The sequence below is a fragment of the Pinus tabuliformis genome, chromosome 8 (assembly GCF_031772625.1).
Source record: "Pinus tabuliformis cultivar Carrire ecotype Pingquan chromosome 8, CPIR1, whole genome shotgun sequence".
NCBI lineage: Eukaryota > Viridiplantae > Streptophyta > Pinopsida > Pinales > Pinaceae > Pinus > Pinus tabuliformis.
Window position 1 is genome coordinate 619,742,883 of NC_142294.1, and position 72,089 is coordinate 619,814,971.

Here is a 72,089-nt window from a genome sequence, read left to right on the forward strand (position 1 = left end):
TTCTACTCACATGTGTGAGGATTTGGGTTTTTATTTTTCTGCAGGGGGCTGAGAGTTATAGGTCAAAGTCTTTGAAATCATTGCAGGTCTAAAATCTGAAATTGGAGCATGAAACTGAGATTTGAAGAAGATTAAGGGAGGATTTACCCTTGTTGACTTGGTTAATCTTTTACCTAATTGGAAGAGATTCTTGGAGGGTTGACTTGGTTTTTGTAGGAGGACTTGGTATACGATTTTCTCTCTTGGTTTTCTCATTTGATCAAATTCTATAAGAAGAGAGGAATTTCTCTTGAGTTTTCCCTTAGATGGGTTTTCCCCTGGGTTAGAGCCTATATTTGTGCCCATTGCTTTTATGGTTTATGATCTTGATAATTGTTTTATGAAGAGAATGTAACTAAGAATATAAAGAAACTAATATAAAATCACAAAATTTTATCAAGGATAAGGAGAATTGTTTTAATAGTTTCCCTAGTAGATTCTCTAGCAGTTGTTACTACTGAAACTCCTTTGAATCCACCTTACTCGAATAAATTGACTATAGTTAAAGCTACTCTACAACCTTCGTTTAATTTTCTAAAGGAGTTGAGAAATTTGTACATCTAAATTCCATTACTCCAAGTAGTTAGAGATGTTTCAATCTATGCGAAAATAGTAAGGGAACTTTATGTTAGGAAGCCTAGTAGGAAAACTTGAGATCCTCCCATTGTCCATGTGGTGGGAAAACTATCAGAACTAATGTTGGGTGAAACTTCACCTACCAAATATGATGATCCTGGGAATCTAACAGTAACTATTCAAATTAGAAAAATGGTTATTCCAAATACATTGGTTGATGTGGGAACTGCAATAAACATTATGACTAGAGAAACCTTTGAGTTGTTTGGATTCACCAATCTGAGACAAACCCTATTGTGTTGGAATTGGTTAATCGATCCAAAATTTTACACGAGGGAATTCTAGAAGATGTTGTTATTTATGTGAACTCCTGGGAGTATCCATCTATTTTCCTAGTGTTTCAGCTCAAGACATGCCTAGGAGGACACCCCTTGATCTTGGGGAGGTCAGGGTTAGCCACTACTGATGCATTCATTAGTTGTGGATCAATTTTTATGACAATATCTAATGGAAATACTACAAAAAACTCCTCCTATACCTTCCAACCAAACTAACTAATGATTATGAAAGCCCTTTATGGGTTGAATTTGAACTAGAAGGATGGTGCATGTCCACTCTTCACGATTGGTAAGGCCCTTTATTTTAAAGATGAAATGGAGGACAATACTATTAGTACTTTTATTAGTAATCCCTTTGTTGTTACTCATCTAGCTCCCAGATCTTAAATTCCATAATGAGTGAACCCAATTTGGATGATATTATTGATAATATTATTGTAGAAAAGATACCAACTTAGCCAAACCTTGAGAGTTTCCCAATTGAAATTGAACCTAGAAGGACTTTAAATATTAACCCAAATTTATCTCCTGTGGAAACATAGAAGTTTATTCAACTGTTGCAAAATCACAAAGAATAATTTTCATGGGATTACACAGACATTAGGGGCATTCACCATAGTTTATGTACCCATATTATTTACCTGAAGGATGGCTTCCTTCCTGTTCAGAAACCACAATGACGAATGAACATAGCTTTGAAGGATAATGTCATAGAAGAACTCCAAAAATTATTAACTTCTAATTTTATCTACCTAATATATGATATCCAGTGGGTGTCCCCACTAGTTGTTGTGCCTAAAAAATAATAAAAAATGGCGAATATGTGTTGACTACAAGGATCTCAATAAGGCCATACAAAAGGACCACTTTATATTACCTTTTTATTGACCAGGTTCTTGATACCCAATCTGGTAAGAAATTATTTCCATTTCTTGATGGGTTTTATGGTTATAATCAGATTCATATTGTCATTGAAAACCAAGATAAAATCACTTTCACCTACCCCTAGGGTACGTTTTCATATCAAGCCCTTCCTTTTGGACTCTGTAATGCACTAGCTACCTTTCAGCAAGTTGTTCTGGGAATATTTTCAAACCAGGTTATTGACTATCTAGATATTTTTATGGATGGCTTTACACCATATGAAAATGAATTTGATATAGCATTAGCTAATGTTAAGAAAGTTTCGAAATGATGTAAGAAAACAAACCTTTCTTTGATCACTAAATTTTTTTATATGATGATGAATAAACGAATTGTGTTGGGAAATTATCTTTCTTCTATAGGAATACAAGTTGATCCGGTGAAAATTGAGGTAATATTAAAATTTCATACTCCAAGAAAAGAAAAGAGGTACATAAATTTATATGGAATTCAAGTTATTATAGGAATTTTATAAAAAAAATTCTAAGCTTTCATCCCCATGGTTTGCATTACTTTTGAAGGATGCAAAATTATATGGTCTAATATATGTAAATATTCCTTTGTAGGTCTAAAATGGTGTGTATCAAAAGATCCTATTTACGTGGACCTAATTGGACTTTATCATCCCATATTTTCACATATGCCTCTAACACTGTTATTGGGATTGTATTGGGACAACAAGAAGAAACAAATCCTTATGCCATATATTAAATCAGTAGAAATTAACCCTTGCTTAATTGAGCTATATGATAATTGAAAAGGAGTTTATTGCTATTGTACATGCTACCAATAAGTTTCAACATTATATTACACGTTATCGGGTTTTTTTACATTATTATCACTCTACCCTTCAATTCTTAATGAATAAACTAGTTATAAATGGTAAAATTACTAAGTGGTTACTTTTACTAAAATAATTTGATATCACTATTATGGACAAGCCTAGAAATGATAACGCCATTTTCAACTTCCTTTCTAAAATTACCAACAATAGTGATAATTTACCTATTGAGGACTCTTTTCCATATGAATATATTTTTGCAGTATCGATTCACTCACCGTGGTACGTAGATATTTCTATCTTGTTGTAGGAAGACTTCCACCTTGTTATCGGGAAAACTAGTGTCTATTCAGAGCTAGTAGTCCCACTGTTATGAAACCAACTCAAGAAAAGATAGAAAAGATAGATCAACGCCTTAGAATTCAGTCTCTTCGAGGGGGCAACCTCCTTTATATTACATAAATGAACAATTCTTGGATGATTCAAATGACAAAACCTCCTTTCTATATATAGGAGTCTAAGGAGTCACAATATAATCCAGCCGACCTAACAATAATAATATAAAGCCACAGAAACAACAATAGAGGGATTCTATGGGGCACAGTAATAACAATATGGGGGCAATAGGGGCACAACAATATTAATAAGGGGCATAACTACAATAGTAATGGGGTAATCACTAGTATTATAGGGACCCAACATGCCCCTCTCCTTCAAAAAAGTGTTGTCCTCAACGCTTGAGTAGTTCTGGATACTTATGCATAAAATTCTCATCCTCCCATGTGGAATCTTCAGCGGATAAGTTCTTCCACTTGATAAGATACTCTGAAATTGATCGATTTCGTAGGTGTCGAGTTCTTGTTTCTATGACTGCTTCCGGTTCCAATATAATTTTTCCTTCCTCGTCAAGTTCTGGCAATATTGTTTGAACTGGGAGCTTGTCACCTATAACCTTCTTTAAACATGAAACATGGAAAACTGGGTGCAATCGAGAAGCTGCAGGAAGCTCCAATTTGTATGCCATAGTACCAATCTTTTGCAACACCTTGTACGAACCATAATACTTTGGTGATAATTTATTATCCTTCTTAGCTTGCTTGAGGGACATTTGCTTATATGGTTGTAGCAGCAGGAATACCCAATTACCTACATCAAAACTTCTTTCACTGCGATGTTGATCTGCTTGTGTTTCATTCTATTCTGTGCCAACACGAGGTTATCCTTTAAGAGTTGGAGGACTTGTTGTTGATGTTCAATGTGATGTTCCACTGCCTGAACCTTAGAATTTCTCTTAAATATGATGTGATGGATGGTGGTTGATACCCATAAAGTGCCATAAATGGGGTCATTTTTGTTGCTGTATGGAAGGAAGTGTTATACCACCATTCAGCCAGAGGCAACCATTTGACCCATTGTGTCTGTTTATCAGATAAAAAGCAACGAAGATATCCTTCCAAACATTTGTTTACTATCTCAGTTTGCCCATCAGATTGAGGATGATAAGATGAGCTATGAGCTAACTGAGTACCAAGACAAGAAAATAATTCTGTCCAAAAATTTCTAGTGAAAATGGGATCTCTGTCACTTACAATAATCTTTGGGTTTCCATGTAGCTTTTGAATTGTTTCCATAAATGCAGTAGAAACTGTACTGGCTTTAAATGGATGTGATAATGCACAAAAGTGTGCATACTTGGTAAGTCTGTCAACTACCACCATGATGACACTCTTTCCCTCAAACTTGGTAAACCTGTGATAAAATCCATTGAAACCTCCTCCCAACATTGGCTTGGAATGGATAAAGGTTGTAATAGACCCGGTGTCTTAATTGTTTCAACTTTATTTTGTTGGCAAACCAAACATTCCGCCACAAACTTTTGAATATCTGATTTAAGGCCATCCCAAAAAAATTCCTTCTTAACCCTGTGGTAAGTTTTTAAAAATCCTGAGTGCCCTCCTAAGGGAGAAGTGTGCAATTCCATAAGAATCTTTTGTTTTAGCTGGGAATTCTTACAGAGGTATAAGCGATCTTTGTACCATAACGAATCATTTTGCCAGCTAAATGTATCAGACGTACTGGAATCTTGTTGTAACTTTCGAATAAGTGCCCACACTTCTTCGTCATTCTTCCATTCCTCCCTTGCTTCGTTTATCCAATCTGGTTGGATAATAGAAATGGCGCACAACAATGCTTCCACATCCTCATCCTTTCTTGAGAGTGCATCTGCCACCACATTTTGCTTCCCTTTTTTGTAGATGATTTCAAAGTCATAACCCAACATCTTTGTGACCCACTTTTGTTGCTCTTCAGAGGATAATCTTTGTTCTAAAAAGTATTTAAGGCTATCATGATCTGTTTTTACCTTGAAGTGTCTTCCCATTAGGTAGGGTCGCCATTTCTTAAGTGCATGGAGTATTGCCAACATTTCCTTCTCATAAATAGCTTTGCTTAAAAACTTTCCCTTGATTGGACGACTTTCAAAAGCAATGGGTCTTTCATCTTGCATTAAAACAGCACCAATTCCATTTCCTGAAGCATCACATTCCACAATAAAGGTTTTTGTGAAGTCCGGTGTAGCTAAGACCGGTGCTTGGCACATTGCCTCTTTAAGATGTTCAAAGGCCTTTGTTGCTTCTGGAGTCCATGAAAATGCATCTTTCTTCAATAATGTTGTTAGAGGTGCTGCTATTCTCCCATAATTCTTAACAAACTTGCGATAATACCCTGTCAACCCGAGAAATCCTCGCAGATGCTTTATGGATGTGGGGATTTTCCATTCCTTAATGGCTTTAATTTTTGCTAGGGTCTACCTTAACTCCTTCATGAGATACAATATGACCCAATATTCCACCTCCTGGACTCCAAAGAAACATTTGGATCTTTTTGCATATAATTGTTTCTCCTCCAATAGTTGTAGCACCCTGTCAACATGTTCAACATGATCCTTCCAAGACTTGATGTAGATTAGTATATCATCAAAAAATACTAACACAAATTTTCTAAGGAATGGTTTGAAAATTGAATTCATCAAACCTTGAAATGTTGAAGGTGCATTGGTAAGGCCAAAAGGCATGACCAAAAATTCATAATGACCCTCATGAGTTCTAAATGCTGTTTTCGGAATGTCTTCAATCTTCATTCTGATTTGATGATATCCTGAACGAAGATCCAACTTGGTGAAGTAAATTGATCCATGCAATTCATCCAGTAATTCATCAATGACAGGAATGGGGAACTTATCTTTAATAGTGAGCTTGTTGAGCTCCCTATAATCTGGACACATGCGCCATGATCCATCCTTCTTGTGCACCAATACTACTGGAGCAGAGAAAGAACTTTGACTCGGTTGAATTATACCAGCCTCTAGCATTTCTGCAACCATACGTTCAATTTCACTCTTTTGGACATAGGGATATCTGTACGGCCTGATGTTTGGAGGAACACTTCCTGGAATCAGATGAATAGCATGATCATGATCACGCATAGGTGGGAGACCTTTGGGAGTCTCAAATACCTTGGAATGATTGTCCAGGACTTTTTGGAGATCTGGAGAAATAGATGATTCCGATGTGGAAACATCTAGTGAACATAATTGTGCAATTACACCTCTTTGCTCCTTTTTTAGAAGCTTTGTCATACCATTAGAGCTGATTATCTTTCCTGGTTTCCCTGCAATACCCCTTAATTCAACTTCCTTTCCTTCCGTAGAAAATTTGATGAAAATTTCTTGAAATTTAAAAGCTATTGTACCCAAGGATTGTAGCCATTGGACTCCTAGTACAACATCAGCACCTCCCATTGGAATGGAAAGCATTGGGCTAGTCAATACATATTCTCCCATGGATAGCTTGATATTATGGCACTTTCCAGAGCAATTTATTGTTCCTCCATTTGCAATCATCACTTGACACTCTGGTGCTGGATATAGGAAGCAATTCAATTCTTTTCTACCTTACAATGAATAAAATTGTGGGTGCTTCCTGAATCAATCAACACTATTACCTTTTTCTTCTTGATTTGTCCTTCTATCTTGATGGTTTGAGGAGTGGTAATTCCTGCCAATGCATTACAAGATATGGTCGGATTTATTTGTTCTTCATCTAGGCTTTGTTCCTGGAGTATATCCTCTTCTTTTGACCTTTCTTGCTCCTTTTCTTCTTCCTCTTCACAATCTATGTAGAATAATTTCTTCTCAGCACACTTATGACCTTTAGTGTATTTGCTATCACAACTGTAACAAAGCCCTTTTGCTCTTTTTTCTTCCAATTGTTGTGGTGTCAACCTTATAGGTTGTGGAAGACTAGGGGCAACAACACTTCCGTCTTTATAGTTGTGAGTGGTATGCTTCCTGGTTGCCATAATTTTGCTTTCCATTTTTCTTGCTAACCTGAATGCCTTCTCTAATGAATCAGGTTCCCAAAGGCGAACATCATGTTGGATATTATCCTTTAAAGACCCTATGAACACATCAATCCTATGCTCCTCTGGAATATCTTTTACCCTTATGTTCAATTTTTGGAACTCCTCAATGTGCTCCATTATTGAACCCTTTTGTTTGAGACTTATCAATTGGCTAAAAAAAGTGTTGCTTTTTGTATCCTCATAATGTGCTATCAATTCTTCTGTAAAAATTGCCCAAGTGATAAATTGTTTACGAGAGCAAAGCCATTGATACCATACAAACTGATTTGGTTCCAAATATAAAGTTTCCATACGTACCTTTTGTGTGTTTTGCACATTATTGAGATCGAAGAATTGCTCCATCTGTAATATCCATGTGGCGGGATCCTTGCCATCAAACTTCCTCATATCGATTTTTGGAACATGGTGAGTCTTTGATCCAACATTAGAGTCTATGGAATCATGATTAACATTTCTTTTGTTCTCATCATGAGTTTCCTTTAGTACCCTTTCACCCTTAGTGACCATTTCTTGTAGCAACTTATTCATATTTATCTTCAATTCTTCCATCTTATCATCCATGCCATCAATTTTAGTGTCCATGCCATTCACCTTAGCTTCCATGCCATCCATCTTAGCTTCTACACCTTTCTTTAAACCATCCAACTTAGCTTCTACATCTTTCCTTAAACCATCCATTTTAGATTCTGTTGCTTTTTGTGCAAGTGACACTTGTTGCACTTGTTCTTGTAATTTTGATATATCATATAGCATTTCTTCTTCTTCTTCATGAGTCATGCTAGAGCTTTCAGGTTCCTTACTTGGTGTTTGCATTTTATTTCCTCGGGGCATCAGTTACTGATAATAATGCTCTACTATGCCCTTTGAATTCCTTCAAAATAAATTTTCAAACCAAGCTTAAGCAAAAATTTAAGAAAATCTACACACCTTTTTTCACTTTGTAGGAGCTCGATATTGCCTCTGATGTATCTCTGTACTTTTCTATCATCTAGTTCTGAATTTGTGACCTGCAGTAGCCCTCTGTGTCCTCTTTCCAATGCCACAAGTCTGACCCAAATTGGATTCTCCAAGGAAGAGTTATGCGAAATCTCCCACAGTGACTTGATTATAGACTAGTTCAGTAGAGCGAACTTGTACGACATGCCACGAGTCACTGTTTCAACCTTTGGATCTGAAAAATTCATACAAGAAACTACAGTCCTTTGTCTTTCTGTACCTTCTTACGAAATTTCAATCCGATCCCTAGAGAGAAAGTTATGACGATTTTACCCAGGTCACCTGTTTTGAATGTAATTCAGGAGTCCGCAAAAAGACCAACTTCCTCAGATCATATCTCCACAAATATCGCGCGAAAAGTTCTAAAATTCGGACCCAAGGTTCAACACGATTTCTTCTCAAATGGGTTTTTTTGCGACTTCTGAAACGTCACAGAAAAAAATTATAGCGAAAATGCCACGATGACCTGTTTGGAGCAGCGAAACCTAGAATCCAAAGCTCTGATACCAAATGTTATGAAACCAGCTCAAGAAAAGATAGAAAAGATAGATCAACGCCTTAAAATTCAGCCTCTTCGAGGGGGAAACCTCCTTTACATTACATAAATGAAAAATTCTTGGATGATTCAAATGAAAAAACCTCCTTTCTATATATAGGAGTCTAAGGAGTCACAATATAATCCAGTCGACCTAACAATAATAATATAAAGCCACAGAAATAACAATAGAGGGATTCTATGGGGCACAGTAATAACAATATGGTGGCAATAGGGGCACAACAATATTAATAAGGGGCATAAATACAATAGTAATGGGGTAATCACTAGTATTATAGGGACCCAACACCCACTAAGATGGGTAGCTATCTTAGAAACAAACAGATTAAAGTTACTTGTGTTTTCCTTTATGAGAGATAGATGAGAGAGAAGTAGAGAGTACCAACCTTAGTCTTTTGCTTGGCTCCTTGCTTGTTTCCTCCCTCCTTTGACAGAGATTCACCACTCCTTCCTTACTTGTCCCGCTTTAAAGAACACCTTTAGAGTCAAAGCAGCATAATACCATCAAAGCATAGATATCTATAACGATAAAAAATATAGGATCGGATGTATATTAACCATACAAATGCATATATCAATACAAGATTCAGAGATATACAAGAATATGGAGGAAAACTCAAATAGCTTTATTGATAGAAGTAGTAGAAGAGAGGATTTCAATCCATTGGTCTGACCCAGTGCCATCCTCCCAGCATGAAAGCTCTCTTCACCTCATGAAAAACTTAGATCACCCAACAATACAATGTTGCACAGAGAAACCAACAACACTTCCTTCCAAAATACAAGATTCCAACCTTTGGATCTCTAGGATGAGGGATCCATATATAGATGTTTGCAGGGGGGTGATTTAGCTTCTGGGATTTTGATTAGTGTCATCTCTCTGATAGTTCTTGGTTCCACTTGGAGATTTCATGATCTCTTACTCATCCCTAGGCGAATTCAGAGGGGCAAGTGTCAAATGAGCAGCTTCTAGAAGATTCTCTAGGTTTCCACCTAGCAAACTGCTTCTGCCATTTGTCTACTCTCGCTCATCGCACCCTACAGAAGGGATTTCCAGTATGCATCGCACTTTTTGCATGTGGCAGGTGAGATGCATCGCACCCTTAGCACTGAGTAGTTTGTATGGTCCAGTTTTGAGCAGTTCTAAGTAGTTTTTCATGGAGAACTTCTGGGATGATGTAATCAGCTGACCTTGCTCCTTTAGGGTATGAGACAACACTTTTAGGGACTTAGAAGCCCTTGGTTTTATGGACATATGTGTTTTGGGTTGCAGTGCCCAAATATGTCTATAACACACCCGACCTTTCTTCCAAAGAAAAATGTAAAATATTCAACAAAGTACTCGATATTCTTGTATGAATGTCTATCTCTTTCACATAGGTCCAAATCATGAAATCCAATAATGTGTGGGGGAATATTAAATCCACGATATCTTATAGGCTTTCCATGATGAGAATTTTCATGGACACTTTGTGGATAAGAGGATAGGTCATAAAGTACTTCGTATGGGCTATTTTTGGCCTACCATATTACAAGATGCAAAAAAGTGTGTACAAGGGTGTGCTAGCTTCCAAAGGATGGTTCAATCTATCCCATTAGATGAGATGCCATTATAGGCTGAGTTTGTTATTGAGCCTTTCGAGAGGTGGAATCTTGACTTTGTGGGGCCTATCAATCCCCCATCTCATCAAATGTCATACATTCTAGTTTTTACATATTTTGTTACTAAGTGGGTTGAAGCTAAAGCACTCACTAAGGTTGTTGAGAAAGTTATTTCAGAATTCTTTTTTCAAGAAATATTTGTTCGTTATGGAGTACCAAGAGAGATAGTTACAAATGGAGGGCCATAATTTACTTCCTAGCTAATTGAAAATCTCACTAAGAAGTACAATTTTTATCATAGGATCACCTCATATTACCACCCAAAATCCAATGGAAAAGTGGAGTGTGCCAACAAAGTGATTGATTCTATTCTTTCAAAGACCATGTATGGTCCCACCAAGATTGGGCTAAGAGAATTCCAGAGGTACTTTGGGCCTACATAACTACATGGTGGAACACCATAGGCCTCTCTCCATATGAGCTTGTATATGATAAGAGTCTTATTTCTCCTATTGAGTTTGAGATCAAGACACACGAATATTTTAGAAGTGAATTTGGATTTGAATATAGCACAAAGACACTAGTTGGACCATCTCAATGAATTGGGCAAAATGTGCTTGGATGCCATACAATGCACTACTCTCATTCAACAACAATGAACCAAGTGGCAAGACAGATTTATCAAGAAGAAGGTGTTTCAGAAGGGTGAGTTGGCACTACTATATGACTCCAATTTCAAGGATTTCAAAGGAAAGCTTCGCACCAGGTGGCTAAGTCCTTTTGAAGTGGACACAGTCTTTGATAATGGGATTGTTAAGTTGAAACCTATCAATGGATCACAAAACACTTTTCTCTCCAAAGGATATCGTCTTCGTTTGTATCATAAACCACTTTCTAAGGATTCATTTTCTCACATTCTCTCATATTCATAACTTGATATTGTTGGGTCAAGGGCGCATATTCCCATTCTTCTAACTTCCTAATTTATCTTCTACTTGTTCAAATAATAATAATAAATAAATAAATAAATCTAATGGTGAAAGCCCATTTGGTGAATGATTAGATAAGGATTGGCTAAAAACCATCTTATTGGTGATTGATACCTTATTTTTTCAGTATATTTTTATTAGTAACAATTTTAGATTTTCAGGTGTTGATACAGTTGTTGTTACACTCATTGTTGCTACACTAGACATTGATACTAGAGAGCCAAGTTGTTTCCATCCAATGTACCACTGAGTACTTCTACCATAGTTGCATGGTTAAATTCTACTAAAGGGACCCACCGAGGACATTTTCCTTGAACTCTACTAGTGATTTACCTCCTACCAAGTCAACATCATCATGAACTAGCTACTAGGTCTTGGCATCAGGTAAGCACCTGACAGTTATATCTCTCTTTCACTTTCTTACATCATTGCAATTTGTGTGACATGACCCACTTGCCACGATAGCCAAGGACAGAATCCTTCTCAATTAGGAGGGGGTGTGTATTTTACATCATACTATTGTATAATACACCATGCGTCATGCCATCAATACCATGACATTTATCATGACTTGGCACACCGCACTATCATTCTCATCATATGCATCACCACTCCCAATATCGCTATTTTTTACCTTTCTTCCACCATAACTCTAATCCAATCTCTTGTAATTCGTCCATATAAAGCAACTTATTTGCTAATTATGACACCTTGCATACCAATTGTAACACCTTATTGTAACCAACCTTATCAATTTTTGTAAGCTTAAAATTCTTCTCCGCAACAACAATCGCATACCTCATCTGTCGAAATTGTAATAATGTGTGTATCTACATAGAAGCCATGAGAGGAGATATTGTGTCAAGTGCCAAAATCAAATGATTCACTGCATAATCACCCAATATTTTACTAGAATTTTCAAAATGCAGGGTGCCTAGTGTAGTTTGATAGGTTTAGGGGATTTAACGAACCCAATACTCTTGAATTCACACAGAAATTGATAGAACATAGCTCAACTGTAAGAGGAATAGAAATTGCAATTAGAGAGGAAGTAATTCATAGATTAAAAACTTTTACTTAAGCAAGAATGTGTTGGTTCAGTAGGAAAATGTTGATTCCAATAGCAAAGGTCAATTTTCTTGAAGAAGGAGAACAACTTAAGAACAAGGAAAGAGGTGTAGATAGAACTTCACTACCATATCCATGGGTGGATGTGGTATACTTTGTCTAGAGGTATATTACTTGTGAAGGTCAATATGGAATAATCTTCAACTACCACTTCTAGTTGTTGGCCCCACTCCACCATGGGAAATTTATCAATATGTCATACTTCTTGTTGGATTCATTGAAGCATATGGCCAAAGTTGTTCAACAAGTAAAACATCCAAAAACTTGTGTAAAAAATGATGGTTTGATTAAGATCATTGTTGTTTATGCGTTGGAACAAGGAAGAACATGGATAGGATTGGTGTTCTCTACCATAGATTCAGTTCAAGAAGAATTATGGAGTGAATTAGGAGAACAAAGTGAGGATGTTGGGATGGAAGAGCCAAAACTAAGCAAAAGAGATGATACTAAAAATTTTCCTATTGATACACTTCCTAGTGAATCCCATGTTCACACCCCTATTGATGGCCTCGATGCTAACACATTGGTTTATGTAACCAGTGGATAGTTAGGAAGCTCATAATTTGAAGCTTTCCCTATTGTATAATAATAACCCTTGAGGACAATAACCAAGAAATGGTCATTGAGAAATCCAGTGGGTGGCATATTTCCTAAAAGAAGGGTTAGGAGTTCTATAACAACATGATCACCAACTCAATCATCTAAAACTCCTACTGATACAAAGGAGCGAAAAGAACAAACTATCAAGGAGAAAGATAAGGAACTCAAGAATAAAAATGTTAACAACCCTCCTTCTGGTAAGTCCCAAATTGACCCCTTGTCTCAACAAGTTGATAATTTAACGAAAGAAAATTTTGAATTAAGAAAACAAATTTCCAATTTAAGAAGGAAAACTCAAAGAAAAGAACCCTAGAGATTAGAAAACCTCACCAAGGTTGTTGAAATGATGAATCCATCCTCCTACACCTCCAAAACTAAAGGGACATAAAAAATTGTGTGAAGCTTGTGGAGAGATCTTTAGTGAGGTTGGGTATGCATATGATGATATATAGAAGGAAAAAAAAATAGCGGTTGTAGTACAAATAGAACTTGAGTGGGAAGGCATGGAATTATAGGCTGGAACATAGGAACCTTACAATGATGTTGTTGCCACACAACAACCAGTATTGAGGTAAAGCAACCTATTGATAGAAAATTGGTTGGCACACAAGAACTTATCAATGATGTTGTTATCACACAAGAACCAGTAGCTGAGGAAAAGAAGCCTATGGAGAATAATTTTTCTTAAACATAAGAACTTGCTAATGATGTTGTTGCCACACAAGAACCAGTAGCTATAGCAGTACATCTTGAAGATGAAAAGAAAAAATATAGCTAGGAGAATTGACAAAAATCTATTGATTACATTTTTTAAAAGTATTGAAAGGTGTTTTCATTGATTCCAACGCTATTATTTGAATTCTCTTAATTTCTAGATTGCATTGATTGGAAGCTTAAAGTGTCAAGAAGACCTATTTCCTGCGGTGTTGTCAAATTCCATGTTTTTTATGAAGAATTTGGATGAGAAACTCAATGAATTTGAAAGAGAGTCCATCATTAGTTGATCTAGCTCACCATGAAGATTCCAATGGTAGGTGGAATGCCACATAAATTCTCACAGTTGAGGAGATATGTCTAGTCAAAGTTGGAACCCCAATGTGTGGTCAGGGAACCCCAAATTGAATATTGAAAAACTACTTAAAGACCCAATAAATATTGAAGTAAAATTGATTATTTTATTTTCCCTCCAAATAAATGTTATTCTAGCTTTGATTAGATTCAATATTTAATCAAAGGGCGTCCTAAAAATAATATTTCTATGCCTATAGAATATTTTCCAAAATTAGCCTCAAGGGTAAATAAGAACTCGCTCAAAATATTTGAAAATTCAAATGTCAAATTTTGTTGAATTCATCTTGTGGAGTACCAAGGAAGGTATGTTTCGATGGTCATTTTGGTATCTTTTCATCAGAACTCAAAAGTCTTTTGCATGAGAAATCTAGATAATGATAAGAATTTATAACGAAACACGAGAGATTAATGAAAAGCACTGATAGTCGTCATTTCTATGTGCAGGAGGGAGGAAATACGGGAGGTGGCCATTCCAAAAGTAAAGACAAGGATGAGCTAACTGATGTCCCTTTGACGGAAGACCGGAAACGAACCAGATCACAACGAATCAACCCAAGAAAGGACGCGGAGATACCAGCACGAAACAGAAAAGGGAAGAAGTAACGCAGTATTAATGATTCTGCGAATCCCTCAGGATGAATCGCTATTTTACCTATTTTCTGTACCTAGATATCTCCGCCATCTTCCCTATAAAAGGGGTAGCACTGTTGGCTTCAGGGAGGATCTTTTTGGGGTGTAATTTCTTTTAAGGAAGATCAGGACTATGATCTTTATGTTCGGTTGAAGACTTGAGTTCCTGTAATTTTATTGCATGCTTTAATACAGACTTGTTCACTCTTTTATCTTTGAGCCTGGATCTATCTTAAGCGGTGTACCCCTGGAGGCTAAGGGCCCGGCCCTGGAGGACACTTGCTCTTGTATTATTACGTGTGGTTTCCGTGTGGTTTGTTCATAGACGTACTCTGGTAATCTGCTGTGTTTTGAGAATATTCTATTACATGCTCTGTTGTGATTAAGTCATTTCGTGTTCTTGAACTTTATATCGATGCTATGTTATTTTACCAATTCTTTAAGCATTGATTAATCCCTACAGGACACTGTTACTTTATTACATAATTCTTCACGATTGTGTTTTGCATTATAACAAGTCATCTGGAAAGATCTGTTTTACATGGGTATCGAATGTGACTATTCTTTATTATGAGATACAGTCGTATGTGTTTTAACAGAAGCAGATTAAGTATGGTGTGTTTCTAAGGTTCTATAGTATTGTTCCATCATATAAGATTGAGGGATTGGTGTTTTGATTGGCATGGTTAAATAGAGTTGCAGCTTAAAGAACTCAGTTATTACTTATTTCGATTACTGTTCTATTCTTGAACTGTTGTTCCATTTACCTGCTGTTCCATTTATTTGTTGTTCCATTTACTTGCTGTTCCATTTATTTGTTGTTCCATTTACTTGTTGTTCCATTTATTTGCTGTTCCATTTCAATTTGCTGTTCCATTTCCAGATTGCTAATTTGTTGTCTCTTGATGACGGAATTAGGCTGTAGAGGACCCCAGCATCTGCTACTTGGTCCCCAGACCTATAATCTACTCCCGTCAGCTATGAAAGGGATGTGTTATTGCTACCAAGCCCTTGGCTGATGTGCTGTTCCATTTCATTATCACTTCTTTTATCTGCTGTTTCATTTCTAATCATTAAGAACGATCCTAGGCTGTAGCGAGCCCAGCATCTGCTATTTGGCTCCCAGACCTCTGATCTATTCTCATCAGTTATGAAAAGGATGGGTTATTGCTACCAAACCTTTGGCTGATGCAATACTTGGTGTGATTTAGTCCTTTGAAGTAGTTAAGTTGTAGACTTGCATTAGTTTACTTTCGTAGTCGTAAATAGCTGTACTACAAGCATTACTCTAGCAAATGCTAGCCTCAGACTGAGACACCCTTTGAAATAACCAGACGATCCCGGATTGACATATTAATGTGAGGTAACTAGAGGTGAAAGAGACCCTTTTTATAGCTCTACATTTTGGCGCCGTTGCCGGGGAAGGAGTGTAGCCATTTGTCTTTTTCAGAGTAGTGTACGAACCTGCTAGGGAAGAATTGGGTTTTGAAAACGGAAGGTAAGAACCTACGTGCGGAGCATGTAAAAGCCCTGCTCCTTTGCCCGCTTTCCTGCAGATTTGCTGTTATCTGCTTAAAATTTAGTAGTTAAATTGAGTGCATGACTAAGCAGAAAAAGCTAGAGAAAAATCCCAAACCGTTAACGAAACCAGAAAAAGCTAAGGGACCGGTGACCCTTGGTCGATCGACATACATAGACGAAATCTATAAGAAAGCCGAATCTCAGCCTTCAGTAGGACCCAGGAAAGTTACTTCCAAACAACCTACTAGTTCCCTTCAGGCCTCAGGCTCACCATCTGAAGCCTTTGCTGAGGTGCATAGTCAGACTGACGAACAGGACTTTCAAGAAATTGAAAATTCTATTCCAGAACGACTGCAGGAAGGGAATCTAAGCAATCTTTGTGAAGGAGAAGGAGAAACAGGGGAAATTGGGGAGCCAAGATCTCCTCCTAGGATAATTCAGCCATTAAATAGCCCAGACAAGGGGAGCGCGGTAAAAATTATTATTGAAGACACCCTATTTCCTCAGACAAAAATTCCAGATAGAGGAAGTGCTATTAAAACTGTTCCTGTTGAAAATATTCCTCCTCAACCTAGGAATACCCTCTTAGATCTTCCAGAAGGTTATTGGCATATATTTGACCCAATGGCTCAAAATCCGCCAAACACCCAAACCTCTACATTACAATACCCCATAGTGGATTCTGCAGCAAATGCTCCTATGAAAGCAATCCCCCTTCAACACATTCCTACATTTCACGGACTTACATCAGAGGACCCCGATGCATTCTTATTTGAATTTGATGTGCTATGCAGGGGATATGATTACACCACTGACCCCCAGAAATTAAAATTGTTCCCCTCCACTTTGAAAGGGGCAGCTTTAAGATGGTTTATGGGTTTAGGTGGTGGAGTTATAAATAACTGGGAACAAATGAAAGAATCTTTCCTAAAGAAATATCAAGATTACTATAGGTCTAGAGAACTGAAAGATGAAATATTTCAGATGATAGCTAGACCAAATGAAACATTAGAAGAATACGTGGAACGTTTCCAGTATAATCTGCAAAGATCCCCTTATGCATCGTTGCCTTTGCCTGATAACGTGTTGAAAACAGCATTAATAAGGGGCATGAAAGAACAATGGATTGAAACATTAAACATTATGGGGAAAGGGGATATATATCAGGAAAGTTTTGCTGACATAATTGATTTATGTATCAGGAGTTCGAGAGGCAGTACACGAATCAAACCAGCAGAACATGATCGATTTGCACGGGAAAATAAAATTTCATCAGAAGGAGTAACACGTGTGGAAATTGGGAATTTACTTGAAAATTTTAAAACTGATATACTAGGAACACTGACTACACAATTGGACGTTTTGCAGGCTAAGCAGAAACAAATGGAGGCAGAACAGAATTTAGCAATTTTCTGCCCCAGATGCAGGAAGAAGCATAGCCATAAGGAATGCCCACTAGATACAGTTCAGACATGCGCCATTTGCACAAGGGATCACTCTACAGAAAGTTGTCCCTCATTACCTGGACTGAAAGCGGTATATAAGGAAGCGGAAGAAGAACCAGAAGCAGTGTATCTACTTAACCAGCGTCGTCAGTGGCAGCCGCGACAAACTGGTATGTTTTCAGACCCAGCTTCTTCTTTTCAGTATCCGCAATACAATACTCAACAGTATAATACATGGCAAAGTCAGTTTCAACCCCCATTTCCAAATTGGTCATCACAGTCATACCCTTCTGCAAACCCGTGGCTAAATCAGACAAGCCAATCTGGCTGGTCGAATCCTCCTTATCCCCCACCATACTGGCAAAACAACCCTTATCCACCGCAATGGACTCCCCCCACTTCACAAAGTTCAAGCTGGCAGAATAACTGGCAGAGACCAACACAGCAGCCAGTAGGAAACATTCCTTTCCCTCAACCTACACTACCAGCTTTACAGCAAAACCCCCAATCTAATCTCAGACCCCAACTCCCAGCCCAGCCCAATCCCAATCCAAATAACAGACCGGTCCAAGCACTCCAAATTTTAGAAACACCAGAAGAAGGACCCGATCTGAGGGAGTGCAATGATCTACAGTTAAGATCTGGGCGTATCATTCAAACAGAGGGAAACAAAACAGTTCAGATTGAAGATCAGTTACCTAGAGAACAGCTGTCACAAGAAGAGGATGAAAACAGGCAACAAACTCAGAATCAAGCAACTACATCCTCTCCCCCGTTCCCAGAACGTTTAGTCATACCTCGACCTATACAGCAACCTAATTTTGACATTCTGGGAGAATTACAAAATTTGTACATAAAAATCCCGTTCCTTCAGGCCATTCAGGACATCCCAATATACGCTAAAACTATTAAGGAACTGTGCATAAAAAGACCAAGAAGGAATGTAATAGATAATCCAAGAGTTCAAGTAGTCGGCACTTTATCTGACCTATTATCAGGAAAGGAAACACCTATTAAGTATGAAGACCCAGGAAACCCAATAGTAACTGTTCAAATTTATGGCCAAACCTTAACCAATGCCTTAGTTGATCTTGGAGCTGCAATCAATATATTGACCACCTCCACTTGCCAAAAGTTAGGAATTACATCTGCAGAACCTACTTCAACTTTGCTGGAATTGGCTGATCGATCTGTGGTCAGGCCAGAAGGCATATTGCATGATGTTATGGTCTCAGTTGATTCCTGGGAATACCCAACTGATTTTCTGATAATAAATCCTAAAACCTGACTAGATGGACATCCATTGATCTTAGGAAGGCCTTGGCTCGCTACCGCTGATGCCTACATCGGCTGTCGGCAAGGAAACATGATCATAACTAAGGGGGCAGATATTAAGAACTTAGTACTATATCCCCCAGCGCAGCCAAGCATCACAATAGTCAAAACTAATAGGCACCCTGTATCATATCTTACTGACAACATTAGATCTCCATTAACTATACAAGAAGTGCTAGAGTTCAAAAATCAAACAGAAGATGATGCCATCAGTAATTTTATTAGTCAAACTGAACTCACATCTCGTACCCAGTGTCATATGATAAAAGCAGCATTTGATAACGAAGTAGAGGAGGAACCTCTGAAAGATGTGCATGACCATACAATCCCTGTCACGTCAGTTGCACATAGTAAAATAGTGGAAATCGAACCTGGGAAGACCTTAAACATTAACGCCAACCTTACACCGGAACAAGAAACAAAACTCATCCATGTTTTAACAAAATATAAAAATGCATTTGCATGGGATTACCCCGATATGAAAGGAATTGATCCTCAATTGTGTACACACCACATCTACATAGAGAATGATGCAAAACCTGTTAGACAACCTCAGAGAAGATTAAATCCTCATCTAAAAGAAGTAGTAAAAGCTGAGCTCCAAAAACTTTTAGATGTTAACTTTATCTACCCTATCTCTGATAGTAAGTGGGTCTCCCCGCTTGTGGTGGTACCGAAAAAGAATGGGAAGTGGAGAATCTGCGTGGACTATAGAGAACTAAATAAGGCAACGCAGAAAGATCACTTTCCTCTCCCATTCATCGATCAAGTATTGGACACTTTGGCAGGCAAGAAATTCTTTTCTTTTCTTGATGGCTTCAGTGGGTATAACCAAATACAGATTGCCCCTGAAGATCAGGATAAAACTACTTTTACTTGTCCTTGGGGAACATTTGCCTACCGAGTTTTACCTTTTGGTTTATGTAATGCCCCTGCCACATTCCAAAGGGCTATTCTTAGCATATTTGCAGATCTAATAAATGAAGGATTGGAAGTATATATGGATGATTTCACTCCATACGGAGAAGAGTTTGATCCAGCATTGGAAACACTAGAAAAAGTCCTACAACGCTGTATAGCTACCAGGCTTTGTCTAAGCCATGAAAAGTGCTACATGATGATGACAGAAGGACTTATTCTAGGGCACTATATTTCAGCAGCCGGCATACAGGTAGACCCAGCCAAAATCCAAATACTTTTGCTTATTCCTACTCCTACTACTCAAACAGAGGTACGTAGCTTTCTTGGATTCTCTGGTTATTATAGAAGATTTATAGAACATTATTCACGTATTGCTGCACCATTGTATGCACTAACTGGTAATATTGATTTCCTTTGGACAGATAAATGTGAACGTGCTTTCAATGACCTGAAAAAGCTTGTATCTACAGCCCCAGCCCTTCGCGGACCAAACTGGGATTTGCCATTTCAGATATCATCCGATGCCTCAGATATAGCCATTAGAGCAGTCCTTGGTCAGGAGGAGGATAGAAAACCATACGCCATTTATTACATTAGCAAAAATCTATCCCCTGCTGAATTAAATTATACTGTAACTGAAAAGGAATTTCTAGCTGTTATACATGCTATCAATAAATTCAGACATTACATCACTGGATATCCCGTTATCTTGTACACAGATCATTCTGCTATAAAGTATCTAGCAAATAAACCTGTCACAAATGGCAGAATAACCAGATGGCTGATTTTATTGCAGGAGTTTGACATTACAATCAAGGATCGACCTGGCAAAGAAAACCTGGTAGCTGATTTCCTCTCAAGAATGCCAAAACCAGTCGATGCAGCAGCAGTTGAAGATCAGTTTCCAGATGAGCATCTCTTTGCTGTTGCTGTTCAAACATCCTGGTATGCTGATGTCGCCAATTACCTAGCAGTAGGTAAGTTACCAAAACATCTAACCCCTAATGAGCGAAAATAGATTGTCCAGCGAAGTACCAGATTTTCCTGGATTGGAGGCTATTTGTTTCACATAGGGGCAGACATGCAAATCAGGAGGTGCGTTCGACAAGATGAAATATTTGATATATTGAAAGCATGCCATGACCAACCATGTGGTGGACATTTTTCTGATCGCAGGACTGCACATAAAGTATTACATACAGGGTATTATTGGCCCACAATTTTTAAAGATGCAAAGAAATTTGTCCAAGCATGTGATAGTTGCCAGAGGGCGGGACGCCCTAGTCACTCAGATGAGATGCCCTTGAAACCACAGCTAGCCATCGAACCATTTTAGCGATGGGCCCTTGATTTCGTGGGGCCAATCAACCCACCATCAAACCAGAAAACATACATTCTAGTGGCAACAGAATATGTCACTAAATGGGTTGAAGTGGAAGCCTTGCCCAGGGCTACAGAAGAATCTGTTATACAGTTCCTGCTCCATCTATTTGTGTGCTATGGCCTCCCTAGAGAGATAATCACAGATAGAGGGCCACAATTTGCTGGAAACAGAATAGCGGCAACACTCAACAATTATCATGTTCAGCATAAAATGACCACCCCATATCACCCACAGGCAAATGGGCAAGTAGAAAGCAGCAACAAGATAATAGAAACAATTCTAACCAAAACAGTTGCATCACATAGATGCGATTGGGCTGCCAGACTACTAGAAGCACTGTGGGCTTATAGAACAACATGGAGAAGCACCACTGGCCACTCACCTTACCAGCTTATGTTTGGAAAACAACCTATCTTTCCTATAGAATTTGAAATCCAGACATTACGAATAGCACAAGAAGTAGGGTTAGACTTAACCGAGGCGCAAACTAATCGATTGCAACAGATTAATGAGCTGGATGAAATTAGACTCTCTGCACTTCAACATACTGCCCTGATACAGCAGCAAAGAGCTAAGTGGCATGATGCTCTCATCAAAAACAGAGTCTTCCATGAAGGAGACTGGGCTCTTTTATATGACTCTAGATTTCAGGACTTCCCCGGGAAACTCCAGACTCGTTGGTTGGGACCATATGAAATTCAGAAAGTACATGACAATGGTACCCTCACACTAATTACTATTGATGGTTCTAGGTATACCTTTAAGGCAAACGGCTATCGAGTCCGTCTCTATCGCAAACCACTTACTTGGGAGTCCTTTTGCCAGCAATTACGCCAAGATTCAGATATGGAGATCTTACGGGAGGAAGACAAGTCTCCTCCACCTGTAACTCGCTAAGAAGTTTACTTTTCTTTACAATTTGTATATAATTCTTTGAATTGTTTTTGTACATATTTTTTACAGCATGTTGTGATTTTTGCTGTTCCTTTTTCAAAAGGAACAGCACTTGTGATTTTTGTTGTTCCTTTTTCAAAAGGAACAGCACTTGTGATTTTTGCTGTTCCTTTTTCAAAAGGAACAGCACTTGTGATTTTTGTTGTTCCTTTTTCAAAAGGAACAGCACTTGTGATTTTTGTTGTTCCTTTTTCAAAAGGAACAACACTTGTGATTTTTGCTGTTCCTTTTGAAAAAGGAACAGCACTTGTGATTTTTTTGTTGTTCCTTTTGAAAAAGGAACAGCACTTGTGATTTTTGCTGTTCCTTTTTCAAAAGGAACAGCACTTGTGATTTTTGTTGTTCCTTTTTCAAAAGGGACAGCATTTCTGATTTTTGCTGTTCCTTTTCTAAAAATGAACAGCACTTGAGTGTTTTTGCTGTTCCTTTCTCAAAAAGAACAACATTTGTGTGTTTTTGTTGTCTCCGAAAGAAACAGCATGGTTTGATTTCTGCCGGTATTTTTCCAAAGGAACGGCATTTGTTTGATTTTATTGAACTGCACCATTGATTTCCACTGCTCCTTTCTCTAAACGAACAACCGTTGTTGTATCTTTCCTTGAAACTGCACTACTCATATGATTTAAAACAACTTGTTCCTTCTCAAGGATGCAGAGTGCTAATGGTCTTTAGAATACAACTATCTACTTATGTGATGGAAACAAAAGCACAGTATACGGAAATTGGTAAATCATAAATCGCTATCCTTATAAGCAACTGCCCTGAATTGATGAAAGGATGTAGGGAAAAGATATGCTTACTTATCACCTTTTGTTGCCACTGTTCTACTAACTCTATTCTGATTGGTAATCTCTATCATGCTGATTTTTTATCTATTTTAATTATCATTTGCCAATAAGATCAAAGAGTTTATATCTTCCTATTGGGATTTTAAGACTTCTTCCACCATTCCTACTCTTAAGGAGTGCGGAACCACCCTTTGTGTATAAACAGGAAAGGTTCTCTATTAAAACCAAAGAAAAAAGAAGCAAGCAAAGCAGTTTTGTCAAATTGTAGGATAGGGAGTCTCATTACGAGCTGGCCTACCATGATCATCAGGATGGAAGCGAAGTGGCATTCCCATTAGGGCCACCACACCCGGGAAATGGTCCAAAAGGTATATCAAAATAAATAAATAACCCTTGGAACAGGAGGTCTCACCACGAGCCAGCCTGCCCACTATTCGCTCCTTCCTCGTGAATGGCACTATGACTAACTGGTTACCAAGCCTGCATAGTGGCCTACAGTTTTGACATCACATAACACTTCCTCGCATACACAAAGGACTATGGTTCCCGGGGTGAAATAAACAACTCTGCCAAGGTTATGGACACCTGTTGGCAGCAGAGCTCTGTTAATGGTATCGAAGTCGTAACCTTTACACCAATGGGTAAGGAAATTATAACCTTTGTATCTTATAACGTGATAATTTAATTACCCAGCCATATACCGCATGACTATTTATTACCGCCAATCATTACGGAGCTAGTGACAGTGACCGCATGGGGCTCGCTAATTATGGCAAATGTCTATTCCCGAACTTCCATCAACTCACCGCAGTCGCTTACGTATTAAAAGCGATTTAACTTTTCACCTCGATTCCAGTAATACGTTGTTTTTGCGGACATGGCATATTTTCATAAGCTGCTCCATAAAGGCCTCGCGGACGAAGCAGACGCTGCTCCTTTATTTGACGGCTGGGACAGCCTATCATATTGCGGGGGGGGGGGGGGAGTAACCTCATTATTCCCCAGAATACGTGTCAGCCCGTTATTCGAGAAGATCTTGTACTTGAGCACAGCACGGCTCAACGGTATGATCATTTGCCATTTTTGTTTCTTCTGCATGAATCGTTGTTCGAAGTTATTTCCATTGCATACGCCGTTGTATTTAAATTTGAACGAGAAACTCGCCACCAGCTTCTCTGCGTCTTAACGAACAGCTGTTGTTCCTTTGAGAATTTGCAAGTGAAGCCATGGGTGGAAGGTCAGTCCGCAGAGAACCACAGACATTGACTGCTTCAGCTGCAGCCCGAAGAATTCTGAAGAAAGCAGGATGGTTGACCTACCTCAACCGCCTGAAGGAGTCTAATGAAACTGTGGCGAAGGAATTTTTACAAAACCTGCAGGAAGAACATTCCACAATCAGAGGAAAACGAATAGAGGTCACGGATGATATAATAGCAAAAGTCACAGGACTACCGGCCACAGGGCCTGTGTGGACAATAAAGAAGGAAAGGCTGCAGAAGATTGTGGAAATCTTTCAGGACGAGGGCCAGAGCTTAACAGTTCGAGGAAAAGGGGTGCTACCAGCAACGCTAGGAGAGCCATGGGCGGAATTGGCGAAAATTGTCCAGAGCTACATTACTTGCGAGGGCAGAAAAGACGTGGTAAGACCACGACATCTAAAACTCCTAGCTGTCTTAAAACAAAAATGTTCTGTGAATTTACCTGCATTGCTTAATTCGCTATTGCATGATGTGGCACGAAGCATGAAAAAGGCACAGCACAAAGAATCTGTGGTTAGCCACCACGGATTAATTCGTTTGATAGTAAACCATAGTCTTACCCAGCAGCAGAGCAGCTGGGAAGAATTAATTGATATTATTAATAAAGGGACGGCCACGTCTGGACGCCCAGAAAAACGAAAACAAATTGATAGCACACCCCAACGCCCAGAGAAGCGAAAGAAGGACGCTTGCACAGAAGTGCAAGCTGAAAGACAAGCCATTTCTTTGATCATCTAGTTTCGCATCATGGGTGTAGGCCCCCACACGAAATTCCATCTCCAGCCTACTCCCTCACTGCTCTGCATGTCAACTACAATGTTTTCATGAGGCCATGAAAAAGGGTAAGCTGGGGGGTGTGTGGAGTACCAAGGAAGGTATGTTTCGATGGTCATTTTGGTATCTTTTCATCAGAACTCAAAAGCCTTTTGCATGAGAAATCTAGATAATGATAAGAATTTATAACGAAACACGAGAGATTAATGAAAAGCACTGATAGTCGTCATTTCTATGTGCAGGAGGGAGGAAATACGGGAGGTGGCCATTCCAAAAGTAAAGACAAGGATGAGCTAACTGCTGTCCCTTTGACGGAAGACCGGAAACGAACCAGATCACAACGAATCAACCCAAGAAAGGACGCGGAGATACCAGCACGAAACAGAAAAGGGAAGAAGTAACGCAGTATTAATGATTCTGCGAATCCCTCAGGATCTGAGATCCTGAGGGATCGCTATTTTACCTATTTTCTGTACCTAGATATCTCCGCCATCTTCCCTATAAAAGGGGTAGCACTGTTGGCTTCAGGGAGGATCTTTTTGGGGTGTAATTTCTTTTAAGGAAGATCAGGACTATGATCTTTATGTTCGGTTGAAGACTTGAGTTCCTGTAATTTTATTGCATGCTTTAATACAGACTTGTTCACTCTTTTATCTTTGAGCCTAGATCTATCTTAAGCGGTGTACCCCTGGAGGCTAAGGGCCCGGCCCTGGAGGACACTTGCTCTTGTATTATTACGTGTGGTTTCCATGTGGTTTGTTTATAGACGTACTCTGGTAATCTACTGTGTTTTGAGAATATTCTATTACATGCTCTGTTGTGATTAAGTCATTTCGTGTTCTTGAACTTTATATCAATGCTATGTTATTTTACCAATTCTTTAAGCATTGATTAATCCCTACAGGACACTGTTACTTTATTACATAATTCTTCACGATTGTGTTTTGCATTATAACAAGTCATCTGGAAAGATCTCTTTTACATGGGTATCGAATGTGACTATTCTTTATTATGAGATACAGTCGTATGTGTTTTAACAGAAGCAGATTAAGTATGGTGTGTTTCTAAGGTTCTATAGTATTGTTCCATCATATAAGATTGAGGGATTGGTGTTTTGATTGGCATGGTTAAATAGAGTTGCAGCTTAAAGAACTCAGTTATTACTTATTTCGATTACTGTTCTATTCTTGAACTGCTGTTCCATTTACCTGCTGTTCCATTTATTTGCTGTTCCATTTACTTGTTGTTCCATTTATTTGTTGTTCCATTTACTTGCTGTTCCATTTATTTGTTGTTCCATTTCAATTTGCTGTTCCATTTCCAGATTGCTAATTTGCTGTTTCTTGAGGACGGACTTAGGCTGTAGAGGACCCCAGCATCTGCTACTTGGTCCCCAGACCTCTGATCTGCTCCCGTCAGCTATGAAAGGGATGTGTTATTGCTACCAAGCCCTTGGCTGATGTGTTGTTCCATTTCATTATCACTTCTTTTATTTTCTGTTTCATTTCTAATCATTAAGAACGATCCTAGGCTATAGCGAGCCCAGCATCTGCTATTTGGCTCCCAGACCTCTGATCTATTCTCATCAGTTATGAAAAGGATGGGTTATTGCTACCGAACCTTTGGCTGATGCAATACTTGGTGTGATTTAGTCCTTTGAAGTAGTTAAGTTGTAGACTTGCATTAGTTTACTTTTGTAGTTGTAAATAGCTGTACTACAAGCATTACTCTGGCAAATGCTAGCCTCAGACTGAGACACCCTTTGAAATAACCAGAGGATCTTGGATTGAAATATTAATGTGAGGTAACTAGAGGTGAAAGAGACCCTTTTTATAGCTCTACACATCTCATGGCTTGAGGCCATTTTGGTCCCCCTCTAAAATCCCCCTCCATCACTATTTATATGAACTTGGAATGTCCATGAAGGTTATCAAATTATCTCGCATATTTCTATCACTTTGCTCTCATTTCTTGAGGCCCTTAGATAGTCATATTTTTTAGTTAACATTAGTCTTGAATTATACATTTTTCAAGTTACATTCTTCACTGGAAAAAGCTACTTTTGTAGATATCTTCATACAAGACTAGGGTAATCTTTTAGTGGTTGTTCCAAGTCTATCCGAGGCAAATATTTGTGGTTTACTTAGGCTTAATTTTGTGATTTATCCTTCCCTCTTTCAGGCCTATCCGAGATGTCCTAAATTTGAATTATGTATCATATCTATATCCATTTATCATACTATAGAGAATTATTTACCAAATGCTCTCAGATAAAATTGCAGATCTAGGGAAAATTTTGTGAGGAAATTCTTGTGTGCATTAATGAAGTAATATGGACATTTGATCTCTTTATTTTCTCTTTTTTTGGCATAGGGGGCTTGAAAAAGGAGTGTGTTACTACAAGTGCGTTGATAACATATTGGTGTTTTTGTGGAAACTATGTTGATCTTCCAATAACATTTAACGTATGCACTCCTATGATTTGAAAATGATTCTTGTGAAGTATAAGCATAATGCGATTAAAGAAAACCGGTGCAATTAACCTGTAAATGGTGTTGTTGACGATGTTGTAAGCCTCCAACAAGGCAGGGGGTCTCCTTGATGTGAATTCCCAGGTAGACCCCACACCATTTGACATAGTTTCCCCAACCAGAATATGGTCAGTTGTTGAAGTGGTGGGTTTTAATAGTGTTCCTTGGCTGCAATAAACACATAGAATGGTGTATACGTGACTTTGGCAAATGTCAAGTGTAATGCATGAGAAGTTCCATCACATCAAATGGGAAGAGAGTGGGCCCCTTAGAAGCATGTAGTAATACTTAGCTTAAAAGGGAGACATGAGCAGTAAAAGAATCATAAGTTAATCTAAAAAATAGTTCACAAGGTAACCATGATCGAAATAACATAACAACACATATTGAAAAAAATTCGTATTAAGGAAAATGAAATAGTTCATAATCATTAGCGTAAATTAAATAACACATGTTGCAAACATATTAAGTATAGTCTTACTACGTCCCCGACATATGCATGAAGACATGTCGGCTATGAGATTTTATTAAAGTGAAAGTTCCAGACATACATTTACAATTAACAAAACACTAGCCCCAATAGTGGAACATGAAGCCAACACTTGCTTCTCCAAAGAAATATAATCCTTCTATGCTAAAGGAGAAGCCAAGGCTCTCAAAAATACTCCCAAGCTTTCGATCCTAAGCCCAAAATCCCTTTACATGAGTTATGAGGGTATATTTATAACATATGAGATGACTATCCATCTTCCTTTGTGACCTTTGGACTTCCCTCATGACTCTTTGACTTCTTTTGTCTTTTTTCTAACTAGTGACCTTTCATATTCCACAATTGACACTTGGACTTCCACTTACAAATTTATTTCAAATACAATATTACAAATACCCTATTGGGTAGAGTCTAATAAAATAGCCTAATAATACAAAACAATATATGAAGCTTGAGTTTGGGGAAACTCTCGCTCAGTAGTTTCAACTTGTAGATCTTCGGTTACATAGCGATGCCAAGATTTATACGGTGTGATGACTCCCTCAAACTTTGTGATGGTATTAGGCTGAAAGTATACTCTAGCCTCCAATGCATCTGGGTATATTATCTTGGATCCAGTTTATGTTTCCTTTTTTGACAAGAAAAACATGGTGTTGATCTTGGTAGGGCCACCGATATACTTCTGCATATCATGTTTATTGACCTCCAAGTCCCCTTTGGTAGCAATTTTCTTGAATTGGTCCAAGTATTCTTCAACTTCTTATCTGAACTTATTCCTTCCTTTGGCTTTGATGAGTGTTCCGACTGAAGGGATATTGTGATGCTTCACCATGACATTCATATTGTTATATAACCATTCATAATAGGACAAAATATTGGTAATGAAGGTGTTGATTTGTTTGTTGCTTTGTATGAGCATCTAGACTTCAGCCTTTTCCAACTCAGCTTGTTGTCTTGTCTTCTTTACCAACTTAGGTGGTGCACCCCTATACTTCATTCCCCATTCATGCACTGCAGTGATAGTTGCATGAACAACCTTGAGATCTTTAGCATTCTCTCTTGATTTATGTTGCATGTCGTGCAAGGGAACAACTGCTTTGTGCATGGTGACTAACTCCTCATAGAGGTTCCTCGTGGTTTCTCCCAGGGCCAATACTTCACCAAGTATAGATGCCTTAAGTTCTTCTAAATATACTTGTGCGGGAGTTACTTTATTAACCTCTGCCTATAGTTGTTAAATCTATTTCCTTACAACTTCTAATTTCTTTTCCATTTTTCTATTCTCAACCATCAAATACTCTGTGTTTAACTTGGAGGCTGCTACAAATTCCAAGTTGGATGTGGAAATAGCTTCAGGATTCTTCCTGGTGTCCACCACAATCACATTTTCCTTGATAAAAGTTGGATGTGTAAGATCTTCATGAATGTTATTGTTTCTATCTTGAATAATCTTGTTCTAAAGCTCAATCGTAAGTTAAGCTATAAATATCCATAATCGGACCTTCATCAAGAGGAGAAATTTCCTCTTCATCATCTAGAGCTTTCCCTTTTGTGGGAGGATGGGGGGGCTGAGTGATGATTTGAAGTGTGTAAGGCATGAGATCAACATCCTGATTTTGATTCTTTGGCTCTACCTCCATGTCTTGAATCACTATCAAGTCTTCAATCTCTTGGGCAAGTTCTTTATCCTATTGTTGCTTGCTTTCTTCTTCTAGCAGTTGATTTTGTTCTTCTTTCTCAGCTCACTTCAACATTGTTTCTTCCTCTTATTTTCTCTATATCTCTTTAGCTTTCATCTTCCTCTCTTTTGGTTCTTTCTGCTCTTTCTCTTCCTTTTTTCTTAATTGTTATTCTTACCTCTTTTGTTTCCTATTTCTCTCTGTTGCCATGGTCGCTTTCATGATAGTTGGATCTGCTTTGTATTTATAGCTTTTCTCCTCTTTTGGACTATGTGGAACCTTCATTTTATACTTTATGGTTACAGGGTTGCACTTCTCTGATGTTCTTCCTTTTGGAGTGGATTTCAATTCTGGATTCGCAGGTGATGGATTTGCAAAGCTGACTCGTGCACAAGGCTTAGAGGAATTATAACAATTCTTGATATTTTCTTCCTCTAATATAGAATAAGTCTCACTTGGCCAAAAGAAATGTATATTTTCATAGTGTTTCTTTCAAACACTTCTAGGATCATACGGGTGGTAGTCCATAAGGCCGAACTCGAAGTTCTTAAACTCATTACCTTTGGCATCTGCAACTTTCAGATTCTTAATTTCGTATGATCCAGTCTACAAAGGAAGAGTGGTCCAAGGTGCTTTCTTCTTCCTTTGCAAGACTCCTAATAAACCTATGGAAATATGATAAACAACATCCTTCATGACCAATTTTTTGGTGGCATACCTCGATAGTGGATGAAATGGCCCTTGACAACCAAACACCATGAAGTAGGTGCCATCAAGTGAGGCAAACCAGTTAACAAGGTTTTGTTACTGCTTCCATTACCTCAGGGACATGCAAGGTGTATCTTCCTTGAAGATCATTCGGTACAATACTATGAGGAAGTTATTGGTCAGCTTCTTCATGAATCCTCTATAGCTACACTCTAAAAGAAATTTCTAGTAAATATGCACATCATGCTCCTTTGGTGTCTAGGTCTAATGCATTTTAGGGAAGGAATTATGAGCATATATCCCGTCCAACAAGCATGCAGACATATAGACTCTAGCCTACTTTCCCTTGGGATGATTCTTTGCATTGGTTACATTGATTAACAGTTATTGGGTGAACAAATCTAACCAATTGAGTATTTTTCCTTTGTTGACAATTTGATGCAAAAGATATGCCCAGCCTTCGGGAAATATCTCAGTACTCTTTTAACCATAGATCCGGCGGCATAAAACAATTAAGTACTGGAAAATTTTCCTCAGATACTTGGTCTTGTAGGTGTTGTTGGGTGTTTGAAGGAACTTGGATGGCTCTTTCACCCAGGATTTGACAACATCCTTGGTGCTCAAATAACTAGTGACCGCATAGAAATGGGACTCCATGTATGCTTCTGGTTTGGGCAACTGACACATGAGATGAATGTCATGGGACATATATGAAGTGATACGCTATCCACTAGCATTATTAAGGATCATGATCTTTGTATCAATGTGCGGTAGGATCCATTTGATTATATATGCACAAGGAAACGTCAAATACCTACATGCAAACTTATGAACGCATGATCTCTGGACATTTATGTAAATGTGTTTGTCTTCAAGATACAAACAATAATTTGATGCGACACTTGTAACATGTGAATGAAAAAATGAAAAAACACTTGTAAAAACTAATAACAGTTGAAATACTAGCTACTATGAAAATAAACAGGAAAAATGAAACTTAAAAAAGAAAAGGAACAAAAGCGACAAAAAAGTGACAAAAAGCAACACATCCAAAACTTACCCTGAAAAGTACTACAAACCAAGTTGAAATCTCCTTGGTCTTGTTGGGAAGGATATAGATCCAAAGTAGAGTGTGAAAATGAGCTCTAGAGGCATCAATTATGTAGATTACATTGATTGGAATCTCCAAGGATCAATAAGCCTTGGTTCCTACGGTGTGGTCATGATGCCCTATTTTTTATGAATAATTTGGATGAGAAAATCAATTCAATAGAAAGTGATTCCATCATCAATTGATAGAGATCACCGCGATGATTCCAAAATTAGGTAGCATGCCACATAACTCCTCGTGATTTAGGAGTTATGTTTAGTCAAACTTGGATCCCTAGTGTGTGGTCAAGGAACCCCAAATTGAATATTGAAAAATTGCTTGATGACCCAATAAATATTGAAGTAAAATTGATTATTTTATCTTCCCTCCAAACAAGGATTATTCTAGCCTCAATAATCTTCAATATTTAATAAAATGATGGCCTAAAAATAATATTTCTATGCCTATGGAATACTTGTCAAAGTCAGCCTCAAGGGTAAATAAGAATTGGCTCTAAAAAAATTCAAATGTCAAATTTTTTTAGGTATGCTCATGGCTTTAGGCCATGTCATCCCCCCTTTAGAAGCCCCATCCATCAGTATTTATATGTACTTGATTTTTCCATGAAGTGTATCAAATTATCTTACATACTTCTATTGTTTTTCTATGATTTCCTAAGGCCCTTGGATAGTCACGCACATCTGGAGAATTAGGCTGAAATTTCTTAGTTAACATTGGTCTTGACTTATACATTTTTTTAAATTGTATTCTTGGTTGGACAAAGGTAGTTCTAGAGATATCTACTCACAAGACTAGGGAAATATTTTAGTGGTTGATCTAAGGCTGTCTAAGGCAAATTTTCATGGTGTTTTTAGGCTTAATTTTGTGATTTCTTCGACCCTATTTTAGGTGTATCCAAGTTGTCATGAGGTTGAATTATGTGTTGGATCTATAGAAATTTTATATACTGCAGAGAATGATTTACCAAGTACTCTGAGATAAAACCGCATATCTAGGGAAATTTTTCTGAGGCAATTCATGTGCACATCAATGAAGTAATCTAGGAATTTCATCTCTTTGTTTTTATCTTGTTCTATTACAGGGGTCTAGCAAAAGGAGCTTGTTGTTACTAGTGCATTGATATCACACTGGTGTTTGGTTGAAACTATGTTTAACTAGCAATAACATTTAATGTATGCACTCATGTGATATGTGAAGGATTCCCCTAAAGTCTAAGTATAATGCGATTAAAGAAAGTGGGTGTGATTAATCTATAAATGGTGTTCATTTTGTGAATCAAACAATGGAGTGGTTGTGGGTTATTAACTTGTGTGTTAACATTGATCTAAGGCATGTTTTATCCGAGTTGTGATTTGACACTTGAAATAATCGATGGATGGATGCTACATGTTTGGGAGCACTAAATATACACAACTATGTGTTGAATTATCCATGAGTGCTTATGTAGTTTGAAGTCGATGTCTTGTGCAATGTTACTATTGGATTATGTGTGCATGAATTTTGGATCTAGTCTGAGTATGGATGTAGCAAGCATTAGAGGCTATTGTTTTAACCTGTGTGGAGATCGTTGGTAGCATATAGTTTAATGTTGTGTGATGAGTATGTTGGATCAAAGTGTTGTAGGTTGATCTGAGCTTGAGTTATGACTATATACAATTAGAGCACATTTTTGTTGAATAGTCCACCAATGTATGTAACCTAAAATCAGTATGGCAACCTAATCATTCAAAGGTAAAATCTAAAGCCATATGTGTATTGGACCAAGGTGTGTTGCAAAGTATTGTTAGTGCAATTTGATGTTGAGTATGTTGCTAGGAGTTGTTACAAGGGAGCTAACATCAGCCTTGGATGCATTGAGTAAGTTGCATGAACATTGACATAGTTACCTTTGCATAAATAAGTTGTTGCACTAAGTTTTGTGAGGAGAGAGACTCTTGTACTGGTCGAAGTATTTTTGAGACACCATTGTGGTTTATTTCATAAAGGAAACATTGTATAAAGTATTTGTTATTGGCTAAGTCAAAATTTGTTGTTGATGTGATGATTATTCAAACCATGTATGGTTGTGCATGATAGGAATTAAATTGTAGAGATGATTATTGCTAGGATTTTACATATATATATATATCTTGAGAAAAGCTATTGAGATGGGTTTGCTTGCTAAGGCTTGAGGCTGAGCAATAATTGATAATGTTGTTGTGCCCCTGAGAGTTATTATTTGTTTCAATGTTGTTTGGCCTAGTAAGGTTATGTTGTAGATGCCATGAATAGTTGATGGGATAGAGTTTTGTATGTTGTTGTAACCCTTATGTATTTCCAGGACTTATCACGAGCTTTGTGTAGGCTAAGCTTGTCTATGGATACGATATTATGTATGTATTTATGTTATTACTGGGGTTAATATTGAATGGGTTAGTCTCCTTGACTACATATTAACTATTTTGATGTACTCACCAGTTTCAGTTGTTGAGCAAAGTTTATATTGGGCAAAGCTAAGTATTGATCTTAATGATAAGAAAAAAGAGAGTGATATGTATGGTTTCTATGATTAATAGTATAGTTGTATACTGAGTCAAAGCTTGCTACCTAGGGCTTGATATATATAATGAGTAGAGATCTTGTGTTGTTGAGATACTGCAAGAGGGTTTTTAATATGCTTGTAAATTAGAGGTTGTTGATGTGAGTATACAGGTTGATGTAAACTAATAATATTTTATGCTACTAGGGTTTGATCTTTTGAGTAGAAGCAGAGAAAAGATGCTAAGGTTCTCTCATTGATGATAGAGACCGAGTTGTTTTTGTTGAGCACTATTGGATTGTCCATCTAGTTTTTGATTCGTATGAAGATAGAGTTAGTATTGTTGCATTGGCAAGTTGATGTACATAGTATGTATGTCGCATGTATGTCAATTGCTACCAGAGTTTGAGATGTTGCTAGGGTTTTACATATTATTGTTGAGCAGATGACTTGATGCACTTGGATAGTTAATAGAGTAGTGGTTGTATTATACAATGATCAAGTGTTGGGCAAGGAATTTAACATAATAAATATTTTTATTTTATTTTCTATATTCAGGGTGGTTGGGTGGTGCAAGGTGGATATTGGAGTCTCATTCAGATTGGAACCTGAGAAAACTTTAGGACGACAAGGTGGTGTTGGGGTACGTTGGATCCTATGCAGGATGTTGGAGCATCCTTCTAGTTAGAGTTGGTTGTTATATTATGGTGTTGGAGCTTCCTTCCAATTGGAGTTGATCAATTCGAGCATTGGAGAATACTTCTATTTGGAGCTAGTAAATTAGGGTTTTGGAGCATTCTTTTTGTTGGAGCTGATAAATTAGAGGGTTGGATGATCAAAATTTAAATAGGAATGCAAAAAATTACAGATATAACCATAAATATAGAGATTCAGTAGAAATAGTACTTCATTTCATTAATGTAAAATATTGAAATATGCTTACAAACAGAAATGGAAATAAACCAGTTAGGGCGATGGTAGCTTATCCCTGAGAAGAGATGTGGCAGCTACATGCCTCTGAATTGTCTTACAATGAGGCTTGAAGGCCTATTTATTGTTGAGAAACAATGAAAAACCATAAACATCCAAAAACCTAACCCTAGGAGATGAAGCGCAAAACTATGGGCCCTGTTTTGGGTAAATTGGTACATCAACTTCTCGGGGTCGTAACTTTGGCATACGATCTCCGTTTGACACGCACAATACCTCGTTAGAAAGATCTATCTGAGGAATACAACTTTGGGATGAGAAACATTAGTCCATCGACCCATGTCGCTCCAATTTTCCCAAAAAAAACGTTGTTTAGGGCCTCAAAACAACTCTGGAAGTTCAGGACCTGAAAAAATGCTAAAAATAGTAAATTGTGCTACAATTAAGAAAACTGAAAAACTAAAAGAAACAATGGTTGGGGTCCAAGTGTAATTGGCAGGTGGACACCAATATCCACCTGGATCATTCCTCCCCCCTTAGGAAGTGATGGTCCCCATTGCGTTGAGTTGCTCCATGAGATGAGGAAACTTCTGTTGAACTTGGTCCCCGGTGAGCCACTTGCCCTGGTGAAGGAGTTGGCCTGCTTTGACAACTCGATACAGTTGGATCTTCTACTGGAAAGTGTGCTTGATCTATGTGTCCATGATCCGATCAGTTGCAGCTTGTTCCATGCAATTTGGATTTAACTCTGTGGGTGTGAGTTGTTCTGTAATGTTGGATGTGTCTAGTAATGGTGGAAATTATGGCTGAAGGTGGTCCACATTGAACACTGGGTGCAAGCCAAGGAATGGGGGAATGTTGAGCTCAAATGCATTGTCTCCCATAGCCTTGGTAATGGTGTAAGGACCATATCGGAGTGGTCTTAGTTTCCGATAGGCTCCGGTAAGGCGTTCCTTTTACAAATGCAACCAGACTTTGTCGTCCACCTGAAACTTGTGTGGCACCCGATGTTGATCATGTCGCTACTTGTACTTGGCATTTGATTTCTCCAGAATGTCATGGACCTACTGGTGGATATGTTGGATGTGCTCAATGAAGTTGTTTGCCTTATCTTTTTTGAACTAGGCAGGAGTTGAATCTGCTTGAGTCACTACAAATGGCATGGCTACATCAATGGGACATAGTGGCTAGAATCCCAAGCCCACCTAGAAAGGGTTGTGGTCAATTCACCTATGGAGAGCCCTATTATAGCTGTGTTGAACATAGGGGAGGCTCTCATCCCATGTGCGTGGATGCTTTGAGTTGTACATGCACAGAATGTGTACGATCATCCTGTTGACAACCTCTGTATGGCCATCAGTTTGGGGATGGAAGGTTGTGGACTAAGTGAGTTTGGTGTCCAGCATCAACCAAAGATTGGACCAAAATTTACTGAGGAACCTACTCTCTCGATCTAAGATGATAGACTGTGGGATCCCAAAGTGTACCCACACCCATTCAAAGAAGAGTTTAGCAATGGCTTTTGCTGTGATATTCTTCTTACAGACCGCCATAATGGGAATCTTTGAGAACCTGTTGATGACCACAAAAACATAGTCGTTTCCATGCTTAGTAGAAGGAAGGCCTGACATGTAATCCATGGAGATGGATTCCCAAGGTAAACTAGGGGTAGGCAACGGAGTATAGAGGCCTTGCTTCTTGATGTTCAGTTTGGCAATGGCGCAGGCAGTGCAGGATCTGATGTACTTCCCATCATCCTGTCGAAGATTCAGACAATATAAATACTTCTGCAGTACTGCCACCATATTCTCAACCCCTAAATGCCCAACATCTCGACTGTAGTGTGCTTCCAAAATCATCTTGGCACGCTTGCTTGAAGGAAGACAAAGGTGACCCAGGTGGCATAACAGGGCATCCTGGAGGTTAAAATCTAGAACATGTTGACCCTCCAAGAGTGGCTGGTACATGTGGTCGAATTCTGGGTCGTTTTTGTAGAGAAGTGGCCAATCAGAAGTCTCGTGCCCACAAGAGTTGAGCACGGTGGTTAACGCCATGATCGGTGGTCACCTGAGGCAATCTACAACATTATTGGTGTTGCCCTTCTTATACTTGATATTCAAATGGAACTATTGCATGTATGTGGACCACTTATGATGGCGATCATGCTACAACTTCCCTTGCGTCTATATGAACTACAGGGGCTGGTGGTCTTTTTGGGTGACCATTTCCTTCCCCAAAATGTAATGCTTCCATTGTCGGCAGGCCTGCATAATGTAATACATCTCTTTTTCATAAGTGGGATACTTCTAGACTGTGTCTGAAAGTGTCTCACTATGATATGCCACTGGATGCCCGTGTTGAGTAAGGACTGCCCAAATAGCATAGTCAGAGGCATCTGTCTCGATCTCAAATGGTTGTTGCAAGTCTGGTAATGTGAGCACTAGTGCCGAACAGAGGCGATGTTTCAACTTTGTGAATGCCTTATGTTGAGATTCAGACCAAAAGAATTTTGCTTTCACTCCTCCCTTGGTGACTTGACTCAAGGGCCCAGTGATATGAGAAAATCCCAACATGAACCTGTGGTAGAAGTTGGAAAGACCCAGAAAGTTGCAGAGCTCCGTCAGAGTGGTTGGAGATGGCCAATCCCGAATGGCTTGGATATTGGTTGGATCCACATGCACCCCCTTCAGTTGGTCCTGAAGGTCATCAATCCATGGGATTGGGCACCTATTTCGGACAGTGATCTTGTTCAATGCCCGACAGTCAATACAGAGTCTCCAAGTCCCATCCTTCTTTTGTACCAAAATGATCAGGCTCCCAGAGGGCAATGAACTCTGTTGGATGTGACCTTTCTGCAGTAGCTCCTGAATCTGCCTCTTGATTTCATCGTTCTCCAGAATGGAGCACCGATAGACTGGTCCATTGGGTAGTAGTGCACCTGGGGTCAATCAATGGAGTGCTTGACCTGACAGTGTAGAGGAACCCTTGTGGGGGAGGTGAAGCTGTCCTCGTACCCCTCCATGACCTTGTCCATCTGTAGTGGTCGTGCGGAGGGTCCATTTCTGGAGGTCATGGCCACCATCTTCTTCTTTCCTTGAGGGCGTATCATCAAGAAAACAAATTTCCCGGTTTTGGAAATGAGCTTACAGCATTGTTTTGCAGTAACCAAAGAGATGGCGGTAGGCGGTGCTACCTCCGGTATCCTGTACAAATTATTTCCCAAAGTAACAATAAAAGCACAAGGCCTTGACTCATATACAGCATGTCACTTCCACAAGTATGGTTGGCCTAATCATACATCACAAACATCAAGGGGAGAAACGTCACACAATACCTCATATGTGAAGGGCTTGATGTTGTATGGCAGGCGACACTGTTGGCGCACGCGAAGATCCCGCTCTTGGTGAAGCCACCCGATGGTGTACAGTTGTGGATATCTTATGGTCGGTAAGCCCAACTGCTTCATGACCTCTGCCGAAATGAGGTTCTTTTGGCTCCCACTGTCGACAATGAACTGTAGCGAGGAGCCCTTTACCCAAATCTAGGAGTAGAAGAGGCACTCCTCCTCTAGATCTTTGGGTTCCTCCTTCTGTATCTTAGCGGTGGCAATAGTGGCATTGGGCTCCACATTGATAATTTGCTTCCTTTTGTCATTCCCCTTATCGGGTTTGGACTCAGAGTCTGAACATGCATCTAATTCTGAATACTTTAGCTCGACCACCAGTGACTACTTGGGTCAACACTCACTTGTGTTGTGAGTGGAGCTCTTATGGAACTCACACCACTTTCCCGTGTCCTTCTTCAGCTTCACGGTGTTGTTCTTTGCTTACAACTTTGGCAGGTTGTCCTAGGCCACCTCACCTTGGCTTTGTCTTTTATTCAGCGGATTGGGGGTGCCTTCCCTTGCTTCAGATTTGCAGATCCAAAGTCTCTCTTCTTTTGTTTAAACTTCTGTTTGATCTTGACAGCATATCGGTATGCCGTGCTGGGCGAGGAGATGTTTAGGAACTCCATCTCATCCTAGATGTATCTTTGTAGGCAGCTATAGTATTTGAGTACCAAATGTAGTTTAGAATCCTTGATACCCAGCTTTGTGCGAAGGGTATGAAAAATATTTGTGAACTCCGACACATCTTGGTCCCTTCCCTGCCGCAGCGTGGTCCACTTTATGTATTTGTCCTCATATCTCTTGACAAGGTAGTACTACTCCTTGATGGCACCCCAAAATGAATTCCAAGTGGGTGCACTGAAAATAGTGAGCCCGTACTTTCATCCTTCTGCTCGCAGTAGGTTTCCCACCAGTCCTTGACATGGGGGGCTGCTTTGAGAAGTGCAAAAGTGATCTTTTCCCGACTGGAAAAATCATGAGAAGAAAAATAACCATCTAGTAGATTTAACCATTTATCTATGGCATCTGTGTCTATCTAGCCCTCGAATATGGGGATTTGAAAGTTAACTTGTACCTTAAAGGGTGTGGCGTTTCCAAAGTAGCTGTTGGAAATAGATGCGTTACCCCTGGGTAGTCATCGAAGGATCTGGGCAAAGTTTTCCATCATCGTGTTCCTTTGTCACTCGAGGGCTTCTTCGAGCAAGATTTGATAGGATCTCTTGCCTCCTCATCTTTATTTTCATCTGCCATGGGAGGCCATTAGGATTTGTGAGGCTCATCATGCAACGGTTCGACTAGTTCAAGCCCTAACTCCTTATATCTCGACCTCGTTGGGGACATGCAAATAAAAACAGAGAAAGAGCATACTGCTCTGATACCACGGATCCGAATTTAAATAGGAATGCAACAAATTATAGATATAACCATAAATACAGAGATGCAGTAGAAATAATACTTCATTTCATTAATGTAAAATACTGAAATATGCTTACAAACAAAAATGGAAATAAACCAGCTAGGGCGATAGTAGCTTATCCCTGAGAAGAGATGTTGCAGCTACATTCCTCTGAACTATCTTACAATGAGGCTTGAAGGCCTATTTATTGTTGATAAATAATCGAAAACCATAAACATCCAAAAACCTAACCCTAGGAGATGAAGCGCCAAACTATGGGCCCCGTTTTGGGTAAATTGGTACATCAACTTCCTAGGGTCATAACTTTGGCATACGATCTTTGTTTGACATGCATAATACCTCGTTAGAAAGATCTATCTGAGGAATAAAACTTTGGAATGAGCAAAATCAATCTATGGACCCATGTTTCTCCCAGTTTTCCAAAAAATATTGTTTAGGGCCTCAAAATGGCTTCGAAAGTTCAGGACCCGAAAAACTACTAAAAATAGTAAATTGTGCTACAATTAAGGAAACTGAAAAACTGACAAAAACAATGGTGGAGGTCCAAGTGGAATTCGCGGGTGGCCACCAATATCCACCTGGATCATCGAAGCCTCCTTCCAATTATTTCTGGAGAACCTTGGAAGTTGGAGCTTCCTGTTGATGTAATCTATAAAGTCCTATATTAAAAAGTGTTTGGTGGTTTTTCTCCCAGAAGAGTTTCCACCTAAAAATATCTTATGTACTATCTGATGTTGTGCATTGTTGAATGGTGTTGTTAAGTGCTAATGTGATGTGATGTTGATTTATGTTTTTATTTGATCCTAATTTAATTTAAATATGAAGATTAAAATTAACTAATTGAAGTAAAATATTGATTCACCTCCCTCTCGGGATTTCCAACAAATAGCAGTTCGGATAGTACATCCAAAAATTGAGAAGGATGATAATTTTGACACAAAATTTTTATTTTCAGAATCAAGTAAAACGAGACAACTAGCTCTATCACTATAAAAAGGGGTAGTCCCACTAAGTGAACATAATAAAATAATTCACAATCAAAAGAAATCATGGGTAGAAGAGTTAATGTTCCAAAGGATTATATGGGAAAAATTGAAGGAGTAAAGGAAGAAGGAATGGAAACAAGTGCAAGAAATTCAAGAAGATGTTCAAGATCCACATGAGGAAAAGGAGTAAATATACACTATTGTACATGAATTATTGATTTGTAGAAATCCTTCCCCTCCCTACCCCTTATTTATTCATGAATAATTCATTATTTTCAGTTACTAGAGATTAAAGAAAAAAGACCATATAAGACATTATGATGACTTTTTTGGAGACTTTCAAATAGAGTAACTTTTAAAAACAACATTTGTTGTGTGAACCGTACCTACATTAGTTCTTATGTTATGGAGAAAAGACTTTTGATCTCTCACCATATGTGGGGAACATCCAACTAATGGCATTCACTTTATTTGTTGAAAAATAGAAAAAGTGAAAATTAATCCTATGATATTGTAACAACAAACCAGGAAAATAAGGTGTTGTGGATCTGAGAGGAACATAGTCTTGTTACAGCAATGATTAGAACTTATGGAAACTTTCTTTCGTCTCCAAACAAGATGACTATAGTGTGTGAAGTTGGAGAAGAATATTGGACCCCTATTCTATAAGTATTAAGAAACTAAAACAAGGTGCACTCAAAGTTAGAAAATAATATGGGAAGTGTGCGATAAGAAGCTGACGGATAAAGACCCATATTGCTATCCAAATTGTTTACATTCCATTTCAAGAGTACCAGTGTATGTCAACTATATCATACATTGTGGGCCTATATGGATTGTATTAAATTTCTGATTTCCTCTAATTTGGCTTCCAATTCCTAAGTATCGACATTATTTTCAATTGAAGCCTAGGGAGGCAAAGATATGGGAGATAGATCTTATTACTTCCTAAGGGTTTATGGATATCACTGAGGATCCAATAATGGCTTATAATTTCACTATGCTACACTCAAAACTTGCATTAAATTCCTACGAAGGGTTTTGCATGAGGACATTTAGTTGCTTCTGTTGGAATTATTATTACACTGAGAGGGGCAGGTGAATTGGTGTAATGGTAAATTTAATCAATTTAAGAAATTTCGCAATTCATCATAACTGAAGCCATAAGAATACATCAATAAACTTAATCATTAAATCAATACACATGAAAACCAAATATATGTGGAAACTCTTGAGGGAGAAAATGTTACAGATCCATTTGGACACATCACTCCCATCATCCAGATGAGTGTTTTAGGGCTCATCAAACCCTAATTTCAGTTGCTACATGCCCTAAACAAGTCAACCTTTTGAATGCCTCCTTCCCAAATAGTTTCATGGCCTGAACACATCCTGAAATGACCTCTAGAGGGACCAGCGCAGTTAGGCCCATGCAAGGGTGCATTGCAGAGTAGTTGAGTCCATGCCAGGGTGCTCTGCAGAGCACTTAGGCCCTCTTTGACTTGTGCTAGGTGAGTTTGAGTGAAATTCACATAGGGTTTGGGAATATTCTTATCTTCTGGAGCCTTCTAGATTATTCCCACACTTATCATCTCCTATGAGCTCGAAAATGGATGAGGAATGAGTCAAGATACCTCCTATCCTCTCATCCCTTCCTCCATGGAACTAATTCTAAGTATGGAAGGCCATTCAATACCTTCATTGATGACAAAACCTCCTCCATCTTCCTATAAGTTGAGCACCCATCTAAGTGATCAAGGGTTGGACTATGTTGAATTGTAAGGAGATAATGTTGCTATGAGAATTGACTTTAAGACAAGTATTGTTATGCTACAAGTTTGTGTTGTGTGTGGAGCATGATTGTTCAGAGGTATTTGTTTCAGCCAGATGTACACCCCAGGAATTTTGTACACCCCTCCATGTGGGGGGGGTGCGGGGGGGTCCGGGGGCTAGCGGTCCCCCGGCAGGGGCTCGGGGGTAGCACCCCCGAAGCTAAAAACATATGTAAAAGTATTTTGTAAAAGTATAGTAATTTCTAGTCAATCTAGGCCGTTCATTAGGCAGATGATCTGATGGTAGAACTTATGTTTAGTTTAGGGTTTTTTGCCCTGGAAGGTAACCCCTCTCTTTGTATGAGGGCATTGTATTTGAGGCTGTGTAATAAATGTGTATTCTGTGAGCAAGAAACAGAGAGGTGAGACTGTGAGAGAAAATAGAGGATATTACAGTGGATCTGCTGTAGGTTGTGTCTGTTCATTTTGCTGGATAATAAAAAGGAAGGACTGGCTGTTCGAGGTGGACATATCCCAAACTGGGTGAACCACGTATATCTGTGTCTCTCTTGTTTTATGCATTTTCTGTGTTTATATTTCTGCAATATTTTATGTGTTCCATTGCTCTGTAATATATAATTTTATAATAGTTTGTCATGCTTTTGATGTTATGTGGATAGGATTGAAGCTGGAGGAGTGACTTCGAATCAGACTTGATGGTTGTAATTCCTTCTTCTATTCAATAAAGTATTTGAACCTTTTTCCATATGCTTATCTTGTTATATGATGCTTATATGTGTGAATGTATCTGATTCCATTTACTTTTAATCAATAGATCTTTTGCTTTGATTGGTTCTTTGTCTTCTGTTGATGTTTACAGGTACTTCTCAAGCATGTTAAGTACGGGAAGGAGTGACAGGACCAATACAAAGGAGACAAGAGGAAAGCGGAACTACAAGTAGGTCTTCTCATTCTCTTTGTCTTATCTATTGCTTATAGGAAAAGGCTAAAGTTCTTTAAACTGTTGTTCTAGATATGGCTACTTATCTAGGGAATTAGTATTTATCCGTAGATACAAAATTCTCCAAAACAAATTGGCAACCATACTGGGGAAGATCATCCTTTCTAGTAGCTTATCCACCTCCTAGGGCACTCTTGCAGACCCTACTTGTTTTCATTGATTGTAATTCAGCTTTGTTGCATTGAATTTTGGTCAAAAAATGTGTCAATTTGCCTCTTGAAATGGCTCACTATCACCAACGTAGGCTTGTGAGGGACACAGTGCACTGTAAAGCACCCTTGGCTTAGGGACAGTGCTCTGAAGTGCACTGTCTCCCATTCAGGACTGCGTTGATCCTCCTAGGGTCAGTTTCCCCCCTTTGGATTGAGTTTTTTGCCAACTTTCCTTTGTTTGATTGCTTGCTGATTGGTTAATGAATGTCATGTCTCAGAAAACAAGTTTTTATCTCCTTTTCTAGCCCTACTTTGACTTGGTTGATTAATGTTTCTTAAATGTTTTCTTTGTCATTATCAATCCATGGTCAAAGTTAGATTATAGTCGATTAATATTTGTTCGAAAGAAAGTGTCGTAAAAGTCTTCTTTTCCTTTGAAACAAAACTGTTGTAAAGTCTTCATTCTTGTTAAAGATTGCTTGATTGTATGTGCAGTCATTTCATTTTGTTCATATTCACATTAAGGAAATCGAAAAGAAATACATGCATTTTGCATTGAAAAATTTTGTGGGTGCTGATAGGAATAGTTTAGGGAAATTGCATTAGATTTTTCTCTTTTCTCTTTGATCAAAAGAAATCTGGTTGTTGTATCCCTATTAGCTAAGATTTTCATTGTTAAATTGAATGGAAAGAATGCTTATCATATTAGTTGCATTCCTAGGAATTTCAAAACACATCACGTGATGAACTTGAAAGGTAAATTCCTAAGCAAGATCAAATTAACATTAACCTCAATTTACCTAGTGGAGCATTGTCACCTAACGAAAAACATTTAGAGGTATAGGCTAGAGACGTGTTCCAGCGTCGTAAGACATAGCAGCTGTCACTAACTTCTCTGCGATACATTCTGAGTGTGATACCTCATTCCACGTACATGAGTATATCGTAGTTCGTCCATGTACCTTCGGGTATATAGAGTGGTGTTACAGTACATAAAGTATATGGGAATGCTCTCATTGTACGGTTTCGCATTAGACATTGCTAATACGAATTGGGCCTCCATGTACTTTCGAGTATATATGGGAGGACAACAATAGGTTTCTATCCATCCTTAGGTAACTGATTTGGTTGCCTTGTACACTGTGATACATCGAACACAGGATTTAGGGAGATTTCCTACCCGTACTTCTCGGTTCACCATGAGGTATTCTGCAGTTCATAGTTTCTTGGTAATCCTTTTGCCTAGATTATCCCTCTTTTGTTTTGTTATGTTATTTTTATTAAAATAAAATTAATTGAACGCAAATAACATCCTCCATGCTTGCTCCTTAGTTGATCTTAGGTTGAGACATATGGCGATAAATCTAGAGTCCACCGATCAAGGAATTCCTTTTGATGGGAATCCTAGTCCTTTTCCTCCTTTCGGAAATATTGGTGCTCCTTATATGGCTACGTTGTTCCTTCTGGGACTTACCATTGGCTCACCAGTGTGGTTGTTTTCAACCTCCTTGTTTCAAAATGTCATGATTTCTCCACAATCGAGTACACCTCCAACTGGAAAAAATCAACCTCTAGTTGATCCTAAAGTTGACCCTTTTCCTTCTTCCTCAGTTGTTTCTTCCTCCCCTTCTTGCTCTTCTCCTAGTGAAAGTATTGGTACTAGTAACTAGGTGGCTAAGAAGAAGAAGAAGAAAATTCAGCAAGGGGAAACCAAGCAACCATTGCTCTGAATGCAATTTCTGATGAGAAACCGTCCGATAAGACTCGATATCCATGCAAACTTTGTACTGGAGACCATCTTCTTCAAAATTGTCCTGATATTCCTCAGATCTTAGAAGAATGGTCTTCTCGTTCACATCGTCCTGTGTCATCAACTTCTAGAGATCATGCTAGTGGCACACCATCAACTAGTGGTAGTAAAGTTCATGGAAAGAATGGTAAACTTAAGTTTCCTTGTGAGTTATGTGAAGGGAATCACCCCATTTACCTTTGTCCCTATCTGGATGAAGCCAAAAAAGTGTTGATAATCGTCCTACTTCTCCGTAGTGACTTCCATTTGGCTACAGGAGACTCTCCCTTAATCCTTCATTAGTTTATAAAGTGACTGACCCAAATCAGTCGTTGGTCAAACCCACTCTCTCTAAATGTGAATCCCATGAGTCTATACCTGACCAATCATAGGTCAAGGAAACAGTTGACTCGATTTCACCTTCAGTTAATCATACCTTTCCCGAAGAGAGTGAATATGATACAACTCAGGTTCTTTTTGTTTCTTCAAATTCCAATGAGCTCAGAGGCAACCCTCCTGTTCCATCAAGACAGGAGGAAAATCCTTCCGTTCTCATAGTTTAATGGGATAATTATCCCATTCTTACGGTACCCCCTCCCAGTGGTCTGGTCACTTCCTTTTATTAGAATCGACTGGCAGGATTTTGTCTTCCTTCTTATGTGCCTTTCCATATCATATTACAGGTTTGTAATATGATTGTATCTGGAACTATTATAGATGAAGGTGCATCTGTGAGTATCCTTTCTTCCACTGCTTAGAAAGTGTTCAGTTCACCGCTGCTTGTCCCTGTTACCCAGAATCTGTTGGCTTTTAATAGAGGAACCAGTCAACCATTAGGGATCCTTCCTCAGTTTCCTATTACTTTGGGAGGAAAAGTTATTTATCTCAATTTGATGGTAGTCCCAGGGCCTTTAGATTACAATTTACTTCTTGGGCATGACTATGTTTATGACATGGAAGCTATTGTTTCAACACTCTTTCGAGTGATTTGTTTCCCGCATGAAGGCAGAATTGTCACCATTGACCAGCTTTCATTTCCTGGTCCAAATATGGCTTCCAGTCAACCATCTTCCCTAAATGGTCCTTTTGTCCCAATGGTATCTTCCCTGCCACAGGTTAATTATGTGGCAACCCGTTCCATGCCTACATCAACTGATGATCAATTCAGTGATGTTGTACATTATGTATTGGGGGCATTGGAACCAGATCTCTCTAATGGATTCCTTGCTACGGATCCCTTCCAGAGCATTGTTCTCCCATCTAATGAGAACCTCTTGGAAGTCATGACCTCTTATGAGTCATGATCGAGGAAAATGAGGATAGTTCTTTTACTATGTCAACCTCATCAAAAAATGAAACAGCTTCCATGAGCATAGTTCTTTGTCTTGTGTCAAGCTCATTAAAAAATGAAACAAGGAATATGAGGATAGTTCCTGGTTTTGTGTCAACCTTGTTAAAAAGTGAAACAAGGAGTATGAGCATAGTTCCTTGTCTTCTGTCAAGCTCGTTAAAAAATGAAACAAGGAGTATGAGCATAGTTCCTTGTCTTGTGTCAAGCTCGTTAAAAAATGAAACAAGGAGTATGAGCATAGTTCCTTGTCTTATGTCAAGCTCGTTAAGAAATGAAACAAGGAATTTGAGGATAGTTATTTTACTGTGTCAACCTGATTAAAAAATGAAACAACCTCCCCAGGAGCAAAGTTCCAATTCAAGTCTTTGAGTAGATCTCGTAAAATCCCAGTCGAGTCTTTCACCTGATCTCATATATGAACCTTCATTCCATCCACCTGATAGCCGCAAGTAGTCTACTTAGGTGAATGTAATGAAGCTTGGGGGGCATGCACCTAGTGGTAAAGTTAAGTTTCCTTGTAGGTTATGTGAAGGGAATCACCCCATTCACCTTTGTCCCTATTTGGACGAAGCCAAAAGGTGTTGGATAACCGTCCTGCTTCACCACAACAACTTCCATCTGGTTACAGGAGACTCTCCCTTTCATCATGCTGGGGGCATGTAAATCAATCTCAAGCATAGTTCTTCGTTTCAAGCTTGTCTAAAAATGAAACTAAAACCAAGCATAGTTTTTCGTTTCAAGCTTGTGTAAACATGAAACAGAATCCAAGCATAGTTCCCTATGGTTCAAGTTTGTGTAAAAATGAACCCATTTCCATTTTAACCCTCGTGATTGCCATTCTATCAACATTTTCCGTCAGATGAGCCTTGGTTTTTCTCCTTCCATCGTCACTATATGCCTAGCCGATCATACGCTTTCACTTGGTTGTTTTTCCCTTTTTGAGGAACAGTTGCAATGAGTGGTCTTATTAGCTAACCTCTTCACATAAATCAATGTGTTTTGAGAATTTCCAACATCACCGAAACCAGTTGTTATCCTAGACACCACTCATTCCTCAAAGTGGAGTTCTCTTTAAGCTCTTTTCAGACTCTCGAAATATGAAAAAATTGTTGAGCGCTTGTCCTTTTTAGCTCGTTAACGGATTGTAAATGACATCTACTCAGTATAATTTTAACCCTTTTCCAGAGTAAGATAGATTACTTACAAAAAAGGAATATGTCGATCGAACATGGTCGATAGGTTCTCTCTCATATTGTTTTACACTTTTTCGGGCTTGAGAGATAAATCTACGAAAAAGAACTTGTGGAGTTTTCTTTTTTTCCTTTTTCAAACTCTCTAAACATGAAAAGGACCGAGTTATCTTTGTCGTTAAACTTGTTAAAACATCAAATAGCGATAAACTTGTCCATCTAGACAAGACCGAGTTTCACCTTCGCTAGACTCGTTAAAACATCACATAGAAATGGATTCACCCGAAGGGTGAAATTATACAACAAGCATATGTTATCCTCCTCAAGCTTGATAAAAAATAAAGAGGTAATGATCAACAATGACTGGGGAAAATGGAAAAAGGGGAAAACCACTTTGTGGTAGCAGGTCGCTCTTGAACATGACACTTTCACTTCATCACTGTGACTATTTTGGTTGGGTTATCAGCTTGATGGTTATCATACCATTGGTCTATCATACCATCCATCACTTTGTTTTGGGTCAATGCTACCAATTCATTTCAGTGTTGCCGACATGTTCAAGAGAAGTCATTCAGTCAAAATTCATCCTTTGCAATACCATAAACCTTCATTTTCATGACCGCCATTCCTGAACCTTATGTCATCAGTCAAATTCCGTCTCCAAAACCATTACACTCATTTTGTGTCATTGATGTTGGATGCATCAAGACCCTCCTCCAACGAGTTGCTTCTTGTCGACATCAGCACAATATCCAAGAAGTTGACTTAGAAACACCCTTTCAGTACCTTGAGGCTTTCATACATCAATGGAAAGTTTCTTGCTTCCGGTGATAGGTTGACATCACTGGCCTTTGACTGAAAGACTTTGTATGGTGTTCGACATCAAAATATCCATTCACACCATGCAGAATGTACAACAGTACCTTGATGATCATTGTAATTATCGGTGATTTCTCTCGCGTCTGTTAACAACTTACATCATTGGCTGGTAATTAGATGGTGTCTTCCCATGTTTGACTTCAGATCACATATTCACGTGGTTAGAATTGTATTTGAGTGAATGATTGAACAATATAGAAGACCCCAGATCTAATTTCATCCATCCAGGCTGCAATTTTGGGAAATGTACCAAATCATCTGTACAATGGCTTTACATTGATGGTCATTCCAATCATGGGCCTATATCTGTAGACAACTGTTTATGTACTTGTAATGAAAGTTTATATGTTGAGCATAGGTATGCCTTCCCTCAGCAATTCATGAGAAAAAATAAAAATATCATGATATTGTATTGTAATCGATGCAAGTCACCAACCACTTTAGAACCTCCTCATCACATCGTAAAGCATTTCACTTGACATTACATTTTTTACTTCATGCTTTAGGGGGCAACTATTACAGATCCATTTGGACACATCACTCCCATCATCTAGATTAGTGTTTTAGGGCTCGTCAAACCCTATTTCAGTTGCTACATGCCCTAAACAAGTCAACCTTTTGAATTCCTCCTTCCCAGATAGTTTCATGGTCTGAACACATCCTGAAATGACCTCTATAGGGACCAACACAGTTAGGCCCATGCAAGGGTGCACTGCAAGGCAGTTGAGTCCATGCTAGGGTGCTCTGCAGAGCACTTAGGCCCTCTTTGACCTGCGCTAGGTGAGTTTGAGTGAAATTCACATAGGGTTTGGGGAATATTCTTATCTTCTAGAGCTTTCTAGATGATTCCCACACTTATCAACTCCTATGATCTCGAAAATGGATGAGGAATGAGTTAAGATACCTCCTATCCTCTCCTCCCTTCCTCCATGGAACTAATTCTAAATATGGAAGGCCATTCAATACCTTCATTGATGACAAACCTCCTCCATCTTCCTATAAATTGAGCACTCATCTAAGTGATCAAGGGCTAGACTATGTTGAATTGTAAGGAGATAATGTTGCTATGATAATTGACTTTGAGACACGTATTATTATGTTACAAGTGTCATGCTTTTGATGTGATGTGGATGGGATCAAAGCTGGAGGAGTGACTTCGAATCAGACTTGATGGTTGTAATTCCTTCTTCTATTCAATAAAGTATTTGAACCTTTTTCCATATGCTTATCTTGTTATATGATGCTTATATGTGTGAATGTATCTGATTCCATTTACTGGTAATCAATAGATCTTTTTGTTGATTGGTTCTTTGTCTTCTATTGATGTTTACAGGTACTTCTCAAGCGTGTTAAGTACGAGAAGGAGCGACGAGACCGATACAAAGGAGACAAGAGGAAAGCAGAACTACAAGTAGGTCTTATCATTCTCTTTGTCTTATCTATTGCTTATAGGAAAAGGCTAAAGTGCTTTAAACTGTTGTTCTAGATATGGCTACTTATCTAGGGAATTAGTATTTATCCGTAGATACTAAATTCTCCAAAACAGAAAACCACAAATCTTCTTATCTTCTTTAATTTTTAATTACATCAATTTGTAGGCACAAACCCCCAAATTCAATTTGTAGGCACCAACCCTCAAAATTTCTTTGCAAGTGTCGACTCGATGGAGTCACCAACCCCCAAATATATGCAAGCACTAACTTGTTGTAGGCTTCAACATGATAGAGGAACCAACATCTGAAATATGCAAGCACCAATTTGTTGTAGGCTCCAACCTAATAGAGGCAACCTCTAAAATATGCAAGCTCCAACCTGATTAAGGCACCAACCTCAACTTCACCAAAACATAATGGACCACTTTTCAAAATATTTCAAATTAGATCCACAAGCTCAAAACACAATAAATTTCCCAAACAAATCTAATCATATCAATACAACTTCAACATGTTCATCAATCATCAATTTGCAGCATCTTCTTCATACCAAGACTAAACATGTTCATGATCTCAAAAACATTTTAACAAAGGAAAAAGAAATATGACCTCGTGCCCTCAGATATTTGTCTTCATGACTTTTCATGTCCCCCTTTCATATCACAAAAACGTTCTTTCCATTTCGCCTTTTACTAAATATAATTTGGACCTCAAAATGACCCACAAAAAATTATAATGATTAATTGTTCAAAAGAATGACTCTTTTGGGTTGATATAATATACCTTTCAGTTTTTCCATATATAAAATGCACCTTTCAATGTTCACTCTACAAAATGTACCCTACTAGTTTGAAAAAGTGCACCAATATGGTTTGAAAAAAGGTTGTTTTCTATCGAGTAGTTCCAAACACCAAATGTTATTCAAACTTATGACCACTACAAAGTAAGATAGGTTGGATACCAACTCGATTGCATGCTATGTTCATTAGTTTTCCTTTGCAACTCAGCTAGGTGCTAGTTCACATAGTTTGGCCTTTTAATACAAGTGATATCAAATGACAGACATCAAGGTCGATCACCATTGAACTGCCAACCAAAACCAAAACTTGTGACCACCGTGAACCAAAAAACGATCCCTACAATACAAGTGAAATCAAATGACAGACATCAAGCTCAATCACCACCAAAGTGCCAACCAAAACTTGAACTTGTGAGCATCGTGAACCAAAATGGAAGGTCTGCAATATAAGTGAAATCAAATGATAGACATCAAGCTTAATCACCACCAAACTACTAATCAAGACTTGAACTTATGACCATTGTGAACCGAAACACGATCCCTAAAATATATTCATTAAACCATAGGGCATGCCTTTGGATAGATCACGATGCCACATAGATACAGTGCAACATTCAAACATAGGGCCACATACATACATTATTTATATTTCTATTTATATTTCCATTAAAGTACACACTTCGTTACTTCCAATCGGTATGAGGATTGGTGTGTGTGTGTGTGTGTGTGTGTGTGTGTGTGTGTGTGTGTGTGTGTGTGTGTGTGTGTGTGTGTGTGTGTGTGTGTGTGCGTGCATGTGTGCATGCATGCGTGCGTGCATGTGTGCATGCGTGCATGCGTGCGTGCATGCGTGTGTGTGTGTGTGTGTGTGTGTGTGTGTGTGTGTGTGTGTGTGTGTGTGTGTGTGTGTGTGTGTGTGTGTGTGTGTGTGCCTGTGTGTGCTTGTGTGTGTGTGTATGTGTGAATGTGTGTTAATACCAACCATCTGTTAGGTCGACATGTTTCTTTGATCACAATTTTTTGGAGCTAATCCATATGACCATTAACCAAGTGACCATAACATTACCATGGGACCCCTGCAAACTATGGGGCTAAGCTTCTTTTTCCATATGACCTCACCATGTGATTGTAACCATAATTGTCAATGGGAAACCTAATGTTGATGTAGGCATGAAGGAATTGTGCCCATGTGGAACCCTTTGGTTGGTTCCACATGTCACCCAAATTCAACCCTATTGGTCACTAAGAAAATACCCATCTAACATGACACATGGCCACATCACCAAGGTTCCACATGTTAGGGTTTTTCCACGTCAACTATCCTTCGCAACATCAACCCTCTCTACTTTCACCATGCAACCATGTTTTCTTCGCTAAGTCAAGCATCATTGTTGTGTCAATTAGGTCAGCAAAAGAAAATGTGTTATATAGGGCCCACCATGTGTCTTGATTTTATCACATCAACCATCTCGTCTTGTGCCACATCAACCAAGTAATACAATGGACCCACCTCAGCACATGAGTATGCCATGACTTCCAATACATCATACCTCCTTTGACATAAATGGCATGACATTGGTTGTCAGCAATGACAACGCTATGCCCAACAATCCCCCCTTTGTCATTCATGGAAACACCACCAGACATTGATGGTCATTGATGCAATGGGTGAAAACTTCATCCATCATTTTGTTGCAAAATTTATCCTCATGATATATTTAATGTTTGTTATCTCTCCCCCTTTAACATCAATGGAAAATGGACCCATGGAATATGGATACTTATTTGGAAACTACTAAATGTTACACAATTGTTCTTGTATCTTCCTATGGACCTACACCCTTTGTGAATGGGCTCTCCCCTTGTGAACAAACTCTCCTCATGTAAATGTTTCTTGTCATGTGGTTATAGTCATATTACTCTTGTCTATACTCCTTTTATATCTAATATTTCATCTACACAAAACCTTGATCCGTTACAAGTGTCTCGATATCTATTACAACTTTATCAGACTACTCAACTAATCTTCCTGATAGTTGCTCCCCGTAATCTTGGTATCCATTCTTTCTTCAAGTCTGCGTCTATCTTGCATACTCTTGTTCCTTCAAGTTCCATCTTAGTCACACACATATACTTGAAGAATCTTTCACTAGTGGATTAGATCTTAGTGGCCAGATCTATCCTTGGCTCTTCTTGTTTCCTTCTCCATGCATTAGTGATGTTTCTTAGGTTGTGAGAGAAGCCTTCTTTTTTCAACCATCTCAAGTTAATCCTACAATCACGAACTATAGGTCCTTTATTATGGAATTTGTAACAATTTGTATTGGGCTTGAATATTAGTAGAAATGACCCATATGGCATGTTGTTATAACTTCTAATTTGAATTCCCATATATTTGTTCCTGGAAGTCTAATAATATCCTTTATGTCTAACATAATCAATTATGGAATAGGATCTGAAATCCCTTGCTTTATGTCCAAATCTTGTGCATGAGAAACAATGACCCAATAAAATATTTTGGTACCTGAATGAATAGAGATGTCTTGATGAAGCATTTCTCGGCTACATAACCAGACCCTACCACACAAGTGTTTTCAAATGATAGACCTCAATATTGATCACTATGGAACTACCAACCAAACTCAAAATTGTGACCACCAAGAACCAAAATGGGCCCAACACCAACTCAGCGAGACACTAGTTTACATAGGTTGGCCCTGTAATACAAGTAATATCAAATGAGAGACCTCAAGTTTGATCACCATTGAACTGCCAAACAAACCACAAACTTGTGAACATTGTGAACCAAAACACAAGCCCTAAAATACAAGTTAAATCAAATGATAGACATCAAGCTCAATCACCATTGAATTTCCAACCAAAACTAAATCTTGTGCCTACCGTTAACCAAAATGAACTATGCAATATAAGTGAAATCAAACAATAGGCAGCAAGCTCGATCACCACCAAATTGCCAACCAAAACTTGAACTTGTGACCAACCAAAACACGATCCCTGAAATATAGTTGTTAAAACAAATACCACGCCTCGGGATTAATCACAAGACCACAGTGACAAAGGTACAACGCAACATTGAAACATAGATCCACACACACACACATATATATATATGCATGTATGTATGTATATAGGTATGTTTGTGTGTATATTTTTGTTTCCATTCAAGTGCATACTTCATTGCTTCCAACCATCATGAGGATGTATATATATACATGTGTTGAGACCAACTATCTATTGAGCCAACATTTTTATTTAATCACATCTTTTCTGAGCCAACCCATACAACCTTTGACCATATGACCAAAACATGATCAGGGGATACCTAAGGACTATGGGGCTATACTTATTTTTCCATGTGACCTGACCAAGTGACTAGGACCTTAGTTATCAATGGGTAACCTGGTGTTGAGGTGGACATGATGCCATCATGCCCACATGGCATCCTTTGTGTGGTGCCACATGTCACCCTAATTTAACCTTGTTGGCCACTCAAAATTCTTGTCAACATGCCATGTGACCACATCACCAAGGTACCACATGTCAGGGTTCAGCCACATCAACCATCTCTGCCATGTTAACCATTTATACCTCTACCACATCAACCATCTCTATCATGTTAACTAAGTAAAAAATAATAGATGTGTTATATCGAGCCCACCATGTGTCTTGATTATACCACATCAACCATATATGCTTGTGCCACATCAACCGAGTAATACAACGGAACCACCATATCAAACAGGTAGATATGTTACATAGTTTTTACATTGGACCTACCTCATCACATGGGTACGCTATCACCAGACCCACATGTGATACCACATTATGTTATGTCCATCAAATGTGGGATGGGGTCGCACCCCTCTTGGTTCCCGTGCGGAACCACAACATAACCAAAACACCTTGTCATTACTTTGGACATCTACCATCATTAGTCACCTAAGCTAAGCACTGACTTCTGGATCTATCGTCAGATATGCACATTGATTATCGAATTTGTGGTTTGACCCCTTTTACTTTATTATAAACATGTGGGACTTTAAAACAATATATCTCATTATTCAATGGGAGTTTGAACAACTATCATATATCAATGGAAATTTATCAAAGAGCACTATCTAGCCAAATCATTTGTAATAAAAAATTATCGACATAATTCAAACAAATTATCAGTAATATTCAAACTATGATTTGAAGGTGTCATGTTCAAACTGGCTTTTCTTCTTATTCTGGAAGGGTTTGTCCAAGTGTAGTATATTATTGGAAATCTCTTGGACAGTACTATCCAACCAAACCTTATACATATTCATTTGATAATCATAACTTCAAAACATGTTTAATATTCTTTCCAAGGCATTGTATCAAAGAAATTATTCCTCCTTTGACATTGTTGATCATCATAACTTCAAAAAAATGTTCAATATTGTTTCCAAGAAATTGTATCTCCTTTGAGATACAAGATGTCATACTTCCTTTGGCATCAATGACCTAAAATTGGTTGTCATTAGTGACAACACTATGCCCAACAACTTTAGTTCGAGGGATATGTTGGACCTAAGAATTGGCATCCTTTTTGCCACTCTTTTCCTTACCTTTTTTACCATTTTTTCCTTCATAACCTCATCATTTTATTTAATTGATTATCTTTTTAACTAAGGTATGCATTTTTTCTTTCATTTGATGAAAGGATAGATGTTTTGGGTGTATTTACTAACAAAATGATAAAATAAGAATGTTTATAGGATGACTTAGTTGGCTAAGATTTGTTACTCCCCTTTTTCAAATGATGTGATGTTATTTTTCTATGATTTTGTGATGTTGTTACATGAGGGCAATAGTTATGTTGTTATTCTGATGTTGATACTCTATTCTTCGCTGACACAATTCTTGATGTTATCTTTGGGAGCTTATGTGCATGTTATTAGTTTGCGGGGTCAACCAAGACCAATGTGCCAACAAGGGATTGAATTTTATTGATAACGTGACAAATTTGTTCACAATAGTTATGATTCCCAATATTTTAGCTACTCACTAAAATGAGGCAACCATTATGGCATGGCATTTATTTGCAAATAATTTGTTTTAACTTGTTATGAAGAAAATACTTTTTGTTACTATTATTTGGGAGCCTAAGAATTGAAATATTCTTGTGATTGTTCATGATTCTAATGCCAAGATTAGATAGAGGAGATAAACCTATAAGAAGGGATCTCTTTGCCCTGTGTGGGGGTTGGCCTTACTGTTTTAGACTATGTATCTTTGTATTTAATTTTCAGAGCCAACGAAATCATCTATGGTTTTGTGGTTCATTTTATGATTTGTTGTGCTAGCCTATGAGTTGTATGTGCTAAGGAGGAAGGGCCCTCCTCTTTAGCATGGATTATTGTGTTTGCATCGGTAGTGTAGTTACTTTAATTAATTCATTTGTAGGATGTTGTGTTTCAATTCATGTTATTTTAGTTTAGTGTTGTTACAGATTTCTTGCTTGATATATTGTTGTTATTTCTTGGTTGAGTTATCTTGTAGAATACATGAATACAAGTTTCTCATATTATATAATAACTATTATTGGATCGATCCCTATTAGTTTGTTGTTATAGTTGTTTAATTGTTTCTATTGATTTACAATTCATTGTTGTTACAAAATATTAACTAGTTATTGTCACAATTGATGTAATTTATTATGTGGTTTATTAATTGATTTTAATTATTATTACTAGCATAACAGTTGATGATTGTATGCATTTTTGGTTGTCTGTGGTTGTGTGATATACTTTGTTACTTGTTGGTTGAGTTATATTGTGTGTGGTTGTTTGATATATTGTTGTTATTGTTTGGTTGAGTTATCTTGCAAAATAATTGAATAAAAATCGCTTATATTCCATCATAACTATTACTAGATTGATCCATATTAATTATGTGTTGCTACAGTTGTTTAATTGTTTCTACAGATTATAATTCATTATTGTTACAAAATATTAACTAGTTGTTGTCACAAACTGATACAATTTATTATGCAGTTGATTAATTAATTTAATTTTGATTGCTAACATAAGGGTTGATGATTGTGTGTGGTTGTGGTTGAATGATTTTATGCAAGTGAGGAATCGATTTCAAGGAGTGTTACTTCTTTTTCTACAAGAGTGATCCTAGAGTAGATGAATGCTCTTTCATTTCCACAAGTGTGAATTCCATTTCAGAGTTATGCACAGAGAATCATGAAAGTGTGGTTTTGATAGTGAGATATTTAATAGAATTGATTTCCATTTCTTCGAGTGAGAATAGTTACAGTAACCTTGAGTTTTAATTTAAGGTCAAGTTTTTTGTAGAAGGAAAGAATAGAAATAATTAGGAACTAGCCAATTTCAGTTGGCAATTGTTGCCTGCATATACTATGCATGATAATCTTGAAATAAATAGACTTACCCTGGTTGATACTTTATGTTTGAATGAATGAATTTTTTTACTAAGACAATTAATTTTCCAAACATAGTCAATGCTCTCTGAGTACTTGCAACATCATTCTCAAATGTTTCTCATGCTTTTATCCATATTTTGAATACATGAGGATGTCATCCAAAAAGACAATGACAAAATTATCCAGATAATTTTGGAAAACATCAATTCATAAGGCATGTGAAAACACCCCATGCAATGGATAACCCAAATGGTACCAATACAAGCTCATAATGTCCATATCGAGTTCTAAATGTTTTCTTGTTGATTTCCTCCTTAATTCTTACTTGATGGTACCCTGACCTCAATTCAATACTTGAGAACAATTTAGCTCCCATTAGTTGATGAAACAAATCATCTATCCTTGGAAATGGATACTTTTTCTTCATTATCACCTTGTTCAGTTGCCTAAAATGTTGGAAAATGTGTTTTCATTGATGTCAACATTTTACAGGGAGTGTAATTAGATCAACATGGAATAATTTGGATCAGTCAATCCCATGGGGAGCACAATTTAATCAGTAGGAGTGCATATATATAAGTTATTATTTATGTCAATATAAAGATCAATGTATCTTAGAGGCTCTTATGCATTAGTCAAGATCAAGAGCAAGCATAATGTTGAATAGTGGATCAAGGATCAACGCATATCAATGACCCTTATTAATTTTTGGGGGACCCAACTTGATCATTGTTTAATTGCTAAGGGATGTTTGAAATGACGCCAAGTAGTAAAACTACTCAAGGCACCATATCGCATGAGCACCCTGAATTGGTGGAATTGAAATTGTAGCTAAAGAATTTGTCGGATAAGGTATATTAGACCCAGTGTGTTACCTTAGGGAGCATCAGTTCTATTTTTCAAGAATAAATATGGCATGTTATGGCTATGCATCGACTACCGATAATTGAGCAAAGTGACAATAAAGAATAAATATCCACTACCAAGGATCGATGAATTATTTGACCAGCTAAGAGGAGCTACTATGTTTTCACAGTTTTATTTAAGTTTGGTTTATCACCAAGTTAGGATTAAGGATGAAGGCATTCATAAGATTGAATTCAAAATAAGATAATGGCACTACGAGTTCATGGTGTTTTCATTCAAGCTTACAAATGCACTAGCCACATTTATGTTCTTAATGAAAAATGTGTTAATCCAATACCTAGACAAGTTTTTGTTAGTATTTATTGATGATGTTTTGGTCCACTAAAAAACTATAGAGGATCATGAGGAGCACTTGAAGTAAGTATTACAGTGATTGAGGGAACACAAGCTATATGCTAAACTCAGTAAATTTGATTTCTTGAATACTCGGGTTCAATATTTGGGGCATGTGATATCAAAATAAGGTGTGTCTATGGATCTCAAGAAGACCAAAGCCATCATGGAGTGGTCCACCCCCAGAAATGTCACATAAGTCAAATATTTTATGGCATTAGCTAGATATTATTGGGAATTTATTTTGGACTTTTCAAAAATTGGTTATTCAATCACAAATTTGCAGAGAAAAGGGGTAAAGTTTTAATGGACATCAAAGTGCCCAATCAACTTTGAGCAACTCAAGCATTTTCTCATGCATGCACCCATCTTGAGGATTTTTTATCCGGAGAAAGACTTCTTAGTTTGCATGGATGCTTGTAAGGAAGGAATGGGTGGAGTAATAATGTAGGAAGGATGTGTAATATGTTATGAATCAAGGAAGTTAAATGAGCATGAAAGAAATTATGTCACCCATGACTTAGAACTTGCAGCAATCATTCATGCATTAAAAATGTGGAGACATTATTTGATTGGATGGAAATTCATGTTAATGTTAGACCATGTTGGGATGAACAAATTTATTCAACCAACCTAAATTGAATGCAAGACAATCCATATGGTTATTCCTCATTAGTGAATTTGACTTCAAAATCAAGTATATATTCAAGGGTAAAGAAAACAAGGTGGCTAATGTGCTTAGCAAAATTCTACAAGTAGCTCACTTCTCAACCATGAGCTCTTGCAAATTTAACATTAAGGAAAAGATCAAGGAAGATTTGGTAAGGTAAAAACACTTCCAAAATTTGAGGGATTGCTTGTGAAAAGAGATAGAAAAATCATTGAGTAAGAACTACACACTCGCAAATGATGGAATGCTAAATTGTAAAGACCAGTGGCATATAGCCAGAATGGACAACTTGAAGAAGCTCATTCTAGAAAAGTTTCATAAAATACCTTGTTAAGGTCATCCTGAATATCTAAAAATGATTACCATTATCAAGAAGATATATTATTTCCTAGGAATGAAAAAGGAAGTCGCAAAGTACATTTCCAAGTGTTTGGAGTGTCAACAAGTTAAGGTGGAATGCAAACATCTAGCTAGATTATTGCAACCAATTCCAATCCCTGAGTGGAAGTGGGAATTCATATCCATGGACTTAATCACAGGTTTTCCAAAGATGTTGAGACAACATGATGCCATCATGGTGGTGATAGAAAAATTTAGCAAGGAATGTCACTTGATACATGTTAAGTCCACCCACAGGGCCATTGATATTGTGTAGATATTCATGAAGGAGATATTTAGGATGTATGGCATACCTAAGAATATAATCTCAGATTGAAATGATGAATTCATGTCAAAATTTTGGAAAGCATTATTCATTGGATTTGGAACTTAGTTGCAATTTAGTACAATATGCCATCCACAGACTAATGGACAAACCAAAAGAGTGAACAGGGTGTTAGAAGACATGTTGAGGATGTTATGCACCATCCAAAAATGTGGGAAAAATTTCTTGCCTTAGTTGAATTTTCATGTAATAATGGCTATCAGGAATCGCTAAATATGAGCCCCTTTGAGGCTCTACCTAGCAGAAGTTGTAATACACTCATTAGCTCGAACGACCAAGTAAAAAGGGCAACTCTTAGACTTGATATGTTAAAGGAGATGGAACAGGAGGTTATTAATATCAAACATAAGCTAAAGGTAGCTCAGGATAGATAGAATAGCTATGCATATTTACTGAGAATGCATAGATAATTTCAAGTTTGGGATCACATGTACCTTTACATTATACCAAGGAGGAGCTCGATGAAAATGGGTTCCTATGCTAAGTTGGAACCCAAATTTTGTAAACCATTTCAGATTTTGGAGAGAATCGGACCATTGGCTTATAGACTATCCTTACCTCACACCATAAAGGCACGTGATGTATTCCACATATCCTTATTGAAAAAGTATGTGCATGATTATAATCATGTGTTCGATTGGCCTGCGAAACATGTGGAGTCGAAGGGAGAATTCCAATCTGAACCTTTATGTATCCTAGACTAAAGGTATATCATGCTTCATAACTGAGTAATAAAATGGGTCAAGGTATAATGGAAGCACTTTGGACCTAATGAGGCAATCTAAGAGAATGTGGAATAGATGAAAGAGTTGTACCCTTTTTTGTTCACTATGAAATGGATGTAAAAGAGTTGTTTCTATAAAGCTCAAATTTTTTTGATGTTTTCATTTTGTACAACACCAAAGATTATGTTCCTTTAATGGGGTCATGGGGTTTGTAACATCCATTGTGTTGAAGATAACATTTATAAACATTTTAGTATAATTGAGCATCCCACCATGATATCTAATTGTTGGCATAAATTTTGTTTTAATATAATGTTGAAATTCATTTATGTCTTGATCACAATACTTAAGTGTATGAATGCTTTACTTTTTGTTAGTTAAGCATTAATGCTTCAATCAATACCAAAATCAAAGTGATCATGTATTAATGCTTAAAAAGGATTAATTAAATATTTATGCTTTAATTAATAATATTAATAAATTAATTATAATATTAATATTTAATTAATTTTTATTATTATCTGAAAATTGAAATCTAAGGAGAAGGGATGATGAGCTAGAGTTATGAGGAGATGGGGTATAAATTACCACCATACCCATCTCACCGAATTTAATTTTGAACCCTTATGGCTAGGAAAATCTACTTTGATATGATTTGGTCATTAATGCAACTAGTGGTGTTGTTTCGATTTTTTTCCCTTCTCGTGAATCAAAAGGGTAATGGGAAAAGGGAGGCAGCATGGGGCAAAGAGTTCCATCTTGACCATGTATGAGACACAGTTCAACAATCATAATTATGTTGGAAACCTTAGATAGGGGGTTCAATTTTAGATTTCTAGAGAATTTGTGTAGAAGAACCAACATTGGGAACAACTCACAAAGAGAATTCAACCTACACTGGGTTGCTACTACTTAATATTCAATTTTTATGTGGTGTTGTCAGATTGGTTGTAGAGGGAGATTGAATTAAAATCATTGGCTTCTTGTCGAGATTGAGAAACCATTAGTGCTTATTATGGCTAAAAACCACTAATGCTTGTCTCGGGCTGATAAATCACCCATATAGTGAATCTCTAGTGCTTGTGTTGCCTGAAAAACCTTTGGTGCTTACTATGGTTAAGAAACAACTATTTCTTTCTATAATTTTGATATCATACTCTGGACTTGGCATGGGGGTGGCAAGTTACAAGACAGAATAGCATAGCTAGGCTATGGTTGGTAGAATAGCATGAAGGCCTTATCCAGTTGCCAACAAGATTCAACCTATACAACTAAGTAATTTTGGTTTAAGTATTGTTTGTGAATTCTGAGCTCATCAGTATAAATTCAGTGTGAATTTATTGGAACACTTAATTTCTATCTCTATATGTTAAATGGGTCACATATTCCAAATTTATGCATGTTGTTAGATCGTCTAGTTGAATGGATGTTGAGTTGTATTGTGTATATCTCGTGTCTTTGGACACACACACGCACACATATTTTTGTATTGTTGGAACTCCACCTTCATGGTTCACAACATTTCCATTTTCTTATAAATTACACTTATTTTATTTAATTTGTGCTCTATCAAGATGGTATTTGTGAATTCCTAAGAAAAACATAAAGAAAACTAGCTAGGCCATGCCCCTTCTCCTTTTGTTTGCCTCAATGCTACTATTGAACAAATGTATAAATATTCATTGTTGACACAACATTCAACTTCACCATAATTCATGTATCATACTTACATTTTAATACACATACATGTATAGTCTGGAAGTGGGAGAATCAAATTTAAGCCACAACTTTTGTTTTTTTATTCACCTTTAATAGTGGGCTAATGAAGTCACCCATTTGAATTATACAATGCCAAATTAATAAGAGAAAAAAATCATAAACAGTTTGGCTAAAGATTAATTCACCGTAAATAGTTTGGCCCAGGAGTAATTCATTGTAAATAGTTTGACCCATGAGTAATTCAACATAAATAGTTTGGCCAAGGAGTAATTCAATGTAAATAGTTTGTCTCTGGTTGCTTATAACACATGCCCAAATAATTCGATGGATATAAGTGTATTATATGTAAATCACTTACAACTTATAAACAACACTTATGTATTTCATTCAATGAAACTACTACACGTGTATGTATATAGCTTGGGACCCTGAACCCCTTACGGGTGATGGGATAGATCCCATATATATCTAGCCATCAACATTGTCTCATGGAAAGGATTTTGTAACCTCTTGGGACCCATAATCCCTGATGGGCGATAGGGTGGGTTCCATTCCTATCTAGTTATCAACATTGTTTAGTGTTAAAACTTTTCATCTTGGCTTGAACCCCCAACCCCCGATAGGGTCATGGGTGGGTATGCCCTATCGTCCCCCACATTCATATACATCATTGATTTGGTAGGGCCAACAATGGAGTATGGTGATGAGGGAGGCCCCAAATACATATAATCAGGTCGTTGGCAAAAATGTAGTGGTAAGAATTTTCAACATGGTTTGGACCCCCGACCCCCAATGGGGCGATGAAGTGGGTCGGCCCTATCTTCGCAATTAAATTATATATATAAGTCATGGACCTAATATATATATGTTGTTTGTTGCATACTACTTAATATATTTCAGGTAGGTCCCATATTATCCAGTCGTCGGTGTGAATGTAGTGGTAAGGCATTGCATCAGGGCTCGAATCCCCGTCTAGGCAATAAGGTGGGTCCACAATTTAAGTTTTATATATATATATATATATATATATAAAAGGTAGGGTAGGACTACTTTGTTTTAATGATATGTGTGTGTGTCATGGATTTAATATATTTGGTTCATTTACACAATATATATATGATGTGGGTGTAATACCTAAAATGATTATTTTAAAATAACGTGGATATAAATACATGTGATATGTGTGCGTGTGTGTGTGCTCAATAAGTCTTGAACTAGTAGTGTGGACTTGTTGGTCCATGTGGTGCATCCATATGGACCAAATCCAAAGAACACATAAGTGCCACATGGCATGTTGATTTTGTTGTGGCCAATGTTAATAGGTCAAGTTTTTTTTTAGCATAACTTTGATGTAGAACTCAAGACTACAAAAAAATTACATTGTTAGAAATCTCTCTATGCGTTGGATGTGATGAAAACCTTAGCATATAATTCCACAAGTTTTAGAAAATGGCATGGTTTTGTATCCCAATTTCTTGATAGACATTAAAACTTGAATTCAAGATGTCAGTAACACCTTCCACAACCCACATTATTACAAGGGGCTAGTAGGGAGTCTTACACGTGATTGGGTGGTATATTTCAGTTAGTATTTTACAAGTGGATTTAGAGCAATGTTTCTTATTTGATTTCATATAAAATGTTTAACAAAATTTCACAAGAAAAAGACTACTCAATTGGTTGATCCAAGAATCTTTTGCTTATAGATGTATTAAAGAATCACATGTAGAAATTGCAACTACCATAGAAATCTAATGTGCACATGAGAGAAGAAGAAGAAGAAACACATAAAGGCATGAAAAGAAGACAACAAGACTTGATAACGGAGTTCGTCCAACTTGGACTACGTCTCCGGGCCCTGCTCAATCAATGGGGAGGCCTTCATTCATTAAATGACATGAAAAGAAGAGAATACAATCATCAGTTACATAAAAGGAGTCTTATACCTCCATTCTGAAAAATGGCTGAGAAATGGAGAACTCAAATGGAGAAATGGATAGCACCACTGCGTCCGTGGCGTCAAGAGGGCCAGAAACCATATAAAATTTGCCCAATTCAGACAAATGAACTATCGACCCTCCTGCGCTGCTCCTGCCTCGAACTGCGTGCCAAAATCCTCTCCCCCTTGCACTTTCTACGTGCATTGGGTTTTATATCATTGTTTTGTTACAATTGCCACTTAAATCAGGGTTGTCCAATTATAATAGAATGTTGTTCTAACAGAGGATCAGTCGGACGCGATGAATCCGACCTTTCTTAACAACAAACCCCGAAATAGCCTTTTTTTGTTTAAAACACAAATACACACAGAAACATTGAAAAACCGAAAACCCCGGACTTCAAAATATATGAAATCGGGCTTATAAACTCATCGGGTCTGATCCCCATATCTCAATTGCATGTCGCTTGTTCACTGGTCCTTGTCGTGGAGATCCTTCGATCGCCGATCAACGATATTGGAGTATCGCCATCAACCTTATCGCATTGGCATATCGCATCACTACAGCCCAGGGTTCCGGGTCTTATACCTTGGGTTGTGCCGACCTGATCCGCCGATCTAATCGCTCCATCGCCGAAATCGTCATCGCCTGCCTTAAGTCGCCGATATCGCCCATCACTTGCCCCCGATTGCGATTAATAGAAGATCACTGATCGGGGGTTCCTCCCACCAGCCTTTAATCCGCCCTTTTGACTCCTCCGATTGCAATTTGTCCTATAAGGCTTAAAACCAATTTTTTAGAGAAAATGCCTCCTTTTTCAAAGGAACAAAGGCAGATTCTTTTGGTGATAACTTCATCATCCGGACTCGGATTGGAGTGTCGTTCACATCATTGAAATTAGGGCGATGAGCACTTTGATCTGATGTCAAGATACTTTCTTTTCTGCCACTTCGAATTTTGAGCTTTTCCATGCCATTATGTTTGAAGATCCACCTGGATCAATCCTCCCCATTGAGGAGCTTTTGGACCGCCAAAAGCTTTATTAGTCAATTGGCAAGTGAGTGAATTGTTCCCTCACTCTTTCCTTCTCTAGCCATTTTACCTTGCTGGGGTGCATCCCACAATAGCCTCGTAACAAGGATACCACGGTGCGGTTGACAACCTCTTTCTGTCCATCAATCTGTGGATGAAATGTCATGCTTCTTTTCAACTTGGTGACCATCATCTTCCAAAAGCTGGTCCAAAACTCTCCGAGAAAGCGAGAGTCTCGATCTGACATAATCGATGTGGGCAGCCCAAAATGGACCCAAACGTGTTGAAAGAAAAGATAAGCAGTCTTCTCTACAATGATCTACTTTTTACAAGGCATTAAAATACACATCTTACTAAAATGGTCAACGATGAGATACAAATAGTCGTGACTCTCTCTAGACAAAGGCAAACCTCCTACAAAGTCCATCGACACACTTTCCCATGGATGACTCAGAATAGGGAGTGGTGTGTAGAGATCGAGTTTTCTATTAGAGGGATTTGAAACAGAACACATCACACAACCCTTTACATAGCAAGTCACAATGTTCTTCATATGAGGCCAAAAACAAAATATTTTTACATGACATAAAGTCTTTTCGACACCAAAGTGTCCAGACATAAGAGAGGTGTGGGCCTCTCGAATTACATGTACTCGTTCCCCTGTGGGAATACACAATTTACCAAGGTGATACAACAGTTTCCCCTGCAAGTGATAGTTGTCCACTTGTGAACCATGGGTTAGTTTTGCATAAATATCCTTAAAGTCATCATCGTTAGCATATTGTTCAGCATAACTCTCAAAAGACAATGAAGCATTATGCAAAATAACATAAGAAGTAATAGGAGGATGAGATAGCATATCGGCCACTTTATTGCTAGTGCCCTTCTTATACTTTATTACCAAATGAAATTGTTGAAGAAAACCCATCCACCTGAAATGACGAGATTTTTGCAACTTGGTCTATGACTGAAGATACTGCAAGGGCTGATGATCTGTATGGATGATGTTCTCCTTGCCGATCAGGTAGTGTTTCCACTTTTTCATGCTCTGCACCAAGGCATAAAGCACCTTGTCATAAGTGGGATAGTTTATCACAGCCTGAGAGAATTTCTCAGAATGGTAACATATCAACTACTTTTGCTACATCAATACAGCTCCCATGGCATATTCGTTGGCATATGTTTCAATCTCGAATGGCTGTTGGAGATCTGGTAAGGCTAAGATTGGTGCAGTGCTTATCTTTTCCTTCAATGTTTCAAAGAACTTCTGTTGTCTTCCTCCCCATTGGAAGACCTGTTTCACACTTGTCAATGTGTGCAAAGGTGCTACAATAACAGAGAAATTGGAAATAAATCTCCTCCAACACTGGACTGCACCTAAAAAGCTACAGACCTCAGTTACACTAGTAGGCTTAGGCCAATTTACAATTGCTTTAACTTTATAAGGATCAATTTTTAACTGACCATGACCAACAATATGACCTAGGTAACCCAAAGAGGTTTTCCTGAACTCACACTTTGACAATTTTACATAGAGTTTTTCATTTTTCAATACATCAAGCACTTCTTTTACATGACACACATGTTCATTCCAACTTTTACTAAAGACAAGGATATCATCTAAATATACAAGAACAAATTCATCAATGAAAGGCCTAAAGAGATCATTCATGACCCTCATGAAAGTGGCTGGAGCGTTGCAAAGTCTAAATGGCATCACCATCCATTCGAACAACCCTTGTTTGGTCTTGAAGGCGGTTTTCCACACATCCTGCTCTGCAATTCAACCCGGTGATAACCACTACGCAAATATATGGTTGACATCCTGTATATGCCAATATTTGGTAAAGGAGCGTCATGATGCAAAAGGATCTCATGTTGGATTTCCCTCTTCAGAAACATCTCATCATAGTTAGAAATTAATTCACATAATTCCTTTTTATGTTCCTAATCACAACCGCAGAAAGCATCAGCTAATTTTGCCTCTTTTCCCCTTACAACCATAAGCATGAAACCCTTAATGGAATTCACCAACCTCTTCATTTGTCCTGCACTTACAAGGTTGGCATTGATTTTAGTTTGATGAGCCCTTACAAGATATTCTACCCCATCTTTTGTGATGTGGTATTTGTTTTCATGATGAAAGAAGGTTGCCTTTCTATCATATAGATATGGACTCCCTAACACCATGCCATAGATATCCAATGGTATCACATCAAGTTCTACTTCATCCACTAGCTTAGAAGCGATCACAAATTTTACTTTACACTGCTTAGTTACATTCAGTTTTGCTTTATCATGTATCCATCCAAGCGGGTAAGGTTTCGGATGTGGTTTTGTTTCTAAGCCGAGTTTCTTTACCAAGGATTCTGCAATTAAGTTTGCTTGGGATCTAATATCAAATAGAGTTTCCACTTTAGTATGATTTACAACAACTCTGATATGAAATAGCTCAATTCTCTTTCGATCATTAGGAAGGGACTCATTTACTGAACTAGTGCCTTCATGCGATTCAAAATTATCATGAGGTGTAAGAGTACCTTTGTTCCTGCGGCTGTGATTAATGCTTCATCTCCCGAATTGGATCCAAGGTCTTGCTATGTAGTTGCCACTGTCTTCTGCTTTCCTTTTCCTCTATACTTCTTTGGTCTCTTTTCTGGATGCATTTTCCAACGCTCATCGTGACCTTCCTTTTTGCAGTGAGTGCAATAAGGTATTTCTCCTTCTTCTTTCTTGGTTGATGTCGTCTTCTTCTCCTTTCATTTCCATTTCACTTTAGATTTACCATTGGGAGGTTTGAACGGTGGTTTTATGGAATGATCATCTCTTTCATTTTTGCCCCTATTCTCAATATGAATTGCCTTCACACTAGCGGAGTCAATAGTAGTTGGTTCAAACAACAATAATGAATGCCTAATGTAACTATGTAATGAGCCAATGTACTTAGTTACTACTTCAGGTGTATCAAGTGCAATACCCAAATTAAGTGCTTGCTTTCTAAACTCCTTTGTAAAACTTTGAACATCCTGACCTTTTCCTTGCCTTAAATACTGCCAATTCATTAATGTTTTTTGCTTGTAACCCAAGGGATAAAATTGTTCCTTTAATGTAGAAATAGTATCAGGCCATGAGGAAAAAAGGTTAACAACATTATTACTGCTTTGCAATTTTCTCTCCCACCAAACAAGAGTGGTGTTGCTCATCCATAGAGAGGCCAGCTGAATATTTGCCTCATCCTCCACGATCTGGTGAATCCTGCAGCAGATCTCAATCTGCCTAATCCAATTATTAAGCTTTTCTGCATTACTTTCACCATTAAACATAAGAAGATCAAATTTAACATCTAATTTAAAGAAAGGTTTCTTAAATGCATTCCTTGAATTTCTATGATTATGATGGTGAGAGGAAGAAGAACTTTCACTCGTGGAAGGAGGAGGGGGTTCTTCTCCACCATTTCCATGTGTTGAACCTTGTTCTTCTGGTTTTCTCTCTTTTTCTTTCTCTAGCCTTGAAACAACTGACCAAAATTCTATACCATTGAAGAGAAGGTTTTGCGGAAATTGTACTCCTCTTCAAGATGTGCCTCTTCATCTGCCATGTTTCTCCTTTGATGTGCATGCCCCACTTCGGCATAGAAAGGCTCTAGTTTCCCTTCGCCTCTTCGGAGCCTGTTTCTTGTTAGCATACAAACATGCAATTCACATCTAAAAAGACCTACTCTGATACCACTTGATCCAAGAATCTTTTTCTTATAGATGTATTAAAGAATCACATGTAGAAATTGCAGCTACCATAGAAATCTAATGTGCACATGAGAGAAGAAGAAGAAACACATAAAGGCATGAAAAGAAGACAACAAGGCTTGATAACGGAGTTCTTCCAACATGGACTACATCTTCGGGCCTTGCTTGATCAATGGGGAGGCCTTCATTCATTAAATGGCATGAAAAGAAGAGAATACAATCATCAGTTACATAAAAGGAATCTTATACCTCCATTTTGAAAAATGGTTGAGAAGTGGAGAACTCATATGGAAAAATGGATAGCACCACTGCGTCTGTGGCATCAAGAGGGGCAGAAACCATATAAAATTTGCCCAATTCAGACAAAATGAACTATCGGCCCTCCTGTGCTGCTCCTGCCTCGAATTGCGTGCCAAAATCCTCTCCCTCTTACACTTTCTGCGTGCATTGGGTTTTATATCATTGTTTTGTTACAATTTCCACTTAAATCGGGGTTGTCCGATTATACTAGAATGCTATTCTAATGGAGGATCAGTCGGACGCAATGAATTCTACCTTTCTTAAAAACAAACCCCGAAATAGCATTTTTTTTGTTTAAAACACAAATACACATGGAAACATTGAAAAACCGAAAACCCCGTACTTCAAAATATATGAAATCGGGCTTATAAACCCATTGGGTCTGGTCCCCATATCGCAATCGCATATCACTTGTTCACTGGTCCTTGTCGCAGGGATCCGCCGATCGCCGATATCAGCGTATCGCCATCGGCCCTATCACATCAGCATATCGCATCGCTATGGCCCAGGGGTCCGGGTCTTATACCTTGGGTTGTGCCGACCTGATCCGCCAATCCAACCGCTCCATCACTAAAATCGCGGTTGCCTGCCTTAAGTCGTCGATATTGCCCATTGCTTGCCCCGATTGCGATTAATCGAAGATCGTTGATCGGGGGTTCCTCCCGCCGGCCTTTAATCCACCCTTTTGACTCCTCCGATTGTGATTTGTCCTATAAGGCTTAAAACCCATTTTTTAGAGAAAATGCCTCCTTTTTCAAAGGAACAAAGGCAGAGTCTTTTGGCGATAACTTCATCATCCGGACTTGGATTGGAGTGTCGTTCACACCATTGGAATCAGGGCGATGAGCACTTCGATCTGATGTCAAGATACTTGCTTTTCTGCCACTTTGAATTTTGAGCTTTTGCATGCCATTGTGTCTGAAGATCCACCTAGATCATTGGTTGTATACAGAGTATTTGAAGAAATTTTTACATGTAAAGTGTTTGAAAAAATGTATTGAGAGATGAAAATCAAGTTTTTGCAACTGTGGTTAAGATAAATTTAGTAGGGGTATGTGACAAATTAGTATCATAGCTTATTTTCAAGCTAGTAAAAAGAAAAAGAAATTTTTGGCCAACACCTAATCTTTGTGACTCATTAAAGGAACTGGGTATGTGAAAAAGTGGTATCAGGGCTAAGGTTCAAAGCTAAACATGGATGGGCTTGAGTATAGGAAATAATTTATGTTTTAAATTAATATTTATGCATGCATGTTGTTATATACCTAGGGGGGATAATATGGGGTACCAAGGGAGGTACCCAAGGTAATAATGTAATAATGGGATGGGCCATAGTAATAAATAAGGTGGTTAACCCATGTCATGTAAGGGACCACAAGTAGTTAATAATAATGTAATGGGCCCATGGTATTAGTTGATGGTATGAGGGAACCATGGTAATGACCCATGGTATTGTATGTATGAGGCCTATATAGAGGCTAGAGACTCCACATGGAAGATAGTCAAGGATTATTGTATGAACAGACATATGGCTTGTGGAGTACTCTCCTTCCTTAAGGAGTGAATGTATGGTGTTGCCCTACCTTAAGGGTTTTGATCAATAAAGAATCATTTCATATTATTTCTGGTTTTATTTGCATTGTCTTATATTTTCATATCAGATCTATAATATTTCCAGGTTAGATCTACAACAAGTGGTATCAGAGCACTTTCTTGGGCACAAAAGTGGAGAATGTTTTTTAATATTTTGCAGGATTTCGGAGGCGGCGAGTTTGCAGATCAGATCTATATGTTTTGGTGAAATATCTGCAAAATCTAATTGTAGATCTGTATTCTTTGTGAAAAAATAGCCGATTTCAAAAAAAAAAATCGGTTGAATCGGAGTCCGGATGAAGGAGATATCGCTGATCTAAAAATCAGTGGTGTTGTAGACAATTTTTCGGGGCAGCGAGTTTGCGGCGTAGATCTAGACGTCCTGGTGCAAGATCTACAAAATCTAATTGTAGATCTGAATTTTTTGAGAAAAAATACCCAATTTCAAAAAAGAGATTAGTCGAATCGGAGTCCGGATGAGGGAGATATCGCTGATTTAAAATCAGCTCTTTTTTGCAGAAATTTTGGTGACGACAGGAGAGTTGCAGCGCAGATTTGAAATTTCATTGCCTGGATCAAAAATTTTATCACATGGGCAGATGCAGAATGGTTGTTCCATTTCAAAAAATAGGTCATAATAGGGATTCTGAGCAATATTGACTAAACTGTGACAATTTCAAATTTTCGCCAAGTAAGTGAATTTTTTTCCAAACTCTCTTCATGGCTTCTAGCAAGGTTCTATGTTTTACAGGAAAAGATAATGGTCC